Source organism: Pangasianodon hypophthalmus, chromosome 16 (assembly GCF_027358585.1).
Source record: "Pangasianodon hypophthalmus isolate fPanHyp1 chromosome 16, fPanHyp1.pri, whole genome shotgun sequence".
NCBI lineage: Eukaryota > Metazoa > Chordata > Actinopteri > Siluriformes > Pangasiidae > Pangasianodon > Pangasianodon hypophthalmus.
Genome location: NC_069725.1, coordinates 16,685,716 through 16,757,804, shown reverse-complemented (window position 1 = coordinate 16,757,804; position 72,089 = coordinate 16,685,716). Strand labels below are relative to the sequence as shown.

Sequence of the window (72,089 nt, the reverse complement as noted above, 5' to 3'; positions counted from 1 at the left end):
AGACAGACCCCTTCCCTCCACAAAAAGTTTGCTGGACATTCTATCAGAATCTATTATAAATGCACACAAAGTGCCTCTGGGGTGCTTAAGAGGCATTTCATTACAATGACCATACGATTTTCCAGAAAGATGATCTTTTAATAACAATGGAAAAAGATTATTTAAGAAAGACAAAAAACACAGAATGGGACTCATTTATCAATCTTTTAGTAAAGGTGTGTGTAAATATAAAATGACTGGTTTTCACTAACTTTTCTTGATTCTTAGTCTCTGACCTAGTGAACTAGCATGAGGATGTGCTTTTGGTAGAGACTACAATAAGACTAGTCGCTCCAGATAAATGCTGTGAACTTGACGATACACCGATCAGCCATAACATTAAAACAACTGACAGGCGAAGTGAATAACATTGATTATCTCATTACAATGGCACCTGTCAAGGGGTAGGATATATTAGGTAGCAAGTGAATAGTCAGTTCTCACAGTTGATGTGTTGGAAGCAGGAAAAATGGGCAAGTGAAGGATCTGAGCAACTCTGACAAGGGCCAAATTGTGATGGCTAGACAACTTGGTCAGAGCATCTCCAAAGAGGCAGGTCTTGTGGGGTGTTCCCAGTATGCAGTGGTTAGTGGTAGTGGTCCAAGGAAGGACAACTGATGAACTAGTGACAGGGTCATGGGCACCCAAGGCTCACTGATGCGCGTAGAGAGTGAAGGCTAACCCGTCTGGTCTGATCCCACAGAAGAACTACTGCAGCACAAATTGCTGAAAACGTTATTTTTGGCTATGTTGAATTGGCCTCCAAATTCCCCAGATATCAATCCGATAGAGTATCTGCGGGATGTGCTAGGCAAACAAGTCCGAACCATGGAGGTTACAACTTATAACATTCAGGACTTAAAGGATCTGCTGCTAACATCTTGGTGCCAGATAAACACAGCAAACCTTCAGAGTTCTTATGAAGTCCATGCCTCAGTGAGTAAGAGCTGTTTTGGCAGCACAAGGGGGACCTACAAAAGATTAGGCAGGTGGTTTTATTATTATGGCTGATTGGTGTATATTCCATATATAAAAGTGCAGTAATCCATGCAGATTATATGATTTGAAGTTAGTAGTGTCAACATTTTCATTAGTCATGTGTAATTTATGTGTAAATTTACACACACTCAGGAGCATGAGTTATAGTTATAGAAGAGAAATTCTATATAATCACACTATCCGGTGTCATCTAGAAGAGGATAGGTTCCCTTTTGAGGTTTCCCTCATGGTTTCTTCCTCTTGTCGTCTCAGGGAGTTTTTCCTTGCCACCATCACCTCTGCATTGCTCATTACAGAAGAATTTTAAATTTTAATTTAAATTTTATATCCAGATTTCTGTAAAGTTACTTTGTGACAATGTCCATTGTTAAAAGTTCTATATAAATAAAAATGAATTGAGTAGAATATGAATGTTCTTCCAAATTTACAGGATTTTCATTAATACTAAATTTGTTGTCTAAACTAAAACTTGTCTAAACTATGAATAAATCTGTTCGTATCCATCTTGATAAATGAGGGCCATACATATTGAACATATTGAAAATAATTTAAATTATACATTTTTGGAGAGCCCCTCTGTCCACAGCAAACAGTCTTCATGGGCTATATGGAGCAGCGGCTCTATTAATAAAAGCAACCACTGATGAAAATATGAATAGTGTACCCCCGATTCTTATGTTAATGAACATGATCGTTATTCTGAAAGCAGAGTACTGCAGTTAATATCTGAAATTGCAGGTCAGAAGTGTGCACCAGTGTTAACTTTTTCCCCTGAAAAGACAAGAATTTGCATTAAAGACGAAGTGCATATACTTTTCCTACAGTCATGGGAAAAAGAGGAAAAACCTTCAATTGTATGTTTTTATTTATCAGGGCCTAAATAACAAGTTTGTGGTCCTCACCAAATTCTATGAACAAACCACCAACCTCAGGTGACAACAAAAACGCAACAAATTTCAATACATAGTAATTTTTTCCCAAACAGTAAACCAATGTTCAGACATCAGGCTGGAAAAAATAAGTACACCCTTACTACTTACACAATCATTGAGAGTAATTAGCAGCTAGGCGTTACTAATGAAATGCACAAGATTAGTTAATCATCAAGAAGTGTGAGTACGTCTATAAAAGCAGAACTTTTGTCAGTTTGGTGTTCTGGAGCATCTGTGTGTGTCTACATCATGCCAAGAAAAAAGGACATCAGCCATAACTTCAGAGAAGCTAATAAATCAGGGAAGGGTTATAAGGCCATCTCCAAAAAATTCACCATTCTACAGTAAGAAGGATTGTTTACAAATGGAGAGCCTTCAAGACAGTTGCCAATCTTCCCAAGAGTGGGGCTCCCAGCAAATTCAGTTGAATCTGACATTTAACGCTCAGAGATGTAAAGAAAAACCCAAGAGCTACATCATGTAACCTACAGGTTTCTGTAAGCACAATAAATGTTTATGTTCACACAATCAGAAAAAGACTGAACAAGTATGGCTTTCAAGGAAGGGTGGCTAGGAAAAGCCCCTTCGCTCCAAAAAGAATATGGCAGCATGATTTAGGTTTGCAAAATTGCATCTGACCATACCCAAAGTTCTGGAACAATATCCTTTGGACTGATGAGACCAAGGTGATGTTTGGTCATCATGCACAGTACCATGTTTGGTGAAAACCAAACACCTCATACCAACTGTCAAGCATTGTGATGGAGGGGTGATGATTTGGGTTTGTTCTACAATGGATATAAAAGTCTACACACCCCTGTTAAAATGGCAGGTTTTTGTGATGTAAAAAAATGAAACCAAGGTAAATCATGTCATAACTTTTTCCACCCACAATATGAAACTACATTGTATAAAAATTAAGTGAAAAGCAGTCAGAAACATTTTTAGGGAAAAAAGCAAAAATAAAAAACTTACAATAACCTAGCTGCATAAGTGTGCACACCCCCAAACTAATACTTTGTTGAAGTACCTTTTGATTTTATTACACCACTCAGTCTTTTTGGGTAAGAGTCTATCAGCGTGGCACATCTTCCTTGCAAAAACATTGTAGATCCATCAAATTGTGAGGGCATCTCCTGTGCATAGCCCCCTTCGGGTCACCACACAGATTTTTAGTTGGATTCACCTCTGGGCTCTGGCTAGGCCATTCAAAAACATTGATCTTCTTTTGGTTAAGCCTTTCCTTTGTTTATTTGGATATATGCTTTGGGTCCTTGTCATGCTGAAAGGTGAAATTCCTTTTCAACTTCAGCTTACTAGCAAACACCTGAAGGTCCTGCACTAAAATCGGCTGGAATTTGTAGCTATTCACGATTCCCTCCACCTTGATAAAAGCTCCAGTTATGGCTGTCCAGTTCTTCGTGATGTCACTGTGGTGCTTCATTTTCTATATTTGTTGATGAAGATATGAAGAAAATCCTACAGAAACAGCTGGTCTTTATTTGGGGTTAATCAGAATAATTCAATTGATGACAACTGTATGATAATTACTTTTGAACATGAGACTGAATGTGATTGGTTCCTTCTGAAAACAGCCACATCCCCAAGGATGTGCACACTTATGCAACCAGGTTATTGTAACTTTTTAAAAATTTTCTCTACAATTATTTTTCACTTAATTTTTATACTTTGTAATTTCACATTGAGGGTGGGAAATGTTCTGACATGATTTATCTTGGTTTAATTTTTTTACATTACAAAAACCATTTTAACAGGAGTGTGTAGACTTTTTTATCCATTGTACAGCCACAGGATGTAAGCCATCCTCTTTTTATGATCTCACAATGAGGGTTCAAACCAGAGAGAAATGTGAGCCCCCTCTTTGGAGCCACATCAAATGGCAGTGATCAGCCTGAGAGCAAGAAAGTCTGTGTCTTTCACAGTCCATCGAGTGTGTCAGTTAGAACAGAGTTAGATCTGTGTGTCGGTTAGACCTGACAAAGGTGAGTGGATGACTTTTGTTCGTGGAAGTGACATACTCATGGTTTTCAGCCCTTCTGTAAAAGAGCTTTAATATAAGGGTGCCCCCTACCTGTCTGTGACATCTCCACAAGAGGGGGCTATGGAGATTGGTGTTGACTACGCCACCCCAAGTAGGGGAACAGCGGGTGAACAAGTGACAATAGGGCCCTTACCTGAAAACGTCATACTCATTACAATTGTATACAAAATCCCTTTATTCGATAATTAGTTGTGTACAAAAAATAGATTAACACACTCTTGACTTGGGATGTAATAAGAAGTTTGGTTTGGTGTACGCACACTGCGCACACAAGAAGGGAGGAGCCCTGCACACTGATGGAATAAAGGACACAATGTGGCTGCGCCAAAGAAACCTAACAAAAAGAATCAAAGGAATACATCAAATTCAACCCAATAAATGAATCAAATTAGAGATCATTCCACATCAAACACATGTGGGAACAGCAATAAAGAGGGAGGGGGCCACAGAACCCTACTGGCTACTAATTCAATTCAATTTTATTTGTATAGCGCTTTTAACAATGGACATTGTCACAAAGCAGCTTTACAGAAATAAATAGATTAAAAAAAATATATTGTAAATATGTGAATTTATCCCTAATGAGCAAGCCAGAGGCGACGGTGGCAAGGAAAAACTCCCTGAGACAATATGAGGAAGAAACCTTGAGAGGAACCAGGCTCAAAAGGGAACCCATCCTCATCTGGGTGCAATGGATAGTGCAATTATAAATAAATCCCTTCTATTTTTGTGTACCATATGAACAAAAAGTACAATTGTGCAACCAGTAAATTCATCACTGTTTTTGCAAGAAGTCTGGTCGGTTAAAATCTATCCACTGTCCACTGATGGAGTCCTGAGTACGAAGGTGCTCGTGGCAACTGCAGCCCCAAAGCCACTACAGCAATCGCAGTCCCAAGCCATTACAGTATAGCTCCCCATATGTGATCCCCAAGCCATCTCCACAGCCCCCAGGTGGCGCCATCCCCAGCAATCCAAACGGTTCTTCAGGCCATCCATATGGGGCCACCCCCAGCAGCAGCGAGTGAACTCAACCAATGAGAAGTCCAACCAGAAATAGGGCATCAGGATGGGTCAGGCAGGTCCGGGGAGCAGAAGGGTTCAGGATCACTGGCATCTCAGAAGTAGCATGTGTAGCTCGACAGAGAGTGAGGGAGAGAGAGATGGAGTGAGAGGGAGAGATTGTTGGGTAAGCTTTTGTCCTCTAATGGTTAAGGACAATGTACTTTGTGTGCAGAGTGCAAGCAGGGACTCCGGCAAGACTAGCTATGACAGCATAACTAAAAGGGAGAGCCAGAAGCTAACACAGACATGAGGGCACCCTGGGACATAAGGCAGCCAGCCAATCCACCGTCGGAAAACCTGAGTGAACGCTTGAGAGTGGGGGGGCGACAGCATCCAAACATCCCAGTCCACCACAACACTCTATGCCCGTGAACCCTCCAGACCTGCCCCTGTACCTAAGAAAAAACTATTCACAAAAGGCTTGCCTAAACAAATATGTTTTCAGCCTAGACTTACAGTGAGGGAAAAATTATTTGATCCCCTGCCGATTTTGTACGTTTGCCCACTCACAAAGAAATGGTCATTCTATAATTTTAATGGTAGGTTTATTTTAACAGTGAGAGACAGAATAACAACAAAAAAATCCAGAAAAACACATTTCAAAAAAGTTATAAATTGATTTGCATTTGAGTAAAATAAGTATTTGACCCCTTCACAAAACATGACTTACCTTTAAAACCTACCTTTAAAATTATAGACTGATCATTTCTTTGTCAGTGGCCAAACGTACAAAATCAGCAGGGAATCAAATAATTTTTTCCCTCACTGTAAACACTGAGACTGTCCCTGAGCCCCGAACACTAAGTGGAAGGCTGTTCCATAACTGTGGGGCTTTGTAAGAGAATGCTCTACCCCCAGCTGTAGCCCACACTTTCGAGGTACCAGCAAATAGCCTGCACCTTTTGATCTAAGTAGGTATAGCAGATCACAAAAGACCAAAAGTTCGCTCAGATACTGTGGCGCGAGACCATTTAGTGCTTTATAGGTCAATAGTAGTATTTTAGAATCAATACGAAATTTGTTTGGGAGCCAATGCAGTGTGGATAAGTTAGGGGTGATGTGTTCATATCTTCTGGTTCTAGTAAGGACTCTTGCTGCTGCATTCTGGACTAACTGGAGCTTGGTTATGCATCTACTGGAACATCCAGATAAGAGGGGATAACTCAAATAAATAAACCGAAATATAAACGAATGCCAAAGGAGTAACTCAGAAAACACAGCTAATTGAAATTAAATCAATAGACTTGTGAACCAGCTAGAAAAATAGAAACAAAAGAAAATAAATAAACCACTCACTCTCTAAACCAAAAAGGGAAGCAGGGAAAAAAAGCAACTTAATACACTTGCACCAGAAAGACTGCAGTGCATAGCTGGGAGCTAGGCCAGCTCCGAAACACGCCAGCTGCATCTCAGCAATGTTTCGGGTGGAGACGTGAAAACGCAAAGTCCGTGAAGGTCGGTGCACTGTTCAGTTGAGCAATACGGTCATCACGGTGAGCTTTAAAATAGGGCTCTAGATGCGATGGCGTGTTTCGGAATAGCAAGGCCTGAATAGCAGTAATCATCTGAGACCACCCCTAAAAACAGTTAAAGAAGCCTTTATTTGTCACATATACATTACAGCAGACTGAAGTTCTTTTCTTTGCCTATCTCAGCTTGTCCTTGTAAGCTGGGGTCAGGGTACAGGGTCAGCCATGACACAGCACCCCTGGGGCAGAGAGGGTTATGGGCCTTACTCAAGGGCCCAACAGTGGGGGCTTGAACCCCCCACCTTCTGAGCAGTGACCCAGAGCCTTAACCGTTGAGCCACCACTGCCCGCAATCCCTTTGTTACTGGATGCCACCACTTAAAATATACAATACATACTACATAGTGATAGATGTTTCTTGAATCTAACTTGTAGAGGCTGGACAGATAGAAAATATCATCCACTAATCCTGGCACTATAATTAAAACTATATGAATCAAGGGACCGCACACAACGTCTACTACTAAACTACCTGTTGCTGGAAACATAACCCACACTTACCGGTTCAAGTAACAAATTCGCTTACAAATGAACGCAGGTACAATCCCAACCCTGAGCACATGGCAAACATGCTTTGACGTCATCTCTGGGTTTAAATGCCCCAATCTCTGGCCGCAACGTAATGGGTGCCAACATCATACTACATACTGTACTGATTTATAATGGCAATTTTTGGAAAGTTAAACTTGTCTGAAGCTGCCAGCAGAAAAAAAATTTAAATTAATCTCTACACAGAATTAAATAAAACCCACATGAACCCCAAAATTATTAATTTAAATGAACCATTTTTATTAAATCCAATTATTTTCCACCACACAAACTTAGTTATCATATTCATGTTTTTTTTAATCCACAAATTATCTTGTTTTTGCTTTGCTATTTCTGCACTCCAAAAATGACTTAAATGAATATTGTCTAGAATATAATCTTATCTATAGTCAAATTTATCTCATATTTACAGTAAACCAAATATATGATTATTTATGAACATTATTGAACATGAGCTCGTAGATTTTTGGCTTTAATTTGAGGGTATTTAAATCCAAATCGAGTGAACAGTATAGGAATTTCAGCAATATTTATTGCTGAAATAATATGCGGTCCTTCATTTTTAAAAGACCAACAGTACTTGGACAACTAGCTGCTCAGCTGTTCCATGACCATGTGTGTTATTCTTTCATTATTACACTTACAAGTAAGCAGATGAAAGGTCTAGAATTAATTTCAAGTGTGGCATTTGGAATCTGTTGCTGTTAACTCTCAATATGAATTCCAAAGAACTGCCAGTGAAGCAAGCATTAGGCTGAAAAATCAAAATGAACCCATCAGAGAGATAGCAAAAACTTAGATGTGGCCAAAGCAACTTTGCTACATTCTTAAAAAGAAAGAATTCAATTCAATTCATTTTTATTTGTATAGCACTTTTTACAAAGGTCATTGTCTCAAAGCAGCTTTACACAAACAAAAGTAAAGTGAAGTGTGTGTGTGTGCCGTCTCTGATGAGCAAGCAGGGCGACGGTGGCAAGGAAAAACTCCCTGAGATGGTGATAGGAAGAAACCTTGAGAGGAACCAGGCTCAACAGAGAACCCATCCTCATATGGGTTTACACTGTAGTGTGCGTGTGTGTGAGCACAATGTGTGTTGGTGTAGTCCATGGAAAACAGCTGAAGCGTTTTCGTGGCAGTATGAAGCATTGCCGGTGGACAGGTCCAGAGTGAAGGGGGGGAGGTCTGGATCACCGGCAGCTCAGGAGTGTAGCTCGGCAGAAGGAGAAGGAAAGTGGTTAGGTACACTCACAGTCACCGTGTGGAGATAAAACTCAACATCCACGAGTCCCCCAGATCTACTCCTTTGATAAAAACACTAGTCGCTAAATGCTAGGTTAAATAAATAAGTCTTCAACCTCGACTTAAACACTGAGACCGTGTCTGCTTCACGTACATTAACTGGGAGACTATTCCATAATTTTGGGGCTTGGTAAGAGAAAGCTCTGCCCCCTGCCGTGGTTTTGGCAATGCGTGGTACTGATAGACAGCCTGCATCCTTTGAGCGAAGTAGGCGCGGCGGAACGTAAGGTACTAACATATCGCTTAAATACTGCGGAGCGAGACCGTTTAATGCTTTATAGGTTAGGAGTAATATTTTAAAATCGATGCGGAATCTTACTGGGAGCCAGTGTAATGTAGATAAGACTGGCGTGATATGCTCATACTTCCTAGTCCTAGTCAGGACCCTCGCTGCTGCGTTCTGAACTATCTGAAGCTTATTTATGCATCTAGACGAGCATCCAGATAGTAAAGCATTACAGTAATCTAATCTGGACGTGATAAATGCATGGACTAGTTTTTCAGCATCACTTAGCGAAAGTATATTTCTAATCTTAGCAATATTTCTGAGGTGGAAAAATGCTAACCTGCTTACATTATCTACATGCGCCTCAAATGAGAGATTAGAGTCTATAATCACACCGAGATCTTTTACTGTTAGACTACTTGAAACAGAGAGACCATCTAAAGTAACAGTGTGATCTCTAAACTTACTTCTAGCAGCTTGTGGTCCCAGTACCAGAACCTCTGTTTTTTCTGGGTTTAGCAGGAGAAAGTTGCTTAGCATCCAGTCTCTTATGTCTATCGCACATGCCTCAACTTTCTTTAACTGGCTATTCTCATCTGGCCTAGCTGAGACGTATAACTGTGTGTCATCAGCATAACAATGGAAGCTAATATTATGTTTGCGGATTATGTTACCTAAAGGGAGCATGTATAACGTGAAAAGCAGTGGGCCTAAGACTGAACCCTGCGGAACGCCATATTCTACTCGATAACGTGCTGAGTGGTCACCGTTTAAATCTACAAACTGATAGCGATCGGTTAAATAAGATCTAAACCAGTCGAGGGCTGAGCCCTTAATTCCTACGACCTTTTCCAGTCTGTGAAGAAGGATATTATGGTCGATAGTGTCGAACGCTGCGCTAAGGTCGAGTAAAATTAATAGACTAATGCAACCCCGATCAGAGGCTAATAGCAAGTCATTGACTACTTTGACTAATGCTGTCTCTGTGCTGTGGTGGGGCCTGAAACCTGATTGATAAAGTTCATAGATATTATTACTTTGTAGATATGAAATTAGCTGCTGCGCTACTACTTTCTCTAATATTTTAGATAGAAAGGGAAGGTTTGAAATCGGCCTATAGTTAGTTAAGTTGTTAGGGTCAAGGTCTGGTTTCTTCACTAGTGGTTTAATAACAGCTAATTTAAGTGATTTTGGAACGTACCCATTGCTCAGTGAGGAGTTAACTATTTTAAGCAGGGGTTCAGTTACGGTTCCAACTATTTGCTTAAGAAGACGTGTTGGTACCGGATCTAATAGACAGGTTGATGATTTAGCAGAAGAGATGAGCGAGATTAAATCATTCTCTTCAAGAGGAGTAAAACTTTCTAAGCTCTGATCTATGGTTAGTCTATCCTCCCAGTCTATTGTATAATTTGGACTTTGGGCCTGTATCTCCTGCCTAATGTTTTTAATTTTGCTATCAAAGAATTTCATGAAATCATTACTTTTGTATGCTGTTATTGTGGAAATGTCTGTTGATGTCTTATTCCTAGTTAATTCTGCTATGGTGTTAAATAAGAATTTAGGATTACTTTTATTATTTTCTATAAGTGTTGATAAGTAAGTGGACCTAGCTTGCCTTAGAGCTTTTTTATAGGCTAAAATACTGTCTTTCCATGCTATTTTAAATGCTAGGAGTTTGGTCTGGTGCCATTTACGCTCTAGCTTTCGGGAATGCACTGTTGAGTTCAAGAACACCAAAAAGCCCTGAAGCCCATAGAAATCAACTGTGGTCAATGACAAAAGAATTCTTTCCCTGGTGAACAAAAACCCCTTCACAACAGTTTGCCAGCTAAAGAACAGCATACAGCAGTTAGGTGTATCTGTGTCAACAATCAGATGAAGACTTCAGCACAGTAACTCTGCACAGACATGTATGGCTGCCTTGTATTTCTTGATGATGTGACTGCTGACAAAAGCAGCAGGATGAATTCTGACGTGTATAGGGCTATATTATCTCAGATTCAGCCAAATGCTTCAAAACTCATCGGATGGCACTCAGTGTGAGGCTATCATGCATAGGCTACTATCTGTAGAATTTTTATAGTGACCCTGTAATAGGCAGTTGAAAGTCGACAATACACAGTCATCCAGCATACAGGCTAGCAGCTCGGTTTGAGTGGTTTTAGACATACTTACACTATATTACCAAAAGTATTCGGTCACCCATCCAAATGATCAGAATCGGGTGTCCTAATCACTTGGCCTGGCCACAGGTGTATAAAATCAAGCACTTAGGCATGCAGACTGTTTTTACAAACATTTGTGAAAGAATGGGCCGCTCTTAGGAGCTCAGTGAATTTCAGCGTGGAACTGTCATAGGATGCCACCTGTGCAACGAATCCAGTCGTGAAATTTCCTCGCTCCTAAATATTCCACAGTCAACTGTCAGCTTTATCATAACAAAATGGAAGAGTTTGGGAACAACAGCAACTCAGCCACGAAGTGGTAGGCCACGTAAACTGACGGAGAGGGGTCAGCGGATGCTGAAGCGCATAGTGCAAAGAGGTCGTCGACTTTCTTCACAGTCAATTACTACAGAGCTCCAAACTTCATGTGACCTTCAGATTAGCCCAAGAACAGTGCGTAGAGAGCTTCATTGAATGGGTTCCATGGCCGAGCAGCTGCATCCAAGCCACACATCACCAAGTGCAATGCAAAGCGTCGGATGCAGTGGTGTAAAGCACGCCGCCACTGGACTCTAGAGCAGTGGAGACGCGTTCTCTGGAGTGATGAATCACGCTTTTCCATCTGGCAATCTGATGGACGAGTCTGGGTTTGGAGGTTGCCAGGAGAACGGTACATTTCGGACTGCATTGTGCCGAGTGTGAAATTTGGTGGAGGAGGAATTATGGTGTGGGGTTGTTTTTCAGGAGTTGGGCTTGGCCCCTTAGTTCCAGTGAAAGGAACTTTGAATGCTTCAGGATACCAAAACATTTTGGACAATTCCATGCTCCCAACCTTGTGGGAACAGTTTGGAGCGGGCCCCTTCCTCTTCCAACATGACTGTGCACCAGTGCACAAAGCAAGGTCCATAAAGACATGGATGACAGAGTCTCGTGTGGATGAACTTGACTGGCCTGCACAGAGTCCTGACCTGAACCCGATAGAACACCTTTGGGATGAATTAGAGCGGAGACTGAGAGCCAGGCCTTCTTGACCAACATCAGTGTGTGACCTCACCAATGCGCTTTTGGAAGAATGGACAAAAAATTCCTATAAACACACTCCTCAACCTTGTGGACAGCCTTCCCAGAAGAGTTGAAGCTGTAATAGCTGCAAAAGGTGGACCGACATCATATTGAACCCTATGGGTTAGGAATGGGATGGCACTTAAGTTCATATGTGAGTCAAGGCAGGTGACCGAATACTTTTGGTAATATAGTGTATGTTTGGGTGCTCAGACGTCCCTGATTTCCACACATTCCCCAATTTTGGGATTTTGGCACCTGCTGTGCATTCAAAACCGCCCCAATTATGAATGAAGTCTTGTAAGTGAGAAGAAAGACAGAACAGCAGAGGTTTCTGGTTGACATGCACCTATTGTGTCATTACTACTTTGGGCAACAGAGGGGGCTGCTCATTATGGCAGTTTTATGATCTTCTCACACTAATTCTCCTCATCTACTTGCTCGAATCTTTAAAAAAAAAAAAAAAAAAAAAAAAAAAAAAAAAAAAAAGCCAGCTGGACCACCTTCAAGGTAAGGCAAGTTGTTTGAGATACTTATTACTTAATGGCCATACACTATTATAAGTTACTATATCTGCCGAACAAAGTTATGAAATAGATGAATTTTGGTAAGGTTGTTGTAGCTAGCTAACTTGGCTGTCTAAAGGCTGTGCAACAAGCTACATTAGTTATTATGACGGCTGAATGGTCAAGTAATGGTAGTCATCTCAATCTTCTAATGAGAAAATGTCACGATTGTAGAATAGATTAACTCTTTTCAGCTTTTTCAATGTATCAGTTTATTTATTGGATTATTATCAGTCTGTTAATCATCATCTCATTCATCTCATCTCACTCTTCATTCTATCTCATGTTTTTCAATCATCTTTTGTCCAATTTGGCACCTTATTCAGAGAAGTATGCCGATTAGGTTGGTGTAAGTATTATGGTAATTGTCTCATAATAATCTTAATATGCTATTATGTTGTGATGTAGTTCAGATGTACTTCTATGGTTTTTTTTGGCTGCTGTCCCTGCTTTTAAGCCCTGGGCAGTCGTGGCCTAATGGTTAGAGAGACGGACTTGTAACCCGAAGGTCGTGGGTCTGAGTCTCAGGTCCGGCAGGGATTGTAGGTGGGGGGAGTGAATGACTGGTGATCTCTTCCACCCTCAATACCACAAGTTAGACCCTTGAGCAAGGTACCGAACCCCCAACTGCTCCCCAGGCACTGCAGCAAAAAAAAAAAAAAAAAAAAAGGCTGGGTGTGTGTTCATGGGGGGTGTGTGTGTTTGTGCACTTGGATGGGTTAAATGCAAAGCACAAATTCCAAGTAGGGTTGCCATACTTGGCCACACGTCACTTCACTTTTATTCTAGCCTGACATCCAGGACGCTGAGGATCCCCAGGAACCCTGAACCTACCTATATCAGTGTTTCTTTATATAGAATTTTTTTTTTGCTTCTTATTGTGAATGGGAAAATAATTAAATGCACTTTACTGGACCATTGTAGTTTGACAATTTTATTGTTTGTTCCATAGTTTACTTAAACTTCACTCACCATCGTACTGTAAACTATGATTTTCTGACACTGTTTATGTTACCAGTTAAATTACCGGGACCAGAATTGTCCCTGTTGTTTTTTACTTCATAGATATTATCATTGGTTATTTTAATGATACATACCTGCCAAATGAAAAAATGTCCCTGGATTTCATTTCAGAAATCTGGTCAACTTAACTTTTGTTCAACTGTTTTCAATACAGCAGGTGTCTTTACTGTCACCAGCAAGGTGCTCACAGAAGAGCTAATATCATCAACCAGAGTTTACAGGTTTCAGCACAATTTCCAGTCTATCTACATGCAAAGACCTGCAAAAGACATGCAAAAGGCATGCAAAAGACCATCCCTAAAAATTCAGGCATCGGAAAAGACCCATTTTTCTTCTTTTTTTCTGGGCCTCTGCATGGGAAACATGGTCACAGTGGTTTGTGTACATTTCTGGTGTGATATGTCACTCTATATCATTACTATATCATTCTCTGTGCTGACCGTTTGTTCGTCTTCTGTTTTGTTCTAATAAACATGTTTAGAGTTCGTACACTGTGATGAAACACGTCAACCGCCACTTCTGTTCTCTGCTAACGCCTGTGTCTGACACCTTTGTTTCTGCAGATATTGCATATAGATAACTCAGAATACTACACCTTTTTTTGTATAAATACTCCCTATCTGCCTCAGTAAACTATGAAGAGCTTTGCAACTCAAACACTGACTTTGTGTGTTTCTTTGACATTCTCTTCCCCGGCCAGTACAGAGATTGTGGCAGCAGAACGAACACAGACTTCTTCCTGATTCTAAGTGAAGCCAGGAAAATCTATCATGATGTATGGAAATTATCCACTCTATAACTCTCCTTTCCCTATCCCAATCTGTCCCAATCACGTATTTGTAGGAGAAGAAGCAAAAGAATTGTGTTAATTTGATTTCAATATACCCAACTTCCTGTTTGGCAAATCAAAAAATTCTTTACATCACTATACTTTATAGGTAATCAATAGAAAGACTCAGAATTGGAAATTCAGCACTTCAAAAGTTATGAGCCATTTTACTAATTTGTGAGTTATAGTGCCCCCTAGGGGAGAGTCAAACAAAACTTTTTGGAGTTTGTTAGGACAATTCATTTACTCACCTACAAAGTTTGTTCTGAATAAGACACATCATTACTGAGATTTGCCCTCACATCCTGTTTGACTTCACTGTTAAACGTGTGCATTATGGACTAGTTGTCCAGCATAGCAAAAGGTTTGAAAAAATTCAAATGGTGGAAAATCCAATGTGGCAGAAATTAACATGCTGTCCCAACATGACCCAAAGAATCAGAGGAAAGTGGAATCGTGTTTCTATGACACTGCGTTGCAGAGTTATTATTATAAACATATGTCCAAACATAGAAAAAAATCTCTCAATGTTTACTGGACAATGCACTCTTCGCTTGTCCTGCCCAGATGCAGGGATTCTCCATATGATGATAGGGAGAGCTCTCAAAGGGGCGAAACCTTACAGCCAACAGCCAGTCACTGAAATGGTAATAAACGATTGATACGTCAAACAAACATATCGGCACCAGTCAGAATCGTTTGGCGCTGCAGCTGTGGTTAGTTGAGTAGCCTAATACAAAACAGTTTTACACGCTAGTATATCTTATTTTATCTCTGCTTTCACTTAAGAAATTTGTTGTTTATAAATCTAGTTAGCGAGTTGTCACTACCTTCTTCAGCTAGCAGCGTAGCTGCTTTTTGGCATGAAATGGCAGAAACTGCTAATGTTGGCCTTTTTTCCCCGAAAAGTTTCTACTTATGAGGAGAGATCAGGTCCTTTCAGCTCTCGTTATTCTTTCGGCTGCTCCCCTTAGGGGTCACCACAGCAGCTCACTGGTCCGCTGTGGTCTGCTAATTTGACACACAACCCTCCCCAATTTTATCTGGGCTTGGGACCGGCACTGGGAATGCACTGTCTTGTACCACCCCAGTGGCTGGGGTCAGTTAATAAAAAACTTTTTGACAAGGACAACTTTGTCATTGTTGGACTTTGGGTCATTAAAAATTTTTATATTATCATGTCTAATTGGTTTTGGTGAGATATGACATGAAAATATATGCCTTTCAAATTCTTGTGCATATTTTTTACTGTTCAACAACCCACTAAATGCAAGACAGTGGATAAGTGGCAGGAAAAACTAGCAATTTTCCATTTACCTTTCAGAGGTGTTTGCACACAGTAAATAGTTTGTTTTATTTATCACCATAAAAATATCATAAATCCAAAACAAATTCTGGTTAAATGTAATACAGTCACAATTAACAAAATGTATGAGTTCTAAATCACACATATCCACCATTTCTCTGGAATTTGTGCTTTCAATTTTCAGTTTCAAAGTTTATGCAAAATTTCTATATAGGAACTTTTTAATAATAGCAAATACCAGTTCCTTTAAAACAGCTTTCACAGCAACAGACAAGTAGTTACGCAATACATGTGCATTTACATCAACATTTTTTTTTTGTAGGTCAGCATCATGTCATGCTGAGAGACAGAGAAAGTGGTCTACTGACAGAAAACACTGCAATCCACACTTCATTCAATGACCATAAGCTATACTTTGTTAACAGTTTAGGTAAGAAATACAAAATGTGTTTATCTAGTAAATTTTTTAAATAAAATTTTTATTCAGTATGCTGTTAATGGTAAATATAACATGAAAATTGTTTGAAATTGGACAAATGTGTGTCTACGTGAGAGGAAACTTACCTTCAACTTTTCTGTCTGACCCTTTCCTAAGAATACCAGGCCTATAATTAAGATATGTATTGTGGCTGGGTTCTCTTAAACCATCCAGATTCAGTGTGTCTATCTCTGTTTCTATTATTTAATGCTCTTTTACTGTAAGACGTTCCATCTTCTTTGCTACTTCCTCGGATGCGACCTCTGGCTTTTTTTCTGGGCTGGGGCTAGGAGTGTTTGGATATTCCCGTGTTCCAAAAATGGTGCTACCAACACGGATGTTAGTGGAGCCTACCTCAATCTGAAAGAAGAAATACAATGCACAGACATGGCTGTGTTAAATGTGGATGGCTGTGTTAAATGTGGATGATGTGGATTACATCAGAGTTTCAGTTTACATGTCTGTCTTGAATTCAGAATCACTTTGAAAGAACAGAATTTAGGTAATGAGTTTAAAAAAACAAATCAAATGAGGGAGAAATCTAAAAACTCACCGCATGTTCAAAGTCTGTGGACATGCCCATACTGAGTTCAACCTGTTCCAGTGGAAGATTCAGACTCTCACAAACCTCTTGACGGCGCTTTAGCAGAATCTACACACAGAGTCATTTTTAAACTGAAGGATTTTTTTTTTTTTTTGTAAACACAGCTTCTTTTCTTTTAACATTGTTACAAACAGGTTAACTCCTAACTAATATATGTATATATACACTCACTGTCCACTTTATTAGGAACACTTGTAACCTGCACATTCCTGCATTTATCTAATCAGGCAACCATGTGGCAGCAACACAATGCAAAAAAAAAATCATGCAGATACAAGGTCAAGAGCTTCAGCCTCAACTGTCCCTCACTCAATGGGTTTTTTCTTACCATTCTGTGTAAACTCTAGACATTGTTGTGTTTGAAATGCCCAGGAGATCAGTAATTTATGAAACATCAAACCAGCCCATCTGGCACCAATATCCACGCCACAATCAAAGTCACAGAAATCACACTTTTTCTTCATTCTGATGTTTGATGTGAACATTAACTGTATCTGCATGGTTTTTCCATTACACTGCTGCCACATGATTGGCTGATTAGATAACTGCATGAATGTGCAGGTGTACAGGCATTCCTAATACAGTGGACAGTGAGTGTATGTATGCCTTTGTATATGTTTGTGTTTTTGTGTCAAGTATATTGTCATGGAAAGCGGTTTTGTACTCTTTATAATCTGAAATTGGCCCATAATTTCAAATTATAAAGATTACACAATACACAAGGACTTTTATGCGGATACCTGCTGAGAACTCTAGGACTTTGAGAAGAGAAAATAAAAGTGCAACTAGGAAGTTGGACAAGGGGGAGAGCGAAGCTAGATACAGGTGAATGGTGGCTTTGTTGGAGAGATAAGTGGTGGGTTTTGTTTGTACTACTGGTGGCATGTGGATTTATGAATGAAACCAAATGCAGTAGATGACTTGCGCTGTATGTGGTGAATGGCAATGAAGAAAGCTGACGACTGCAACGGTTTGATCTCTCTGCATCCTGCAAAGTGAACAGAAACTGCTAAATTGCAAGGTTGTCATTATAACTTTCCTTAGGGATCGCGGCGTTGGACCTCCAACCACGTTGGAGTTTTTAAAGGATCCCTCCTCCACTCTTTCTTCCCACACACAAAGTTTTCCATTTACGTACACCACATGAACTTTGTGTTTCTTTTAGTTTTGCTATCATATTGTTTGTCCTTCGCACATCATTATTGCTTCATTTGAGTTTGTTTGTTGCTGTGGTGGCTTTGGGGCTGCGGTTGCCGGGAGCAGTTTTGCACTCAGGTCTCCATCAGTGGACAGTGGATAGTTTCAACAAACCAGACTTCATGTGAAAACTGCAATGAATTTACTGGTTGCACAATTGCACTATTTGTCCATGTAGTACACAGTTATAAAAAAAAAAAATTTATTTTATAATTGCAATATCTGTTATCACCCAGATGAGGATGTGTTCCCTTTTGTGTCTGGTTCCTCTCAAGATTTCGTCTCAGGGTGTTTTTCCTTGCCACCATCACCTTTATTTTGATTTAATTTAATTTGAATGTATTTATTTCTGTAAAGCTTCTTTGTGTCAATGTCTACTGTTAAAAGCACTATAGTAATAAAATTGAATTGAATTCAATATATTTGTACATATATATATTTCATGTAATTCTTTAACACAGTTTGAGTATTCCATCCACTCTTGTGACTATCTGACACATTGTATACACAAACCTGACCTTAATATATATTACAAGTTGCATACAAACACACAGAAGCAACATGGCATCACAGCAAGAGGAACCTGTGATCTCTGCTGAGCCACCTGTGGATGATTGTCATCTTACTAAGAGGGCTCATAGCTCCGCTGTAAATGAAGTATCAAGTCAGTTGAGGGAAGTGTAGGAGGAAGAGACACTAGAAAGCCCAAATCTCTTAGTGGTGGTGCAAGAAAGATTAGAGACACTTGAAGAAAAACAGAAATGTGCCTTGGATAGCACGCTATCCAGGGAAAAAGAATTGGCGACCCACACTGAAGTCTTAAGAGATGAGGCTGCATATCATTTTAATAAACTGAGTTTATTAAATTGAAAGGAAGGAAGCACTTGCAGCCACCTGACCTGGTGGCCAACTGCTCATTCAGCTCCCACTGCAGCATCCTCAGAAAATGTGGTCTCCCTTGCTAATAGAAGTTTGTCCCAGACTTCACCATCCATTTGGTGAGTCTTGATTTTGTGGAGCGCTGTGAAATCTTTCTCTCTGGCCTCTAACATGAGCTATTGGGTACCCTCAACACAGTCCTTCAAGGGCTAGCACATGGCTGGTAGGTAGACACAATAAACAACTGGGCAGAATTTAAATATGACTTCTTGGAAGCATTTCTATCCACTGACTATCAGATTGAGATTGAGGAGCATCTTTCTGCATGTGTTCAATGCATCAGAGATTTTGTGTGCAATTACAGATTACGCTGTTTAAAATGGTGTTCTGACATGCCAGCAGAGGAGGTTGTATGCCACAGTCTTAATATGTGCAACCCACGTTTGGCTAGCAGCCTTAGAAGAGTTGTCAACACAGTGGAACAACTAGTAAAAGTTGTCACTTTAGTGAAGACAGGCCACGTCCAAACAGTACTGGAACAAGATCCAGAAAAGTGGGCAAGCTGCTGCAATATCAAAAAAGCCTGCAAAGGAAAATCAAGAAAGGGTTAAAATGGCTTATGTGGTGTCTGCTGAAACCTCACCAATGCTATTTGTGATTGCCACTGCAGTCCGGGGGACTCAGATGGAGGATGTAGTAGACACTGGCTGCACTACACTTACAAGTAAAAAGTTGTGGAAACAGATTTCCAGGGAACATGACCAGTTACAGAAATGCTACACCAAAACATTTGTAACTGTCAATGGTCAAGAGTAGGGCACTTGGAAAGGTTTTACAGCTGTATAAATTACACAACATTCAGTGTGCACTTGAACCATACATTCTGGAGACTGAGAGTTTTTATCTACCACTGCTCTTGGGATTGGATTTTCTGTGCCAGCCAGCAAAAGCTCAACGCTTGTCATGGTGAATACATAATGCCAAATTGAAAATTCGTTTCTTAAAGTTTCTTAAATTTCCCTTCTTCATCCTTTGCACCTGATAATTTGCCTCTGTATATGGCTCAGGAATTCTTGCTGTATAACCAACAAAATACAAAGCACTCCCCTAACCAGAGATTATTAGGCCATTGCTGGTTAGGAGAAGGGCCTACCACATATCATACAGGAGCACATTCAACAAATAGTAATGGACTAGATCATTGAGCCTTCCTCATCAGCTTGGGCTTCACCGGGTGTGTTGGTCCCCAAGGCAGATGGCTCCTGGAGATTCTCAGTAGATTACAAGGGCCTGAACGCAAAGACACATCATGATGTGTATCCAATAACCTGGTCCATGAAATCCTTGAGTATATGAATGGAGCTGCATATTTTAGTACTTTGGATTTATGGAGTGGATAGTGGCAGGCTGAGATGGGTGAAGACAGTAAGAAAAAGACAGCAGTGACTACACACATGGGACTTTTCCAGTTCCGGGTCATGCTCTTTGGTTTGAGGAATGCTGACAGCACCTTCCAGTGATTAATGGACCACGTATTTGGGGGACCTGAAAGGCAAAGTGTGTTTCCCCCATATTGATGACTATATTGATAACATATTCAAGGTCACAGTCATCTAAAGGACCTGGTGCTTAGGAAATTGTATGAAGCCAACCTAACCTTGAACCATTTTTTTTTCCAGACACAATTTTCTGGACAACATAGAAAAGAGTGAAAGGAGTGGGAAAGGAGTGGCTATTGACTGGAAAAAAAAAAGTTGCAGCTATTTCTGACTTTCCTGTCCCTACTGACATTAAGAGCCTTCATATGTTCTTAGGCATGGTCCGTTGGTATCATAAGTTTATCCCAAGGCTGGCAGATATAGCCTCTCCATTGAATCACCTAAAGAAAAAGGAGTTGGAGGGAGTATTCTACTGCTGAAAAAGAAAGTTTGGCAGTGGTTTGGCCCATAAAGAAACAGCGTCACTATCTGGAAGGAGTTATTTTTGATGTCTTCACTGACCATAATGCATTTACCTGCCCAAAGGCTACTTCAAGATTTGCTGGATATTAAAACTGCAAGCATTCACCTTCCAAGTCCACTACAAAAAAGTGTATTGCAATGTTGTGCCAGATGCTTTGTCACGAGGCCATCAATCCATGGGGGTCACTGCTGTTGCAGTTGCTGGTAAGCAATGGACTGAGCTACCACCCTCCCTCTAAAGGATGACAGAATGATAGCCTAGTGTGGGGGGGCGTTAAGGGAGTCAAGCCCACAGCCTAGAAAAGGACAAGTCCATTACACAGAACTGCAAGATGCATTGTACAGGTACACACCATCAAAATATGGTGAGTATAACCTCCAAGTTGTAGACCCTGAAACACTGGTCCCATCCTTTCTAGCATATTTTCATGACAGTTCATTCAGGGGCCATTTAGGCCAAATGAAAATGCTGAAAAAGATCATGGAGGTAGCCTGGTGGCCATCTGTGAGAACGGATGTGTGGAACCATGTTCGTCAGAGTCTAACCTGCCAACAATAGTGGGTGGCACTCTGGTTATGTAATTTCCTTTCTAAGCATATAAGACATGGCAGCTTTTAATGGAAGTATGGTCTCGCCACATGGAACTTTATCACACTATAAAGAAGAAGAACATAATGATGAGTCTTAGACATAAAAAAATGGGATGCAGCATTTCTCCAAGAGACTCATTTGTCCCCAGAGGAATCAGAAAAACTATTCTATATACTATATAGGAGGCTGGGATAGACAGGTCTTCTGCAATGTTGGGTCAAGTAAGGGCAAACGGGTTATAACACTTGTAAATAAACATCTACAATTCAAATGTGTCAACTAGATTAAAGATCACAGGGAAAGAATTTGTATTATTCGTGCTGAAATGCAGGGGAAAAATTATTCTGGTTAATATTTATGCACCCAAAGGAGATGAGCTCTCCAAAGGAGATTTTTTTTTTTTTTTTTTTTTTTTTGCAGAATTGAAAGGTCAAATACAAGCATTTGGGATTCATGATATTCTTGGGGGGATTTCAATTTGGTAATGTTCTCAACCCTTGACCGAAGTAGTGCAAAATAATATCAAGTAAACTGCAAAGACAACACTAACGTTACTATGGATGTGTAAAGTACTGGGCCTTATTGGCATTTGGTGTGGGATTATACTTTTTTCAGCAGCAGTAGATTTTTTCTTAATAACCAAGACACTTATTCCCTCCATTTCCATGTGCTACACTGGCAACATTTAAATTTCGGATCACGCCTGGGTGGGTTTGGAACTAATCCCATGTAATGTAAGGATATGTTCAGACAGGTAGCAGTACAACTCATCACTTTTTTCAAGATTCTACATTCAGAGAGACAGTTAAGACACAATTTTTATGTTGAGACAAACATGAGTTCAGTGTGTTCTTGCTAGATATTAAAAACAGAGAGAAGCAGCAGGTCTTATCCCTGCAGTTAGGTCCCCAGATGGGTATATGCTCACTGCCTCGGCAGACATTAAATCAATTCAAATCAAATTCTATTGGTCACACACACAACCATACAGAGTGCAGTGAAATGCTTTTTATGACTGGCCAGTGACATAAAACAGAATTTACATAAAAACAGAAAAAGAAAAATACAAAAATATAAATATAAAGATATAAAAGATAGATGGCAAATAATATATGAATTGTATGTGGTATAAGCAGTTGTATGCACAATACAATGCTGTGCAACATCGAGCTGAGGTACTTGCAATGAAAAAGCTAACAAAATAATAAATATTTTTTTGACAGGAATGTTGGGTGTGTGGATGTTGTGCAAAGAAATCTAAGGTATGTATTTGTATGTGTATGTATAAATAGTCCTAGGTGTTGTCATGGTTAAGGGCACAAATGGCCTGTGGGAAGAAGCTCTTCCTCATTCTCGCTGTGTTGGCCTTCAGAGAGTGGAAGCACTTCCCTGACTGTAACAGAGAAAAGAATCCATTGTTAGGATGGCTGAGGTTCATTATCTTCCTGGCCTTGGTCCAGCACCGCTTGCTGTAGATAGACTGCAGGTCAGGTTGTTGCTGACGTGAACCGAGGTTGTTCTTCTGGCACCAGTTCTCCAGGCTTTTAATCTCCTCCAGGTAGGCCTTCTTATCATTATTAGAGAATAGACTCATCACAACAGTGTTGTCAGCAAAATTTACAATTGTGGTAGAGTTGGAAGTGACCATGCAGTCATAAGTGTACAATGAGTACAGCAGGGGGCTCAGGACACAACCCTGGGGTGCTCCAGTGATGAAGGTGAAGGAGGGAGAGACATGTCGGCTCACCCATACTGCTTGCGGTCTGCCTGTCAGGAATTTGGAGATCCACTGACAAAGTGGCTAAGTCCCACGTCCTCCAACTTGGTGGTGAGTTTGGAAGGGATTAGTGTGTTAAATTTTAACATAATTTCCCTTCCTGATGTCCAGACAAGTCAGGGCTATGTGTACTAGGTGTACTAGATGTTTGATGGCGTCATCTGTTGAGCAATTGGGACAGACGCAAACTCTAATGGGTCCAGGGTGTCAGGATGAGGACAGGGTTACTGGGCAAAAGTCATTGAGGCGGGTGTGCTGGGGTTTCTTTGGTACTAGTGATAATGAAACAATAATAAAACACGTGGGAATTAATGACTGTGCCAGGGAGAGGTTGAATTTGTCAGCGATCACTGGTGCTAGCTGGTCAGCACAGTTCTAAGGGCCCGATCTGAAATGCAATCTGGTCCTGCTACCTTCCTGGTGTCCACTCTTCTGAATGCCTTCCTCACATCATGCTCTGAGATAATGAAAGTGTTACCTGCTCTGACATATTCCACATGCATACTGCCATTAGCACTGTTGGCACTGTGAGCACTGCTAGTGCTGTTAGCACCTCTAGCGCTGTTAGTTGCAGCCTCGAAGCGAGTGTGAAAAGCATTCAGTTCATCTACCAGGGACTTGTCCACGTTCTCCATTCTGGAGGATGGCGTTATAATCTGTTGTCGTTCTCAGTTCCTGCCACAGGCTCCTAGAGACACCCTGTTGGAACTGTGATTCTAGTTTCCTCCCAAAGAGCCACTTCGCCTCCTTCACCTCTCTGCACACATTGTAGGATGCAGCCTTGTACTCGTTTCCAGTGGCCCCATGTTATAGGCAGCGCTGCGGACTTCAGAACTTTGTGGATGGATTTCTCCACCCATGACTTCTGGATGGGAAATGGTCTGAAGGTGATTTTGTGGACTGTATCATCCACCAGCTTCCTGATAAATCCCACATTTGCTTCCGTAAACTCATTGATATCACTGGAGCTATGCCTGAAATGTCCCAGTCTGCGTCATTTAGAGCATCCTGCAAAACGGCCACCGATTGGTCTGTCCAGCATGCAACCTCCTTCTGAACCGGAGCTTCCTGTTTCAGCCTTTGTATCTAGGCATATGGAAGACTGTGGCATAGTCCAACTTCCCAAATGGTGGATGAGACTGTGCCTTGTAGACTCTTTGTATGGAGTGTAGTAACGGTTCAGAATCCTTTTGCTCCTGGTGGGGCAGGTGATGTGTTGGTGGAAATTTGGCGCTGCGCATTTATGGTCGGCACTGATACAGTCCCCCACCACAATAACTGCAGTGTCTTGGTGATGAGTCTGGTGTTGAGTGAGAGCCTAATGTAGTTCACATAAGGCAGTGTCCATGTCTGCCTGAGGTGGAATATAAACAGCACTGACTATGACCGAGGTCGGGGCTCAGAGACAGTCTCAGTGTTTAAGTCTAGGCTGAAAACATATTTGTTTAGTCAAGCCTTTTGTGAATAGTTTTCTTAGGTACAGGGGCAGGTCTGGAGGGTTTCACAGGCATAGAGTGTTGTGGTGAACTGGGATGTTTGGATCCTGTCGCCCCCCACTCTCACACGTTCACTCAGGTTTGTCGACAGTGGAGTCTGCCATATGTCCCAGGGTGCCCTCATTGTCTGTGTTAGCTTCTGGCTCTCCCTTTTAGTTATGCTGTCATAGCTAGTCTTGCTGGAGTCCCTGCTTGCACTCTGCATGCAAAGTACATCGTGCTTAACCATTAGAGGACAAAAGCTCACCTAACAATCTCTTCCTTTCTCTCCCTCTCTCTCTCTCCCTCACTCTCTGTCGAGCTACACATGCTACACGTGTGAGATGCCAGTGATGCCAGTGATCCTGACCCCTTCTGCTCCTCCTCACTGCCTGACCCATCCTGATGCCCTACTTCTGATTGGAGTTCTCAGCGGTTGAGTTCGCTCGCTGCTGCTGGGGGTGGCCCCATATGGATTGCCTGAAGGACTGTTTGGATTGCTGGGGATGGCGCCACCTGGGGGCTGTGGAGATGGCATGGGGATCACATATGGGGAGCTATACTGTAATGGCTTGGGACTGCGATTGCTGTAGTGGCTTTGGGGCTGCAGTTGCCACGAGCACCTTCGTACTCAGGACTCCATCAGTGGACAGTGGATAGATTTTAACCAGCTGGACTTCTTGCAAAAACAGTGATGAATTTACTGGTTGCACAATTGCACTATTTGTCCATATAGTACACAATAATAGAAGGGATTTTTTTATAATTGCACTATCCGTTGCACCCAGATGAGGATGGGTTCCCTTTTGAGCCTGTGAAGAGCTGTGCTGAAAAGGAAAAGAGGCATGCAAAAAAATAATATTGTGTTTAAAGAATACTACAGGGATCTGTACAATTCAACCCTGACCTCCACCGACAAAGAAATACATATGTATTTGATGTCATTAGAGTTCCCAAATTACCCAAATTATCCGTAGAACAAAATAACTAACCCCTCCTTTGCTCAATATGTATTTGAATGGATAGCAGATAGATTACTCATGCGTACTGATCAGGTTGGCTTTATTCTGGGCTGCAGTTCAATGGATAATATTAGGCATTTTATTAATATTATGTGCTCAGTTGCTGATATTCAATGTCCAATAGCTGCTATTTCACTAGTTGCTGATAAAGCAGTTGACAGGGTGAAGTGAAAATACCAATTAAACTCTTTTTACCAGCTGCTTTCCAGGTGTTGATCTTAGAGAAGGATCTCTTCACACTGGCTGGAGAAATACACAGAACCTGGTCATCAAGAGAAGGTGGAGTCTTTCGTGCAGGCATGGTGTTGTGTGCTTCAAAACATGCAAAGAAATTATTGAGTTCATTTAGCAGAGAGATGTCATTATCGCAGGTCTGTGGTGGGGGTTTGTACTCAGTGATGGTTTGGATTCCCTGCCACAGGCTCCTTGTGTCTCTGCTGTCTTTAAAGTTGGGGTTGGCCCTAGCTGTTCTCAGGTCGTCATCATCGCCGGCCCTAAAGGCAGCATTTCGTGCCTTCAGCAGGTTATGGACCTCTCCTGTCAGCCATGGCTTCTGATTTGCATGGGTGGTGATGGTCCTGGTTACAGTTACATCATCAATGCATTGGGTGATGTAGGCAGTGACTGTCTCAGTATATTCCTGAATGTCAGTGTGCTGGTTGTAGGTGGCTGCCTGTTTAAACAGGTCCCAGTCTGTGGTGGCAAAACAGCCTTGACGTGATGACGAGGCACCTTCTGGCCATACACAAACCTGTCTTTGAGCTGGTTTGGTGACTTTCACCCTTGGTCTGTATGCTGGCATTAGCATAACAGTAGTGTGGTCAGAAAGGCCTGACTTTGTATGCTCCTCTGTAGATTGTGTAAACCATGTCTAAAATATTGTTTCCCCATGTTGGAAAATCAATGTGCTGATATAATTTTGGTAGCACTGATCTAGGGTCTGCGTGGTTAAAATCTCCAGGATGAGAAATCCATCCAGGTGTGTTGTCTGTTGCTCACTGATGGCATGGTACAGTGTGCTGAGTGCCTCATTCCTATCGTTGTTGTTAGGGCTGGGTGGAATGTAAACAGCGACCAGCAAAATCACTGTGAACTCCCTCAGAATGTAAAAAGGTCAGCACTTGACGATTATAAACCCCACAAGGGGAGAGCAGTGTCTGCAGACTACCACAGTATCACAACACCAAGCATCATTGATGTAAACACAGACCCCGCCACCGCGGGACTTACCGCTCTCAGCCGCTCGGTCTGCTCGGTAGAATGTTAGCTGATCCAGCTGAATGGCAGAGTCAGGAATATTGTCGTTGAGCCACGTTTCCATAAATATAAGGACACAACAATCTTTGACAGTTCGTTGAGCAGTTCTCAGTAGCCGTATGTGGTCCATTTTATTGTCGAGAGTACGTTGCGAGCGTAGTTTGGCGAGCAGGATGGTTGGAATAGCCGGCTTGTGTGGGCTAGCCGCTAGCCTAACTCGGATGCCTGCGGCGTCTCCTCAGCGGAGACAGTGCAGAAGTCAAGGTCGGTAGGCCGGCGGAGTAATCCCAAGCTCTGAAGCTCTGCAGTGTGTGTGGAATTTAACTCGCAAATAAAAGTTCTGTTTATATCTAACAGAAACGACCGATCATAAATGTGCCTAGAGACAGACAAACACGACGAACACTTACTGAAACACAATGACTTACACAAAGGTAAACATGTAAACACCATATTTTTGGGACTGAGAAGAGCCGCTGCGTCTGCACGTGCCGCCGCATTCAAAATGAATTAACCAGCAGCTAAACACAGAGTCACGATACTCTACCACAAAACCCCAACTGTGTCCTGACTAATCTAAGGCTACGTTTACACGACAACGATGTAGTCAAAAACTGAAAAGTTTTTCTCTTGTGTTTTCAAAAAGTTTCACGTATACACGACAAAGTTTACACATATCCGCGATAACGGCCAAAAACGCTGTATTACGTATGCCAGGCCAGGAGTTGTTCGCGCTTGCTTTTACAATAGACACGTACTGCGCATGTCTGCATACCTAACACGTACTACGCATGTGCACGATGTCATCGTTTTCAAAGATTCCCGTATTGGGTGTTTACATGGAGACGATAACGGTGGCGTTTTCAAAAACTTGCACTTTGAAACCCGTTTTCAAAAATATGCGTTTTCAGTCCCCAAAACGCCGTTGTCGTGTAAATGAACAGGCAAAACGCATAAAAAATTTCCTGTTTTTGGCTGAAAACGTTGTCATGTAAACAGCCCCTTATGCTTTTCTGTTTTCTGCAGAGATCTCTCACCTCTGCTATTCTGCTTGGCTCTGATTTGATAAGAGCCATTAGCATTTACTATAAGAAAAAAAGCAGAATTTCCCAGGGGTATAACATGATGCACATATGTCAGTATATATCAGAATATGTGCATAAATTGATGCTGTCTCCACTTTTAGTCCCAATCCCTTTTAGTCCACTGGCCTAAACAGGGAATTCAGGCATCTCATTTCCCCCACAATTTTACATCTATCACTGATTTGATAAGAGTATTTTGACCCCTTAGTTTTTTAAAAAAAAAATCATGTTATCTCAATAGATGGTCCACTTATAATTGTCTATTTCAGGGAAGGTTAATGCTCTGAAGATTAACTGTATGCCAAAGATTAATTACCTATTCAATTCACTTCCATATTCCTCTGTCACATTTTAAACAGCTTGACAAAATAATAAAAATAACATCTACTTAGGCAAATTGCAGATACCAACTGCCAGATGGGGATTAGGATTGCCAAAACTATTTTATTATTATTATGATTTCTCTTTAAGCCGCCTTGCGTACTGGTCACTTTCTCCAGAAAGGGCACCCCCTTGGTATAGTGTCGTTATGTGATACAACATACTTGATCGTCAGACTGGATCATCTGTCTTGATAGCTATCGCGATAGTTGGAATCTATAGGCGATTCCTGATACTATTGTCAAGTCTAATTTCAGCCCGTTAAGCTGTCTCCAGCTCATAACTTCCTGTTAACAAAATTGCACTTTTGACTATATATGCATTATACAGTTATGGAAGAGAAATGATTTAAAATCACACTATAAGGTGTCACCCAGATGAGGATGGGTTCCCTTTTGAGTCTGGTTCCTCTCAAGATTTCTTCCTCATGTTGTCTCAGGGAGTTTTTGCTTGCCAACTTCACCTCTGGCTTGCTCATTAGGGTTAAATTTACAAATGTAAAATTTATATCTGGAATTGCATCAGGAAGGGCATCAGGCATAAAAACTGTGCTAAATCAAAAATGCGGACCAATGGTCTGCTGTGGCGACCCCAAATGGGAGCAGCCGAAAGAAGAAGAACATCATAGAGGTGCAGCGTTTATTATGCAAAATCTGTGGATGAACCTAGCAGTCCAACTAGCTGAGATACCGGCAAAAAACACCAGTACTAAAGCTCTTTTAGCTGTTAAAAGTGTGTGAGAGAGGGACTTAACACTGAAGGAGGAAAAAAGGAATAGAATATGCTCTAACTAGATTTGTCAAAAGATCTTAGAAAACACCTTATTCAATTTAAGATCCAGATTCTACCTGACTCCTAGCAGACTACATACAGTAGGTCTAAAGAACACAGCAGAATGCTGGCGATGTGAAATAGAGGAAAGAGATCTTATTTATGCTCCTGCCCTAGAATTCCACAATTCTGGATGCAAATTCACAAGTATATTTGTGAAGTCCTCAAAACTCAGTTCTCCTACAGCCCAAGACTACAGACGGGCGGTAACCATATTTTCAGAGGATGGAGTAGGGTAGGAACATCATTTCAAGTATGGGCTGCAGAAATAGACAAAGTAGCAGTATATGAAAAACTCTCATACAGAATGTTAGGTAGATTAGATACATACATGTGTAAGTTGGGTAAATATTTAACCTTTACTGATTACGCTTAATGAACACAAAATATGTATATGTGTATGGCAGAAGACCACATCAGGTTCCACGTCTGTCTGCCAAAAACAGAAAGCTGAGGCTGTATTGGGCAAAGGCTCACCAAAACTGGCCAGTTGAAGACACACAGATGGTAGGGTCAGAATTTGTTGCTGACCATGTGCATCTCTTCATAGCCACATTGTACCCATTTTCTAATGGCTACTTCCAGCATGATGCACAGTAATGCACCATGTCACAAAGCAAAAGCCATCTCAAACTGGTGTCATAAACATTATAATGAGTTCAGTGTTCTTCAGTGGCCTTCCCAGTCACCGGATCTGACTCCAATAGGACACCTTTGGGATGTGGTAGAATGGGAGATTCTACTTGACATGACTGCATCACGCAATTCCTGCAGAATTTTCAGGTACACTTTCATGTACCTGAAAATTCTGCAGGAATTGCGTGATGCAGTCATGTCAACATGGACCAAAATCTCAAAGGAATGTTTCCAGTATTTTGTGGAATCCATGCCAAGAATTGTAGAGTTTGAGCGAACAGGCAAGAAAAGCAAGGAAGTCATAAAATTCTGAATCTTTGTGGACTCAAGTTGATTATCGCTTGTTTACTGATTGCTGGATTTCAACTGTCCTGTGAACAATCACCAAGTGATAGGACATCCCTGACCAGAGGTTGAACCGTCTCAGCCAAGAGGACCCTCTGTTAAACTCATTGATTTAGGCCGTTGGCCAAGACCAGATGGCTCACCCAACAAGATGGCAAAACTGATAACTTCTCACCCAAGGACTGAGACCCTGGACTGAGACCCTTTGTTCTTTCCCCCAGGAACACAATTATCACCCTGTTCTCATCATCAGTCACACATTCCACAGAACCCAGCTTTAACAAATGCATCAAGTTTCCTTCCATCTCCTGTAAGGACAATGACTTTTAAAATGTTGCACCATAGTTTGAAAATGTGTTGCCTTCTTAGGGTCATTCCTTATATGTATCATGCCTATAGCCACCAGGCCATTATGATGCTTTTGATCATTGAACATGTATCATAGTGTTAATGAGGGTATCAATAACAGCAGGTATGTCATGTTTCGTATGTGTGTGATCACTATTAAATTTCCTAAGGGTTAGTATAACATGAATTTGAGTAAAATGTATTACATGCATGTTACCAAATTCCTGACCAAAGTTCAAACTTAACCTTGTGGAAAGTTAGAAAAGGCACATTACTCAGAGCCCTGTATGCTAATTAGTGTCAGAGGAGGAGAATGCAGTTTACAGCCTGCCCCAAGATCCTGCTGATTGGAGCAAACACTTTGGGGTCAGCCCAACTGGAAAGGGTTAAAATCCACTGACACAAAGGGAACTCTGAGTCTCAACTACCAACATATCCATGAGAGGTCTCTTATAACATCTTCAAAGAGTATCATCCATCCTCATCACGAGAGGTCTCTTAACATCTTCAGAGTTCTTGTCACAAAACTACTCCAGAAGGGTTCTCTTCAACTAACAGCTCAAGAGATTCTCCATCCACATCTGAAGGAAGTCTCATCAACCAAGAGCTTTAGAAGTTCTCTCACCCCTCAACGTCACGCTTGCTCTGAGGCTCTGCATTCATACTGGTTCCTGCAAAGCATCCAACTCCCTCCTTCGCACCACTGTGAACCGCTCAAAGTTTTGCAACCCACTTACGAGACTCTGTCGGGTTCACGCCTCACTCTGTTTATCATCCTCATTGGTTCTGAGATGCTACTTAAGGCCAACCAGCCTGCCGGACAATCAACATTGCCAGAAAATCTCTCAAAAACAACGACAAAGCGAGGGAGTCCCTGGCAACACAAATGCAAGAATAGTACCTCCAGATTCTAGCTGAACTGGTGCATTTAATATAAAGTTTAATGCCCTTCTAAACAAAGTGAAGGTTAAATTAATAAGTTAATAAACACACATGGGGTGAAAATGGCTTTGAACAGAGAATGAATGAAATCTCAAGTTTCTCAGATCATGACCTGAATGAACCATCAACTTATACACACACACACACACACACACACACACACACACACACACACACACACAGTCGAGGTCATAAGTTTACATACACCTTGCAGAATCTGCAAAATGTTAATAATTTAAAAAGAATAAGAGGGATCATAAAAATTGCATTTTGTTTTTATTTAGTACTGCCCTGAATAAGCTATTTCACATAGCACATGTTTGCATATAGTCCACAAGACACAATATAACTGAATTTACACAAACAAACCAGTTCAAAAGTTTACATATGTTTGATTCTTAATACTACGTGTTGTTGGATGATAAACGACTGTTATGTTTTGTGATAGTTATTCATCAGTCCCTTGTTTGTCCTGAGCACTTAAACTAGCCACTCTTCTTAATAATAATAATAATAATAATAATAATAATAATAAAGAAAAATCCTCCACATTATTTGGTTTTCCAGCATATTTGATCCATTTCCAACAGTGGCTATATGATTTCGAGATCAATCTTTTCATGGTTAGGAGAACTGAGGGACTCATACACAACTATTACAAAAGGTGTAAACATTAATTGATTCTCAAGAAGGCAACATGATATATTAAGAGCCGACGGGGTGTAAAATTTTGAACAGGATGATCGGTGTAAATTGTTATTATTTTGTCCTTTGGGAAACAAGTAAATATCTTATGTAATTTTTATCTTATGTAAATGTAAATATCTTAATTTTTTCATTTATTACTGACCTTCATAAGCTACATATGATATTTACATGTTTCCCAGAAGACAAAATAATAATAATTTACACCGACTTACATAATTACCAATTTACATAGTAACTGTATATATATATCTATATTAAAAAACTATACCTGGAAGTCTGGATTGGGGCCTTCACTGAGATCATAACCATAACGACCAATAGTCATGAGTCCAGAGAAGACCAGAGCAGGACAATTAGATACAATGTGTTTGACCGTATCAACAGTTTCATCAGGATGCAGGCCATGTTTACCTAATGGAGCACAAAGAACAAATAAAGTTAACAATGATTACTGTCCTACACCACTGATTCATTACTAATATTCAGGTTATGAAATCTTGTATGACAATGAAGCATATTGTGCTTCATTGAGGAAAATAGCCTTAGTCCAGCTCTGGATGTCAGAAGCTGAATATTGCTGACCAATCTCTAAAGTATACTTGCTCCAGTTCATACATGGAACATTGGGGTACACAATTTGCCATTCTGCTGGCACTAACCTCAATAACCTTAGTTTTCCGGTAGGGCTGGGTGAGAGGACAATGTTATCAAATATCGAATCAAAGAATTTCCTTAAGAGGCATTCAGTTTTTACAGAATGTAGAAGTGAATCCTTCTTAAATCAAGACAATATGTTTTTTATTTTAACTCGGTGATGACTACAATACAGAATCAAACAGGGTGATGAAGCGATCTGACTCTGGACGTCTGGATTTTGTTTTTAAGCCACATTTAGACAAAGTTTATAGATGGAGTGATGTACTTGGGAATCACAATTTATTTTGTTATAATTAAGTTTACATTTGCCCAGCCCTATTTTCCAAATATGCCTTATCAGATAAATAAAGAATTAGAGTAGCTCAGTTAGCTAAGCATAATAACCAGTATCAACCTATTGTGCTATAAGAAAAAGTATGCATGTACAAATGCAGAAATTGCTTTTTGCATATATAGACATCCTTGCATTTCTTCTTTAAGACTCATGATCAACTACAGAGCTTAAAGGTACTTGAAGTATGCAGTGAGACAAACACAGGTGAATATTATATAACACAGGTGAATATAACAGGCTGTCTGTGAAATGAATACACACTTTCCTCGCCGCTGGTGTTGATCTGAACCATGACCTGTAACCCCCGGGTGTTAGAAGATCGTAACTTCTGCCATGAGCTGTTAAGTTTGTCAGCCAGTTTTACAGAGTCGATTGTCTCGACCATGTAAAGGTTTGGAACACCTATAAGCCAATTCAAAAAAGGGCAAAACTCAATATAATGTATTTATTCTAATGAAATTTAGAATAAATTTCATATACATGTTCAAGATGGATCTGTTTAGAAGAACAAAGGCAAAGAAAGCATTTTTTTTAATCAATAAACTTATGAAGTAAACCCATTATGACAGAGCTAACCTGCTTACCTAAGAGTTTATTAACATTGCCCTTCTGTAGATGTCCAATGAAATGCCATTTAATTTCAGGGCATGATGTCAAAATCTAAGATAAAAAGATCAGACACAGTAAAATATGAGTAAAATATTTTAAAAACACAGCACATGAGCTGAAAAAGTGACATAGATATTTAGGGTCACTAGTAGTCTTATTGTTGCCAGACATGACCTCTAACAAGAATACACATATAAAAGACACTAGGAGACTTCAAATTTAATCTAAGGTGGATGGGAATATATTTTTGTCATAATTCACAAGTTTCTGAAAGTCTCCCGACATCTATTGTTAGAGACTTCTATCCAAGCAAGACTAAAGTCACCTCCAATAAGGGCTACATACCAGAGGGTGAGAGGCTTTCTCCACAAGCTCATTTACCTATGAGGAGGTGCAAAATACATACATTATAGAATCATTAGAGCCAGAATACAAAGGTGATATATAAATTTACTTACATAGTTCTCTCCAAAGTTGCGTTGCCCATGTTTATAAGCCTCAACTACCATGTCTGGAGGCTTGGTTTTACTCACAGCAACTAACCTAGGTGCAATGCATGGTAATGTCTGTCGGAAAAGAGATGAAAAGCAATGTTAAATAGGAAAATATCATTTAAAATTGCATGAACTACGTTCCTTATAAAGTGTCATCAACAACAACTAGCTTTGATTAGTCAGTGTATTTTTTTTCCTGGGTAAACCTTTGAAAAGGAGACATAACACATGCTTCACAATAATAAAACCTATGTTATCTTGCTTTATAATTGTATGACGATCTGGGAAAACCCAACAGATGTTGCTGCAGTTAAATTCTGGATCACTCAAAAAAAAAAGTTTTTCTGTCAATAACATACGTACCTTGATCTTTACTTTAAGAAAATACATTTTATAAAACAAGTTCTTTTTAAAAAAATTTAGGTTACTTTCTACCCTTGCTTTGGCTGTGTGCTGGTGAGGTTTTAGGTATCTTTAGGAAAGACTGACTATTTTACCACTGCATTTGTGTCTTACATGACATGATATTTTCAAGCAAAGTGTGCTTTTCTCATGCAATGAATGGTATGATTTGGAAGTTGGATAATTGCCATTGCTAAATGGACCTAAGTCTAATCAATTCAGATTGTAATCAGACTGCGGCTACCAAAATTTCTGCAAAGCTCCCGTACAGTTACATTATCATCAAAACAGAGAAGAGTTCTTTATACACTCTGTACAGATGACAGAAGACAAAGTTTTAAAATGGTTAAATGACTGAATAAAATTTAAACAGAACTCATGAGCTTAATCAATGATTATTTCCCCACTGATATTTTCTTGAACAGTGATCACTCAAGTGAAAAGATGATGTGTTTAAATGACTTGTGTTTAAATACCGCAAATGACTTTTACCTCAGGTGATGAGACAGAGACTGATTGGGATGATGTCAATAAAGTGATATAAAGAGATAATCAGCATTTCCCATTGTAAACATATTGTTTAAAATTTGTTGCAAACATTTTTCTACAAGTAGATTAGGTTATAAATGTAGAGATAGGTGGGGTGCCTTTCAGTAGAATTGTAATGAAATCTTTAAATTCAATTTTATCCCGATTTACTTTTGGGAGTAACCAAAATTTGAAATGCCATAATTTTACTTATGGATGAAAAAAAGTGCAAAAAGGAAATATTTCAGTTTAGTAAAACAGTTTTCAGAACTATATATAGCAGAAAATATCCAAATTTGACTTTGGAAAGGGTTTTAACAGGACACCACACAATTAGCTCCTTACTATTACAAATATTAATGGGTAAACTTATAATCAGTTGAAACAAATTAAAAATAATAACAACAATAATTAGGTCAATAAAGAAGGCCAAGCACCCAGACTCTGTGAACCGCACATTCATAGACAGGCTACAATTGTTGCATAAGCAATCACTGGAAAGCAGAGTCATAACTATAGGTAAAGGGATTCAAGAATGATTTGTAGTTTCAGGGATTTGCCAGGGCATTACAGGAGAACAGATTTGAATATCAATATTCCTTTAATAATTTTTGTTCAGATAGGTCTCAAAATGACGTATGCCAAATTTGGTGATGATTGGACAAATTTTGTAGGAGGAGCAGTGAAAAAACAGTTTTTAACAAAATCCACAATGGTCAACAGAAAGTACACTTGAATTTCAGATGTTGGTGTGCGTTCAAGTCAGCATATTTGAGGGAATGATAGGGAACTTGATCTGTGAATTTAGCACAAATTCTTCAAATGATATAAGGTAAAAATTAAAGTTGTTACAGTTCTTGATGGTGGCACTAGAGCTTTGTCAACACTTGGCCCAAATTTGATCAGAATTTTCCTTAGACCCCCAAATCATTGTGCCAAATTTCACAACTTTTTACCAGAAGCCACCCTAGCCAGAAGAAGAAGAAGAAGAAGAAGAGAAGGTAGAATAACAATAGGGTGCCAATGCACCTTCATAAAGCAGAGATCTTCGGGGGCCAACCAGCATTTGTATATCGCACCACAAGGTGCTCGTTCTTGGCAAGTCACACAGAATACTAAAGCAAACTAGATGCACCTACTGTTCAAGTTCTGTGGTGGCACGTCAATACTAACACTGTGAAGTGCGTTCTGCAAACTGATTGGCTGACCGTGGGCATATTTTTGATGTAGCCCAGTCAACAGTACAAATCCACTCACAGATTAGTCCAACAATCCAGTACGGCGAGAACTTACAGAAATCGTTATTTGAATTTAACCCCGCACCCTGTGGATGACCATGCCCCAACCAGGCATGTGGCCTTAGCATTTAGTCCTGAATAAGCCTTTCAATTTCATTCAAATCCATCTAAATTATCATGTGTTGTAGCTGATTGAATAAATTAAGCTCACTTATTAAAAAATTGGTTAGCATGTGATGGCCATGTTGTTTACAAATACAATACAAAAATACAAATTTTCTCAATTATTTTGTCTTTTGAACTCTTATTCAAAAGACAAAATAATTGAGAAAATGGTATCAGGGCAGGAAACGTTGAAAAATGTTGGGTTGTTATTTTATTGTTATTTTTTTATGGGTTACACATATTGGGTAGTATAGTTGAGTTATTTGTTTCACGTCTGAGCTAATTTGGTAACAACCCAACATATTAATTTAGGTATTCTGGTCTTGGGATGGCATTTTAAATTTTAACATTCCAGCTTGTAACAAACAGAACTCACTGATTTGAGAACCACCCTGCTGCTTTTTCTTAAAAATAAAGGTAACGATATACAGTTTCCAGCATAAATGAGTACACACTAACAGATCTGTCTGTTATTGAATATTTATGGCACATGTGATGTAAGCAGTTCATTCAAAATCCACATTTGGAATGAATTAACCCAGATTGGTGAAAATATTTGCATGTAAACATAGCCAAAGGGCAACAGTTGTAGATGTAACAACAAAACTAAAAACGGTCAAAATTAGTAACGTTTAGCTAAACCAGACAAAATGCAGGTAGACAAACAAAACCTAATCCAATAGCGTCAACAGCAAAAATTATTATATAATTCCATTACCAGCCACCAAACAGTTTAATGAGTTTTGTAACATGCAATGGCCTTGCAATGATTGACTGCAATGATTGATTGGCATATGGCAGCCATATTGTTCACAAATCTCAACATGTTTTTGATCATTACTGAGCTTCAGATTTTATTGAGTAATGCAACACTAAAATTAAGAAGATAAGGCAAAAATCCTAGAAGTTCTCAAAATTATTTTCTGCATATTTTTTTGCTAAATGGTTCAAAAGGCAAATTTTTAGTGTGTAAGGAAACAAAACATGGGGTAGAAGACGTTTCTGTACACCGTACACCTTATTTTACAAGAGATATGCTTGTTCTAACCTTCAAAAACACAAACTGAGTGAGACAGCATCATTTACTAGGGTGTTGAGAGGGACAAAACTTTCAGGTTTCAATGGCAATAGCTCAACGTTTACCCTGTCAAATGAATGCTGAAAGCTGACTGGCCAGTGTTGGCCATGTTTTGGCCAAGTAATCAAGTCATCATCAAACAGCCAATTAGAGAATTGCACAGAAATGCAGTATACCAAATTTGAGAAACAGTTATCTAAATTTAGCTTTGTCTCTTATGCATAACCATGCCTCAAGCTTTGCATATAACCTCAAAATCTTGTTCTACATTTGCTTTGTCATGTTTTGTGCAAATCAGTACAAGCAATCACAAGTTAAAAATGTTTAAGTACATTAGGCTCCGCCTCACTAAAATCGATTGGCATACAGTGGCCATATTGTTTACAAAGGTCAAACTCCCCTGAGTAGTGTGACACCAATTGACAACCTGCATCCTGGGTGATCGGATCACAAGTGGTCAGCGCTAAATATAGGTGTGAACAGGGTCAAATACATCTCGAAGACGCATTGTGATCCGATCACTCAAACCCGATTCGGAGGTGGTCGGGGACACATATGGCCACATCACATTTGTAGTGTGAATGTGAATGCGTCTCAGACAGCACCAACGACCAACTAATGGACTGTCTCATTGCCCTAGCAGGGTATATGTAATCATTGCGAGACTATCTGCAAATCGCCCTGAGCTCTCTGCCTCTAGGCTAATGGATAAAGATGATGATATAACACCAGACAAAAGCAGTTGCTTTTCATTACTTCATATGTTGTCTAATTTCTCATTCATTTCTAAGTTTTGTTAGCAGACCACATGATTAAAACATGTAAAACAATACATGAAGGTACATGAGATAGGATCTGTGGAACGTTTCTGCCTGAAAAAAAAAAAATGCAGAAAAAAAAATGCAGCAGAAGACTGACGTAATAAATGAATGACAGCCTTTCTCCAGTAGAAACGATGTATGAAATCTGATCACAAGTAGTCCATGAAGGCACATTCATAACGCCAGGTGTAAATGGCTATGCATCTTGGCTGTCCACTTGTGATTCGATCACCCAGGTTAATGCCAGGTGTGAAAGGGGCCACAATGAAGTATGATGCAGTATTTGCCATAAATACCACTATTACACATCACTCCTTTGTTCCTTCTCATCTGTGCACTTCAGGCTGTAAAAATATGTTAAAAAAAATTATATATTATATATATAAATATAATGTAGCTACCCACTTTGCAGTGCCTGTGGCTTCTTTTTAATCTGACTGCAGAGTCAGAGCTACAGGTGTATGGAATGTACTTGTACTTTCAGACATTTTTAGCCTATAATTGTGTGTCACATTTTGTGTGCTTGTGAAAAAACTGGTATGTGTGTATTCAAATGTTTGAACAAGTAAACTGAAATTTGTGAATGTGTAAAAAAAAAAAAAAGTTGTGTGCAGATAAAATTATCTGCAGATGTGTAGAAAACATTTTGTGAATATGCAAAAAATTAAAATTATACACAAATTATTTTATCAGTGAACTTTCATGAAAAAGTCTAATTTAGGACAATCACAAAGGCCTGACCTGAATTCCATAGGACATTTGTGGACTGAACTGAAAAAGTGTGTCCAAGCAAGGTGGTCCACAAACCTGACTCAGTTACACCAGTTCTATCAGGAGGAATGGGCAAAAGTATTGTGAGAAGCTTGTGGAAGGCTACCCCAAGAGTTTGATTAAAGTTAAGCTCATATTATAAATTCATATTGTTTTCATTAAGATCTTCCATCTTCTTGTTCCTCTTCTTCTCTGTGAAACTGATCGTGCAGTCCAAACCGAAAGTCCTACAGACATGAAACTTGGTCAGTATGTAGTACTCCCTCCCATTACTAAGTTTAGCTACTCAATACTCAGGGGCAAGAGAGGTGAGCCCGATTGGTCTAATGGTGGCACTTTTGGAAAGTGTTTAAAAGGTTGTAGCACATCAGCTATGCTCATACCTACATAGGAATAACATTCAGGAAATGTAACAGTCAGGATTTAGGCCTCATCATAGCACAGAGATAGCACTGGTTACAGTGGTAAATGACCTACTGTTGGCCTCCGATCAGGGTTGTGTCTCCTTGCTTATGTTGCTTGACCATAGTGCAGCTTCTGATACCACTGATCATGCTGTTCTCCTTGATAGACAAGAAAATGTTGTTGGCATTAAGGGAATGGCCCTCTCCTGGTTCAGGTCTTATTTGACAGATTGTTATCAGTTTGTAGACATAAATGGTGGCTCCTGAAGTAAAGCTGGGTGTTCCGTAAGGTTCTATTTTAACCCTACCGCTCTTTTCTTTATATGCTATGTAAAAATGTGTATTTGCTACCTCTGGGCAAAATTATTTCATTTCATTTCTGTTTCATCATGTGCAAAAGACCTTGGTGTGATTATTAACTCTAGTCTTTCATTTGAAGCTCATGTAGATAATATTACTAGGATAGCTTTCTTTCATCTCAGAAATATTGCTGAGATAAGAAATATAATACTACACTACATGATGAAGAAAAATTAGTTCATGCTTTTGTTACCTCTAGGTTGGATTGTTGTAATGCCTTACTGTCTGGCTGTTCCAGTAGGTGCATAAACAAGCTCCAGTTAGTCCAGAATTCAGCTGCAAGAGTCCTTACTAGAACCAAAAGACATGACCACATCACCCCTATCTTATCCACATTGCACTGACTCACAATCAAATTTCGTATTGATTAAAAAAATACTACTTTTGACCTGTGAAGCACTGAATGGTCTCAGGCCACAGTACCTGAGCAGATTTTTGGTCTTCTATGATCCGCCAAGTACAGGCTGTTTGATGGTAACTTGAATAGTGACGGCTACAGCAGGGGGTAGAGCTTTCTCTTACAAAGCCCCACAGTTACAGAACAGATTTCCAATTAGTGTTCGGGGCTCAGACACAGTCTCAGTGTTTAAGTCTAGGCTGAAAACATATTTGTTTAGTACATTGACATACATTGTCACATATACATTACAGCACAGTGAAATTCTTTTTCTTCACATATCCCAGCTGGTTAGGAAGCTGGGGTCAGAGCTCAAGGTCAGCCATGATACAGTGTCCCTGGAGCAGAGAGGGTTAAGGGCCTTGCTCAAGGGCCCAACAGTGGCAGCTTGGCAGTGCTAGGGCTGGACCTTCTGAGCAGTAGAACAGAGCCTTAACCATTGAGCCACGATTGCCCCAAAAACAGGGTCTGAAAGGTTATTGCTTGTGCTTCTTATTTTCAGAATTGCACATCAAATTAGAGATTTTGTGAAAGGTCATTGTTGGAATAGTTTGTGTACAAATTTTATTTGCAGATTCACAATTTTTTTTACAGCTGCAAATTATACCTGCATACACAATTTTTTTTTTTTTTTTTACACATTCACAATCTACATGTTCAACCATTTGAATACACCCATACAATTTTTTTTTCATGCACACAAAATTGTAGGCTAAAAATGTTCAAAGTGACAAGTTTGAAAATACGCTATATGGCCAAAAGTATGTGGACACCTGACCGTGGGCATTAACACGAAGTTGGTCTACACTTTGCTATCATAACAGTCTCTACACTTCTGGGAATGCTTTCCTCTCGATGTTCAAACGTGGCTTCAGCCACATGGGCATTAGTGAGGCCACTTGAGTTATTCGACATCAACCATGGCATACCATGTCTTTATGGACCTCACTTTGTGCACTTTGTGAAACAGGTTTGGGATGTTTAGCTCTTAATTCTACAGCATATAACAACATTTTAGACAATTTCATGCTTACAATTTCGTGGCAACAATTTGGGGAAGGCCCGCATATGGGTGTGATGTTTAGGTGTCCACATACTTTTGGCCATATAGTGTATTATGATCTTTTTTCAATAACATATTGGTGTCTTGAGTCATTTTATCCTTGTGTGCACTGCTTCCTTGCATTAGCTAGTCAATTGCAGGCCTTCGTATTCAGATGTTCATCTCTATGGGTGCTGGAGATATTATCTGATTTTACTTGCAGTGTTTGCTAACTTTAATTAGATATCATTCACCATTGGTGAATATCCTGAAATTTATTTTTCAAATATTCCACATTCTGTGCCTACTAGCTGGTTAGAGGAGCTTGAAGCAAATGCACTGCTAGTGTCAGAGTGTCATAGAGTGTCATAGAGTGGGTATTCAAACTGGTAGTTGTATCATCAGCATCATCTGAGATGCTGCATACAGACAGGAACTTGAATGACTGTTACTTGGGTGGACCTAGAACAATCCAGAGCTGAACATGCTCAAAACTGTGAAGCTAATGGTTAATTATGGAGGTGGCACCACCACTGCCTCACCTTACTTTACTGGCCAAACTGTGATGGCTGTGGAGCCCTTTAATTTTTTGGGAACTACTATCTCTCAGGACTTTGAAGAGGGTAGCCAACATTGACTGTACTGCAAAAACACCCTGCAGAGAATACAAGTCCTGAATCAGCTGAGAAATTACAACTTACCACAGGAGCTACTGACCCAATTCTACAACCTTTGAATCTGTCCACATCACCTCAGTAACAGTCTGGTTTGGTTGTGCAACCAGCAAGGAGCTGAACAGACTACAATGTACTATACTGTCGAGTAAGACTGCCCTCTGTCAAAGACCTGGTTTCCTATGGAGCCAGGAAGAAAGCAGAAAAAAAAAATTGCCAAACCACTTACACCCTACAAGTCCTACCTTTTGGCCTGTACCTAGGACCACTTAAAGATTTGATTCAATTCAATTCAATTTTGCTCTTGAGCTCTAAGCAGAATCATCAGTGCTCATAATTATATCAGCCACCAAGATATTCACCACTATTTTTTCAGGAATTTTCAATCTCACTTGGTTTCACTAGATATAATAGATTAATTCTGAATGGAGACCTGAATAATCTTATTAATAAAAAGAATGACTCCAAAGCTATGGAGCTTCATTTACACAACATGTAAATGAAGCCACTCATCAACATTATGCACTTTTTACTGGCCTCCCAAAAAACAACTAACAGACTTCAGCTCATTCAAAACTGTGCAGCTTGGCTATTAACCAGAACCAAAAGGAGAGAGCGGACCATTCCAGTTTTAGCTGCTTTGCACTGGCTGCCTGTAACATTTAGAATTGATTTTAAGGTCCTCCTCCTTATATACAAAGCATTTCATGAGCTAGAACCAAGCTACACTGCTAAGTCCCTTGTTAACTATGTGCCTTCAAGAACACCGAGATCATCTGTTGCTGGTTTATTGGAAGTTCCCAGCAACAGCCAAAGGAAAATCGGGAATGCAGCTTTTGTCAGTTACGCCCCAAAGCTATGGAACACACTACCTATCGATAGGGATAACTTATGTGCATTTTCTTTCTTTCAGTAGGTGCTGTGAGCCATTGAGAGACAGAGCTGGTGGAGTTTGCACACGACATATGCACGGAGCACGAGCTAGGGCTTGAATTTGAAAATGAACTTGAAACCTGGGAGGAGGACTCAGATGCCACGAGGAAGCCTCCCCACAAAGCAAAATCATTAAGTCCCATGCCAGCCTCAGCACACCCAACAAGCAGCCCTTTATAACTTGCACAATGAGCAACAGCTGCACTTTGAAGCCCTCACTCAGGAGCACGGTGAGGACTGATGGTGCCCCGGAAGCTGGTGCTGCTGTGACTGTTCCCACCATCCAGCACATGATGCTCAAAGAGATTTTCAAGCGTGCGGCAGCTGCGTGGGAATGACCCAAGGATGAATAGCCCTGCAAGTTCATCCCCCTGCAGTTTGCGCATCTTGATCACAGAATCATGCCCAAAAAGTTCTACCTTGGTCTCATCACATAATACCATGTGGCAAAATCATTTGGGCTGATTTAGGCAAGCTTGGATGCTTTTTTGGTTTCATGAGAAAAGGCTTCCATCTAGCTACCCCATAGCCCAGACATGTGAAGAATACCAGAGATTGTTGTCACATGCAGGGAGCAACCAGTACTTGCCACATATTCTTGCTGAAATGTTGCTGTAGGTCTCTTGGAAGCATCTCTGATAAGTTTTTATTATGTCACTAAGGTATTTCAATTTGTTTTTCATTTGACTTTTTTTGGTTGCTATATCACATTAAAGGTGACAAAAGATCTGACATGTTTTATCTGGGTTTCATTTTTACATCACAAAAACCTGCCTTTTTAACTGGGGTGTGTTGAACTTTAATATCCATTGTAGAAAACCTGCAGTGGCATGAAAGTTTTCTTTTCTGCTGCTGTATTTGGAAATGTAATGTACTGCAGCATAAGCTCTCGGAATGCATGTAAGATACTGTCATTATTAAACTCATTGTTGGGAAATGCCAGACCTGTGTCCTATTTCTTGAAATGTTCCTTCCTTTCCAAAGCTCTCTATGCCAAATCCTCAAGTAAAGCATCATCCCAATCAATCTGTTGTTCTGTCTTTTATATGATTTTACTTAATATTTTTTATGTCAACTCTCTGCATCTTGTTGTAAGCACCGAAATCAGTAATTACGCTGTCAATTATACTGAAATAAGTGACAATAAGTGTGATCAGAGTGCCTCATCAATTTACCCACTTGCACATGCATACACATTGTCAGAAGTGTGTGGAAATCCTCAAATGCAAGAAGAATACTTGATAAATCACATTCTGTGAGTAGAACTGCACATATAAATGGTTTACACATAAAACTGTGCATGCACACAGTTGATAAATGAAACCCATGGAGACTGTTAATCATTGTTTTATTTCTTTTCACAATAATTACTGTAAATCACTCTACATGGAACTCTGTCAGTTAAGTCTGTCCTCTATTTTCCTAGGCTCTGATAATGGCCCTGAGGAGGAGACACTCCTCATAGTGGCAGGTTATAGTAGGGGTCAGCTCGCCTGTAGGCCAAGGCAACGTCTGTTTGAAAAGGGGAGCATACTGTGGATAGCAAGGAACAATTGCAGGTTTCCCTTCAAAGAATACTCTGAGGAACGCTGTGAGGTCAATAGATGTAACCATATCTACAAGGTATGTAGTTCTCCCACTGTTTTTGCTGCAGTATGTCTCTTGGACTGCTGGGTAACAATTCTCAACCTGCTCTTCATTCCAAAATGCAAGACCCACAGGTGCAAATAACCAGGTCATCTGTGGCAACATACAGTGGCGTCCAAAAGTCTCAGACTGGTAGTGAAAATGCTTCTATTTTGCATTCTTTTTTTAAATTTAATACATCGATTTTCATTACAAATTATATTATTCAGTGAAAAGTAGAATCTTTGAAATATTTGCTTTAATTATATATATATAATCAATAGGCCATAACATTTAACACCACCTGCGAGGCATGGACTCCACAAGACCTCTAAAGGTGTGCTGTGGTTTCTGGCACAAAGACATTAGCAGCAGAGCCTTTAAGTTCTGTAAGTTGAGAGGTCGGGCCTCCATGGATCGGACTTGTTTGTCCAGCACATCCCACAGATCGACTAGATTGAGATCTGGGGAATTTGGCGGCCAAGTCAACACCTTTGAACTCTTTGTTATGTTCCTCAAACCATTCCTGAACAATTTTTGCAGTGTAGTAGGGCACACTATCCTGCTGAAAGATGCCACTACCATTAGGGAATACCGTTGCCACAAAAGGGTGTACTTTTGGGGTCTGAAACAATGTTTAGGTAGGTGGTATGTGTCAAAGTAACATCCACATGAATGCCAGGACCCTAGGTTTCCCAGCAGAACATTGCCCAGAGCATCACACTGCCTCCACCGGCTTGCCTTCTTCCCATAGTGCATCCTGGTGCCATCTCTTCCCTAGGTAAGCGATTTTGGTAAGTACTAACCACTGCATACCGGGAACACCCTCATAAGACCTGACGTTTTGGAGTCGCTCTGACCCAGTCGTTTAGTATCACAATTTGGCCCTTGTCAAAGTCACTCAGATCCTTATGCTTGCCCATTTTTCCTGCTTCCAACACATCAACTTCGAGAACTGACTGCTCACTTGCTGCCTAATATATCCCATCCTTTGACAGGTGCCACTGTAACGAGATAATCAATGTTATATATATACACATATATATATATATATATACACGTTCTTAGTTTGCTGAAGGTGTTGGTGATTCACACCACTCCTGGCGATTAAGGGAGCTGAGTTAGAACCTAAGTTTGTTTGGCAGCGGCGCAATGCATATTATACAGATAAAGGGATCCCTGGCTGTGTATAGTTTGTTATAGAGATCATTTCGTTCAGTGCAAATTGGATAAGCAAAGTATGAGACAACATTTTTTTGTTGTTATTCCGGAAACGATAAACTGTTTAAAAAAAAAACTATAAAAAAATCAAACATATTTACGTTTTTTTTTTTTTTTTAAACATACTGGAATGTGTCATGGCCCACATCGCAGAGACTCGTACAAAAAGCTCTGAACACCAACTTTAATATTTGAATACCAGTCTAAATATTACAGTTTATATGCACGATCCATAAGTCTTGGTATTAATCGTGCATGCCGACATTACATTAATATATAAACGACTTACTGAATTAATAGCTCCTTCTCTTTAGCGATTGTGTGTGCAAAGGTTGAGCACTTACATAAACCAACCGAAGTAGCTCACTGACTGAGGACACGGAGCATAAAGTTCCACAAAGCATTTTAACCTGAATGTTTTTCTCCCACTGTGTTGGCTAAATAATTCTAAAAACTAACCTTTGGGCGTCGGGTGACCGCCTGATTTACCCGGTCCACCACCGCCTGCATCTTCTTCCCAACCTCTTCCGACATCGCTACTCTCCACATAGCATTCATAGCCGTAAAACTGTCCAATAGCTGAAACAGTTTGACAACGTGCAAAAAAAAAAAAATATGACATGTCCGGTCTCGTGGCTGTCAAAATAAAGGTCTTCGATCTGCATCACCAGTCCTGTAGCTTACAATACGTGGAAATTAAGTGGCAAGGGTGAGGGTACGGAGGGTTTTGGGAACGTTGCAAAAACTGTATACTACAGACTATGCAATCGCGTCAAACTGTTTACAAATCAGCCTGTAATTATTATAGATTTTAAGCTTAATTATTACATTTCCACTGCTTATAATTTCTGCTTTGAAAGGTAAATTGCACAATAAGTGTGTTTACATGTAGAACGTAATCTGAGAACTGCACGAATTTTTTTCATATTTTGTCAATAATCCGAGATTTACCTCAGTTTATTTCAGTAATCTGAGAACAGAATAAAACATTACTGAGGAGTGCACAGAGGTGGTGAGCCAAAAAAAAGCAAGTAAAAATACATTTATTTTATTTAAAAAAAAAAAAGACTCAAGTAAGAGTATACTGTAGTTTGTTGTCCTAATGACTTCTTCGGAAAGAATATGAAAGTATCTGGTGAAAACCTTAAAGTAGCGGCTTACACAGGATTTGAACTTCTGGACCAGCAGTGGTGATAATGCTCAATGTAAATAAATAAAAACAAAAATAATTTAAACAAATATAATTAAAATTATGTATTACATCGTACAGAAGGTTACGCCTCTCATCTATGAAAGAACGTTATGCATGGCAATATTTCTATCTAGGGGCATTAGCAGTAGCACCAGGGCCAGCTCGTATACACGGGCTAGCAGGGCCCATTTATATAAATGGGTATAAATGGGTTATACGGGCCCAATTAGAGTCCCCCTGTTTTTCAAAGATTAAAAAAATTTTCATCTTATTTGTGGTTAACAACATTTTAAAGAGTATCATTTTTGGATTTTTGTGAAACCAAGTGCAACAGCACCACCAGCAGCTATAAGAGAAAGCAGGGCTGTGGGCTAGGTTTAACGAGCATAGTTGCGTAGTTGTGTGTACATTTGGAGAAATATGCATGGACTCCCACATGTTTACTTCACATTTTTTAGACAGAATCATCGTTCTGATACATTTTCCAATAAATTATGCGATCTGATGAACATGAAGTTTCGTATAACGCTCTCCCTTTAGACAGAAATTTTTCAGATGAAACAAGAAGCCAATAAATGTACAATTACGACAATATATGGTTCGTATGTGTTTTTCATGCGATTTTTTTTTTATTTATAAATTGTTATGTGTAGCGTGATGCTAATTATTAGTATCAGGCTACACGTGACAATTTATGAGATTAATATTGTTTTTTGCTCAAAACTCACAAATAACAGTCTGAGTAATTCTGAGTCTTGAACAGTAAACTCTCAAGAGTCAGCTTTCTAAAGGTATCTTGGTTATGTACAGCAACCTTTTTATTTTGCAACTGCACTTATTACTCCGGTGTCAAGCGCCAGCTGTGAGATAGACTTCTCCACAATGAACAGGGTAAAGCAAACTGCTACAACTTTCAAATTACCACTTACAAGGTAATACGAACGCAGCACAACTCATCGCGCATGTGCACATATTCAAGCATGCCTAAAAACGCGAGGCTGAATTTCAAATAGGTCCCTACAGCCCATATAAGTGAACTACATAGGGTATGAAATAATGGCTCCTTCGCCCTATATAGTGCACTAAATGTCTAAAAGTAAGTCATTTGTGAATCAGCCCGTGACGGACAGAACGGAACACTGAATCACTCCCCATTACTGCGAAGCCCTGTTCCAATTGTGTGCACGGTTTTCCTAATTTCGCCTTTATACAAGAGCAGTGCGGCATCATGGTTCTTGATCTAGACCTTTTTCGGACAGACAAAGGCGGCGATCCAGAAATTGTGAGAGAGACGCAACGAAAAAGGTTTAAAGATGTGTCCTTGGTGGATAAACTCGTTCAAGCAGATAAGGAATGGAGGAAGTGTGAGTGGCGCGTTACTTGCTAACAAAGCTAGTTGTTGCTACGTACCCATATGACAATCGCTAATTAGTTACCATGTTTTTAGTTGCAAGATAGTTGTAGCATAATAAAAATTGTGCATATTAAAAATTCTATGAATTGAATTCTAAAGCATTGTCGAGTGTTTATAATGAACTAATAAGCCGTTCCGGGCTAGCATGCTAACCGTTTATTTGACTTGCCATATTGCAGCAACATCGATTTATCGCTGTCAGGTGGCTAGCTATATATTTTTTTTTAATTTATTCTAACTTCATTTACTGCCTTACACTGCAGTTGAGCAACTATTATAAGATTAGTTGATCAAAGTATGTGTTGTGTAGGAAGTGTAATTGTCCCAGTATGATGTCATCACACCTCTAGAAGCAGTCTGATGCAATCCTTCTGAATGAACGAAACAGGTCTAAAGTGTTTGTAAGATTTGCTGCCTGTCATTGCTCGCTGTTACAACATCTCTTGGCTAATAATTTTCCTGATTCCCAAGTGTATTCATACATGATCATGTAGTGACATCACTAATCACTAACAGTTTAAAATGCTTTTAAATGCTTTTAAACTGTGTTAATATCTGCTACTTGTCGTCTCTTTAAACATCTGAATAAGTGAAATCTGTTGTCTTTTTAAAATAATATGCTGCAGTTTAGCACAAAATTGATTTCTTTTTGCACACATCATGTCCAAAAAAAAAAAGAATATTGGTCAAATTTCAAAGATGTAGAATTCAGTTCAAATAACAGCACTGCCAAGGCGCTAAACCAATAATCAACCAACATGTACCATATCAAATATCATCTTCTTCTTCCAGGTCGCTTCATTGCTGACAACCTCAACAAGGCAAAGAATTTATGCAGCAAATCTGTTGGTGAGAAAATGAAGGTACAAGTCCCAATGATTGAACTGTTTTTAAGAAAACAATTTAAGTTCTTATAGTTTGTTCATATTTGCTGAACATTTCAAACATTGCATGTTCTGCATCATATCCTAATGTAAAAATGATAAAATCTGTTGTAATGTTTAATAAGTGTAGGAGGATTTATCGGATATAGTTTGAAATCAGCCAATTTTTGGCCTAAATATGGTTGGCGATTAGCCAATATGTCTTTTATCTGGCTGATAAGGCAAGCCAATCAATGACACAAAACATATATATATATATATATATATATATATATATATATATATATATATATATATATATAATTTTTTTTTTTTTTTTTTTTTTTTTTTTTTTTTTTTTTTAAATAAATAAATAAACAATATCTGTCTCAGGCCAAGCCAATGCTACTTGCAGTGTAGCCTCATGAGGGAAACAAAGCAAAGTATTTTAACACCACTAGCCTAATACGACACTTTGGAGTACATCACGCAGCCAACTACAGTGCGTATCAAAAGAGAGCAGAACTAGCAGATGTGGATAGTCACTAAACTACAGAGCACAGTAAAGGACGAAAAGCTAAAGGAATCACGAGTAAAATGAAGGCATTTATTGTGCTAGATAACCAGCCATGCTCAGTTGTTGATGTGGGATTCTGTGGCCATGCATATCCCAGTCGGAAATACTTTTGTTTCCCATCGCCAAGCTCTATCAAATGGTTTATGCCCATATTTGTGAAAAATAATGTTACCATATTGAGTTCTGATGTCAGTCCCATGTCCATGTTAATCTCAACAGCTAAGTGGATGGATTTGCTTTTGCTGATTAACAGTAAGCCCTGAATCAGCTACATAGCTGTGTGCTTATGGGACTTTGTTTTTTTTGTAGTTGTTTAATTAAATATTTACATTTCTGTAAAGCTGCTTTGTGAAAATGTCAATTGTTAAAAGTGCTATATAAAATAAACAAGATTTTATCTATTTATCCAGTTTTATCTTGCTGCTTTTTTCAAGGTTGTCATGTTTAATATCACCTTTGGTATTTCTGTTTGAAAGTAACATTTAGAAAATATTTAAGGCACATACCTTAGTCATAAAAGCTTTTTTGTGAGCTAGTTAGTTTTAGTAGGCAGTTAACAATTTGAAACCATGTTTGGTGTTTGTTCCTGAGTAGATGTTGTGTTGTGTTGATGTTGATCAGTCACTCATGCATAATAACAATCAACAGTAAGCATCAGCCTCTCAGAATGGGTCTGTTTCTAATGTTTTTTACTGTTTATTTAAATATTTTTATTTAATTAATGTAGGCTTGTTGGTGGTTTAGTATTAGTTCTGGACTACTTGGACAGTGGCAGTATGGCAAAATAACATGTTGTTGCGTCATATACATGACATGTTATTTATATGCATGGCAAGAGGATTTTCATTATATTTCTACTTATTTTGCTTTCACTATGACCAGAAGAAGGAGCCAGTTGGAGATGATGAAACCCTCCCAGAGGAGGTCCAGAACCTGGAGACACTCACAGCAGACATATTATCAGTGAGTCAGATTTAGTAATATATTATACATGTATCATGTATGTAACACATCATGCACAAATCTGTTCACAGCCTTATTCAAAGTATGTTTAATATATGAGTAGTTTGTTTTTATCGTTGTGATCATTTGGTTCATTATGGATGTATTATGTAAGGAATAAAACACAAAGAGGCACAAAAAGGCGCCTAAGCCTTTCTATGGTAGGGAAAACCCTGCGCTACTTTCCAAACCTATAGTTATTCGAACTGTTGTTCGAACTTCCACGTATTTCCAGACTTGCTAAAAGGATTATCTCAGCCCTGTCAAGTATCAAAAGCAAGAAAAGTAATCACCTGAGTACCATGAGTTCCATGAGTCCATTTAAAGATAGTAAATCTCAATTATATTTGTTTTTTGTCATGGAAACAGTACAGCATTACACTTTCACTTGTTTTTATTAGTGGGATGACAAGCAATTTTTGTGGCTCTTCACAGTACAATTCTGTGTGGTGTGGCTTTTGAATTATTGCAGTCTGGGGACCACTGCTTTAAAGGAAAAGCTTTACTCCATCTATTATACAGCCTTGTCACTGAAGTCTCCTTCCACAAGTGTAAAACATTTTTCTTACACAAAGTTACATCATTATCAATGGTGTTAGATTTTTCTTTGTTAAATAACACTTTTTAAATAAATCTGTTTCTCAGGCTTTTGTTTAATGTGCACACTTGCATAGGGTTTGTTAACATTTTTTTGTCACTCTATTTCTGACCAACGAATGAAGGGCTTTACGAGTACAGTTTCATCCCTGCTTTCATGTACACGCTCCTCAGCAAATGTTCTTTCTGTTTTGTTTAAGTATATGTAGTGCAAAGTATCAATTTTGTTCCAATTCAGACCCGTGAAAATGGCCAGAGAATATATTGCTTGAGAAGTAAGCAGAATGGTTTTTTTTTTTTTTTTTTTTTTTTTTTTTCTTTCTTTCTTTCTCCCCCCCTTTAGTTTGTAAATTGCCCACATATTGTGTCTTATTCATTACACAGACTATAAAGATGCTTCCATCACTATAAAGATGTAGTGTTTTTTATAACTAACAGTGTTCTGTCCATTTCTGTCTCTGTATGTTATGTCTCTAACAGACACTGACTGTAACTCAGATTAAAAAGGTTCGAATGTTGGTGGATGAAGCAATTCAAAAAACAGACAATGAGAGGCTGAGGCTGGAGATGGAGCGCTTTGAATCCCTGAGAGAGATTGGCAACCTCCTACACCCTTCTGTTCCCATTAGCAATGATGAGGTGAAATTTTGCACCAACATGCTAAATATGGAAAGATTGGGCTGACTCAAATAGGTGTTCATTCTTTTTCTGTTTTTACTGACTGTTGAACTCAGTAGGAAGTGTTTGAATTAAGTAAATGGAAATGGAACTTGGGCTACATTCATACAGCAATACAAATTTCCTAAGACTGGACAATAGGCACAGTAAAGGACAGTGCAGTGCTAACTAGTACACAGTTCTAGGTGGCAAAAATGGACAGAGTGCCATATGTAACAGATGGTGCAAAAAGAAATAACAATATAATAGTACAATCTGGTAAATGTAAACATAACATACTATTGACACTATGTATTTACTATGATAAAGCCTCTCCAGCAGATCATCATGCAGGTTGGTTGTTGCATGATTTTTTTATACTTTAGTAGTGTCTGGCGATGGTGTCTACCATCTTTTAACGGTTGCTCCGATGTCCATGTGCCATTAAAAAGTATGGCTAAGAACATAAATAGCACCATTTTGGATCTGAAGCTGCCGCTGCATGCTGTTGCCACATCACGATCTTGGGTCAGTTCTCCCACCCTTTTTGCTGAGATGATCAACATCAGAATGGGCTTTCATCAATGACCTCTATTCTTGACTAGCTTCCTGTATGAATCTGAACAGAGATCTTGAGGGACTCCAGTACAAGGGAGATCCCACGCCCGACCCTTGGGGAGTGTGGAGGATGGAGGGCATCGAGCTCCTTTCTGCACTACTATAAACTTAAGAGCTCCCAGTGTACAAGGCCCTCGTGCTAAGTTCTAGGATTCAGGAGCATTTCCTGAACTGCCATGCCATTAGTCCTACCAAGTGTCAAGTGGCTTTATTGGCATTTCGACCTTATGCAGCTAGTAAGTACCAAAGATCCAAACCCACAGACGCAGATGGCATGGCTGAGCATGTCACACCTTTCTGTGCTGCCGTGGTGAGTTATGTACCTGACTGTCGCTATGTTGTCAGAATGGATCGTGAATTGACTTTACTGCAGCCGCCTTCAGGTGCTGCTTGTTTGTGGGTCTTTCTGCCTTCAGTTTTGTGTTCAGTAAGTGAAAACCATGCTCAGTTGGGTTGAGGTCAGGTGACTGACTCACCTTTTAAGACCATGACCTGACCATTTAAGAATATTCCATTTCCAAGCTCATGGGTTGCTTTCATGGTACATTTTGGGTCGTTATCCATCTGTACTGTGAATATCAGTTTTGCAGCATTTGAACGAATCTGAGCCGAAAGTATAGCTCTATACACTTCAGAATTCATCCTGCTACTTCTTTCAGCAGTTACATCATCAATAAACACCAGTGACTCATTCTATTGGCAGCCATACATGCCCATGCCATAACACTACCTCCACATGTTTGACAGATTATGTGGTATGCTTTGGATCATGAGCCCTTCCTTTCCTTCTCCATACTCTTCTCTTCCCATCATTCTGGTACAAGTGAATCTTGCATCAGAACTGGTCAGACTTTTCTTTTTCCCCCAAAGAGTTTTTGTTTTGTTTTAAACAAAGTCTAATCTGGCCTTTCTGTTCTTGAGTGTTACCAGTGGTTTGCATCTAGATGTAAACCATCTGTATTTACATTCCTGAAGGCATCTCTTGATTGTAGACTTGATTGTAGATTGTTGAAGGCATCTCTTGATTTCCTACAATTGTAGACTGTAGGAAAGATGTTGTGAAGGGTTTTTTTTCACCAAGGAAAGAATTGTGTTCATCCACTGAAGTTGTCTTCCATGGTCCTCCATGCCTTTTGGTGTTGCTGAGCTTGCATTCATTCTTTTTCAGAATGTACCAAATCATTGATTTGGCTACTCCTAAAGTTTCTGCTGTCTCTCTGATAGATCTGGGTTTTTTTCAGCCCAATGATGGCCTCCTTCACTTGCATCTACAGCCCTTGAATTAAAGTTGAAGCTCTACACATCAGTCACTTCTTGATAGCTTCATTTCAGATCCATTGTGGTGGTGTACAGAGGCAAAATTCTGAAAAATGTCACTGTACAAATACATGGCTCTCTGTGTGTGTGTGTGTGTGTGTGTGTGTGTGTGTGTGTGTGTGTATATATACCAATAAGCCATAACATTAAAACCACCTGCCTAATATTGTGTAGCTCCCTTGTGCCACCAAAACAGCTCTGACCCGTCGAGGCATGGACTCCAGAAGACCTCTGAAGGTGTGCTTTGGTATCTGGCACCAAGACGTTAGCAGCAGGTCCTTTAAATCTTGTAAGTTGCGGGTTGTTGCCTCCATGATCAGACTTGTTTGTCCAGCACATCCCACAGAAGCTTCATTAGATTCAGGTCTGGGCTGTTTGGAGGACAAAATCAACTCCTTGAACTCTTTGTCATGTTCCTCACACCATTCCTGAATGATTTTTGCAGTGTGGCAGGGCGCATTATCCTGCTGAAAGAGGCCACTGCCATTAGTAAATACCCTTGCCATGAAGGGGTGTACTTGGTGTGCAACAATGATTAGGTAGGTGGTATATGTCAAAGTAACATCCATGGTTCATGCTCCATGGTCCAGTTCTGATGCTTACGTGCCCATTGGAATGGGCTTAGTAATCTTTTTTGATGATGTAACTCATCATGGCAGCAGCATGAATTCAGAAGTCTACAGAAATATTCTGTCTGCCAATTTACAGAGAAATGTATCCAATCTAATTGGGAGGAAGTTCATCATGCAGCAAGACAGTGACCCAAAGCACACTGCCAACACAACAAAGGACTTCATCAGCATAAAAAAAGTGAAAGGTTTTAGACTGGCCAAGTCAATCACCAAACCTTAACCCAACTGCGCATACATTTCTTCTACTGAAGAGGAGACTGACGGGAGAAACCCTCCAAAACAAACAACAACTGAAACAAGCTGCAGTACAAGCTTGGAAAAGCATCACAGAAGAAGAATGCAACAGTTTGGTGATGTCAGTGGGTTGCCGTCTTGATGCGGTTATTGCAAACAAGGGATATGCAACCAAATATTAAGTGTCATTTACTTTAATTTAGTTTAAGAATATCTGTTCCAATACTTTAGCTCACCTAAAAATTGGGTGGTCTGCCACCAAAGGTGTAATGTTCTAAGTTGTTTATTAGATATAGATGTAAACATTAGGAAGTGAAGGCTGAAATTCTGATCTGTTGTCTTATGTTCATCTTCTGATCCCAAATGTCTTCAGTGTATAGCATATCGTTCTTAAAGAAGCGACAGCTGGGGTAGAGTGACTAATAGCTTGTAGTATGTGTAGTATAGGTACAGTTTCAATGTAATGAACTATAGAACTTAGGCAGAATTATAGTTATAGAAGTTATGTAGTGAACACAGACAAGTGGAGTGATACAAACAGTGAAATATCCCGTGCTGTTATATTAAATATCAGTACTCTTGGAATGCCGCTTGTCCAATCAAATTAGTGGGCTGGAACTAACTGTTGTATGAAATTATTATTATTATTATTATTATTATTATTATTATTGCTATAACAACATTTTCAACTAACTACAGTTTTTAAATTATTTTTTAGTACATTGTGATACAGGACCAAAAACTTTTTCCCCATTATCAGTTACATTAAATAAATGTGTCAAACTCAAGGCCTGCATGACAAATACAGCTTGGTCCCATGTTTTATTTGGTTATTTTACTATAATGTGCCTGTTATTTAAATGCACATTGTTAGATCACCCTCTTAATTAGCCAAATTCACCAGTGTATATGGTTTATAAATTCTCAAATCTAAGATCTATAGCGATTCTCTTATTGTGAAGTTATTGTGGTTTCAAAAATAATGGAGTAATGTACAAATGTTTTTTTTTTTTTTTTTTTGTTTTTTTTTCTTTTTTTCCCCTCCCCACCTCCCCTCTGTCATATTACTTGACTAATTACTTTCTAGTCATGCAGCATAATTTGAGGTTAATAGGTTGTTGATGAATGTTGCACTTCATTAGGATGCTGATAATAAAGTTGAGCGCACCTGGGGTGACTGCACAGTGCAGAAGAAGTACTCTCACGTGGATCTGGTTGTCATGGTGGATGGATATGAAGGAGAGAAAGGTGCCATCATTGCGGGAAGCAGAGGATATTTCTTGAAGGTTGAGTATAAAAATGACACCTGATTTATGCATATTTAGATAAATTATACAAAAATGTTGATCTTGAGCATGTATTGCTGGTGGGCTGCCCTGTTCTGTGTAGATAATGTAGAACCATAGTACTTGATGTGTACTATGTACAGCCTCCTTTGCATAATTTAATGTTTCATACTGTTTGTAAGCTATGGGTTTAAAGTATCTGCCTGATGATTAAAAATGTAAATATTCATATTCAAATGTCAAGTATTGGAGCATAATTTTACATTTTGGAACACAATGTGTAATAACTACTTAGTGTGTTTGTGTTGTTTTTCATTAGGGACCTCTAGTTTTCCTGGAGCAGGCTTTGATTAACTACGCCCTGCGGATCCTTTACAGCAGGAATTACACTCTCCTCTATACGCCATTCTTCATGCGGAAAGAGGTCATGCAAGAGGTTGCTCAGCTCAGCCAGTTTGATGAGGAACTATATAAGGTTTTTACTTTCACTTTTACTTACTGACAGGGATGTAAAAAAGAGAAAAAAAAAAAGTAAAAATCTTAGTTAGAACTGGAAGTAAGCTGTACTCAAGTAAAAGTAAAAAGTTTGCTACTTTTAAATGTACTCTACTATTAAAAAGTAACTGGGTACCTCCTAAAATTAAATTAATGTCATGTTTCCATGAGTAAAATCTGCTACAAGATGTTTTTATTTTAAACAATTGCACAGTTTTGCCAAAAACTATCCTTCGAAATTTGTTGGTCATATTCATGAGAGATGGGAGATAAGCCGGTGTGAGTTCTCTTTCAATGTCTTGCTTAATGATATACGTTTCTGATATTTAGAAAACCGATGTGTATTTAGAAATTAAGCCGTATAGTAAATGTCATCACCTAATATGCATGCAGTTGAACAGTTTCTGGTATTGGTGTTAATTGATAGAATAAATAAAACAAATGCTTATATGGTCTGAATTTGGCAGAATTTGATTTTGATACCTGTGTCCAAAAATATACCCCATAGGGTGCATAATCATAAAGTTCTAACATTCTATGTGCTATTTCTCCAAACTTTTCCTCACTTCACTCAGCCTCAGCTGTTACTTTATGTTGTTAATGTTGTTAATGTTCTTAGTGTTATGTATGTAACATATGTAAATATAATCAAGTTTTAAAAACTGCCATTTATATTATATGAAAAAGTAACATGAACTATTTGTCTCCTGTGAAGTCCTTGAAAAATCAACTTTTGGTGCTTAAAAAAGAACGTAATTTTAACCAAGTGATGTCTGTATGAATCCTGTCTATGTGATTTAATATAGTTTGGATAAAGGGGTAGATTGAAAGAGCCATTTAAATACAGAAATTTCAAGTATCTTTTGTTTAAAATAAATCCCTCAGCAAATTCCCTATTTGCAATTTAAATTGGTTATTGGTATTGGGAACAGGGAATAATGATTAGATTAGTCATTGAAGAGAAAGTCATTAGAGTAACAAGATGTTAAATATTAAGAAGTTTTGTTTTACATTATATTGTTGAAAAAGTTGACAAAAACGCCAAATGTTATTCACACTGATTATTTGCTGATTAATTCACATGATTAATGGACTGTTAATATATTTGTTTTTTGTAGCCTTAGTGATGTGCATTTTGGTCATTTTGAAGCTTTCTGTACTTGACGGACAAAATGAGTGAATACTCAATTCCTTAAAGCTTTTCTTATTTATTTTCACTTGACATGTTTTGTATAGAATGTGTGTGCATGGTGTGCATCTTGGGTATATATCTCTGCCCTGCTTCACCTTGACCAGGATAAAATCGCTGTGACACCCTTTTGGGTATGGAGGAAAATGACGTCACGGAAGGCAGGCTTTGGGAGAGCATGATGTAGTCTTTTTCTTTTATTTTCTTTCCTTTCACCAGGGCTTCACTTGCCAACAGCTCAACAGCATCTGTGAACACACACAGACACGGATGTTTCTGCTGTGGTGCAGCTGTTTTCTGTCCATGCACTCTCTTTCCAGTCACTTACTGAAACACAGAAAAACATCTATTCATTAATCACACACAGGTGTCCATGGGGAGTCACTGTGCTGTCCTATGAGACTAGTGCGACCAGGCAAGGGCGAAAACACATCAGAATACTCTGATTGCTGAATACTGGTCTGCTTTCTGGGATGGTGATGCGTGGTCTCCACAGGGAACCAGGGTGGATTGAGACACATTTTTCAGGTTCACCTCTTGTCCCAGCTCCTCATGCTCAGAAATCATTGTCACCATGTCAACAGAGACTGCCTCTTTCCATGGTTTTAGGAGGTTGAGATGGTATATTTGTACAAATCCCACACCATACTATGCTAATGTAGGACTCTTCAATCAGTATTCCTCTGAATAGTGCCTGAAATTTTTGCCAATTGGTGCCCAGAATTAATTGATGGGTAAAGTGAGGTATAACCGCTGCCTCCACACTGTTTTTTTTTTCTTTTTTTTTTTTCTTTTTTTCTTTTTTTCTTTTTTTTTTGGCCCCAAAAATGTATACTTATGGGCACTAGTAGATATTCGTGAGTATCCCCATGCACACAGCTCGCCTTCACCTGGCGTGCTCTATCCAGTGCCCCACCTTAAATGAGGCTTTGATGAGATTTGATGATGTGTACCCCGTTGGATAGTTACAGGTATACCTACATCCCTACTTGATCAGGGAAAGCCTGTGGCACAACAGGGACCGTGACCAATACCCACCTTTATCATGTGGTATTGGTCCTGGAAATGCCTGGGCTCCCCGCAACCTGCCCAGGCTTGACCACTACACTTGTGGACTCTGGGGTCCCCCCTGTATGAAGAGAGAAAGGAGTAGAGGGAAGGGGGAAAAGGGGAGTTGAGAGAGAGCCTGGAAGGAAGCTGGGTCCAGGGATCCAGTTTTCGGGTAAATGCTCCCTGTCTCTGAGGGGCAGGGATGGGAGAAGTGCAGAGAACAGATGAAGAGAGAGGGAGAGAGAAAAGGTGTGGCTGCCTGCTCAAGGATATGCTGCCAGTTGGACCACCTCCTCCACAAGCAATTACTAAAAATGAGTGTTTTGTTTAAATGTGAGGTGATGGCACATTGTGCTATTGGCAGAATTGCATGCTATCTTTGAGAGCCATTGTACAATATTTTGTCAGCTAGTCCTCGATCGGTAGCTTGTGGTATTGCTTAGGCCTAGAATAAGGTTCCAAAGATCTGACAGAAATTATCACCTGTCAACTGTGCAGTGTCTGTAGACTGTCAGTCCCCACTCCTAATGCCACTGTAATTAAAAATGCAATGCAAGGGCTATAGTTCCATTTCTGGAAGAATTCATGTTTGTGGGACAAGAAATTGGTGTTTAGTACTTAACTTCAATAATGCAAGTTGTATTTGAATTTTGAAGAAGTTGCAAAATAAAATGAACAATAATTTTATAAATCTTTATAATAGATTGTTTGTTGTCATATTTGAGTAATCAATATTTGAAGTAAGTATTCATACCCATCCCTACCTTTGGGATTTTATTTTATATACTTCCTAATAGTTTAGAGTTTCTCTCTTTGTTCCCACAACCTTACCTGTGCAGGTTATTGGGAAGGGCAGTGAGCATTCTGATGATACATCAGTGGATGAGAAGTATTTGATTGCCACTTCAGAACAGCCCATAGCAGCCTTCTTGAGAGATGAGTGGCTCAAGCCCGAGGACCTGCCCATCCGCTTTGCTGGCATTTCTACCTGCTTCAGACAGGAAGTGGGGTCCCATGGCCGAGACACCCGTGGCATCTTTAGGGTTCACCAGTTTGAAAAGGTTAGTTTGCTTACTAAATTGGAGATGGGCAGTTTTTGTTGTATAATTGGCTTATTGACTGGGATAGATTCATCAAAATTTGCACAATTTTGTAATAGTAGTATTTCATCTTTTGGTGATTGAGTTGTAACTTTTAAAAAATAAAATAAATAACATCTCTGTGAATTCCAACACAGATTGAACAATTTGTGTATGCCTCACCTCACAACAACAAGTCATGGGAGATGTTTGATGAAATGATCACAACTGCAGAAGAATTCTACCAGTCGCTAGGATTACCCTACCGCATTGTTAACATTGTCTCTGGTCAGTCTTTTTCTTCTTTTTAAGACTTGAACTTAATTACCTTTGTGATGTATCTCAAAGGCAGAGATGAAAATAGTTTATAGTAGTAGTAGTAGTAGTAGTAGTAGTAGTTAGTAGTTAAGTTCAAATCTTAATTTCCAAAGATAGCTTATAATGCTAATCTTAGACATATTTAATATATTTACTAAAGGTTAAACACGGTTGAAAAAGCACTGTGGTCATATTATATTCTGGTAGTTTTTTGAGTGAGTTGAACCTCATACATATCATTTGGCCTGTTTTGTAGGTTCTTTGAACCATGCAGCCAGTAAGAAGCTGGACTTAGAGGCTTGGTTCCCAGGTTCTCAGGCTTTTAGGGAGCTGGTGTCCTGCTCCAATTGTACGGACTATCAAGCTCGCCGCTTACGTATACGCTATGGCCAGACGAAGAAGATGATGGACAAGGTAAGTCTGTCTTTGCCTTAGAGAAAAATGCCCTTAAGAAAGATGTTAGTACTAATAATTGAATACTCATGGAAAGTATGAAGTAATAATACAAAATGATAAAATAATGACTTTTTTGTGCAAGGCTGAGTTTGTGCACATGCTCAATGCAACCATGTGTGCTACTACCCGTGTAATATGTGCTATTCTGGAAAACTACCAGACTGCAGAGGGCATAATCATTCCAGAGCCACTCAGGGTGTTCATGCCTCCAGGTAATCATATTTATACGTTAGTCTATGTCAGTATATTTTAAGTGAATTTTATGGTTGTTTACTGCTACATGACTTTGGAGATTCTCAAGTTTATTGATCAATATTACTCAAACCAACTCTTTAGAGTAGAACCTTTGCTGACCGTGATGTAATGTTAAGTAACATTTGGCAGATTTTTCCAGACATATGGGATTTTGTCATTTAAATGCAAAATCTTTTAAAATTTTTTTAAAGATATTAGCATAGAATGAGTGTATTTGGTGAGGATTGTATATACTTTCTCATGTTTCATTTATTTTTTTTTTGTGGTTCTTTAATTTAGACTTAACAGAAATAATCAAGTTTGTGAAGGCAGCTCCTATTGACCAAGAGTTTTCAAAGAAGCACAAGAAACAACAAGAGGGAGGAAAGAAAAAGAAGCAGCAAGCCAATGCCACTGACTTGCAAAACAAAGTGGAGAACATGTCAGTGAACGACTCTTAAAAACTTCTGTCCTGCAGCTGTGGCTATTCATTACTGGTCCCTTCTAACTTCTATTTCATACCATTAGTCTATTATAATATATAATTTCATGCCACCTCTTTTTATTTTCTAATCATGCATGTAAATCTGTCAACATTATGGTTAGTTTCCTTGATGTGAAACATGGCTTCTTCACTGGTGACCTGTTCTAGCTGTCAACAGTGACATGTACAGAACTTGCTTGAGATATCTTCAAAGGGATATGAGTATGGTGGCACATCCAAATAAATGAATATGAAACAATGTGTCATGACTGTTTTATGACACTGTTAAAGCCAGTTTGGATTGTACTGTAGTTTGTACTAAACAGGGCAATATTATAAAATAATTAGCTGTCATGTTAGCACTTTGATCTGGGGAATGTTTCAAAAAAGTTCCTCTTGTTTTACTGGTATGACTGTAGCTGTGGCCTAGTGGCTGGTGAAGCCTGCCACCACCATATGCAGTGAACACCATGCTGTGTTTCTATACTACACTCCCATGATGCTTATGAAGTTTGTGTCACTACAGTTCATGGACACAATGCCTCACTGAAATAATTTTGTTCTGTAGACAATCCAGTTGAAACACAGTCACATTTTGGCAATGACAATGGAATGCTACTGTGGAATCCAGCAAACTCATGGTGACTGCACACATGAGCGTTTATTTTGAGCATGTGCAGTGCCACTGTACAAAAAACAAAAAAGAAAGCAAAAGAAAGAAGAACGTAAAAATTAAGCTTTGAGCTGCTGAAACGTGACTGCATATCAGTTGCTTTAGATATCTGCCTCACACATGCACTCAGCTCAGAGAGAAAGACAAATAGCTTGCTACTATACACTCACAAATAGGCCACAGGTGTGCCATGTTAAATCTCTCATTCCCACAGTCCCACTGCTAAACTGTACCCCCACCACCTGAATGGGGAGCTGTCTGGCCTGTGAGTTGACCCCCCCTTTTTAGTGAGCTCAGTCAGTGGACTGGTAAGGTCAGAATAGTTAGGTACAAATAATATCTTGCCAGCCCCAGGAACTATCTTGACCCAGGAACTTTTTGATCTTGAATCTTGGGCAGGCTGCAATTGCAGCAGACTTATTAATTTGGGGATGCACCTGCCTATGACCCACATGGAAGCCCAGATGCCATACCTCCATCCATCCAATAGCACATTTTGCTGGGTTTGCTGTGAGGCTGGACAGTCTCAAAGACTTTAGGACCACCATCACATAATGCCACACATGATTACTGTAGACTATTATGTCATTTAAGTACCCAGCGGCATGTGCATTGTGGGGCCTGATCCATCATGTTAGTGAGACAAATTCATGTAACCCGACCGGAGCTTTCCTTGGACTTGGGTGACAAAGGAATCTACCAATAGTCCTTTGTCAAATCCAGTGTCGAATTAAAATGAGACGAGCCTAGCCAATCGAGGAGTTCTTCAGTATGAGGCATTGGAGAGTCATCAAATTCAGAATCTACATTCACTTTGGGGAAGGCCACACAGAAATGGACCTCCCCATCTGCCTGGGGACCCAGCATTATGGGGCTGTGCCAGTCACTGTGGGACTCCTATAATTACTCCCATTTCCAGCATTTTCCCTAATTTGTCCTGAACCACATTTTTCTTGTGTTCAGGTACATGATACAGCTGGCTGCATACAAACATGCTGGGGGAGGAGTCTATGACATATTCTGTAAGGTTTGTGCATACAGGCAGGGGAGAAAACTTGCCCAAAAATTTGGATTGCAACTTGGCAACCTGCCCTCTGGGACAGTGAGAGATAGTCTCCGACTTGGATTGGAGGGGAATTGACACAATAAAATGCCACTAAAGAACAAAACCCCATTCATTCTGTTCCCAAAATTACTGGGTTGGAAACTAACCACCACCTTTATGTTATGCATTTGTCCCTTATAAACAATTTTGTGCAAGACCACAGGGTTTGTGTTCACATCACTGTGTATACACCACACCTTCACCTCCCAACAACTTTTCAGTGCCTTGATTTGTATCAGGCTTTGGTGGATCAATGTTTGAGTGCTGCCTGATGTAATACTCCCTTGAGTACTGGGAGAGGGCTACTGAGATCTGGAACACGTGTATTACAAGCAAACAGTTGAGTGCACTTAGCTTGGAAGTGTGGTTCTCCGTTACCCCAGCAAACCTGCCCAGGCCCTGTGGTACCCTGGGAAAGAGAAAAGTTAGTTGGGGAGGGGAGATCATTTAGTCGGCCAGTGCGCAGTGTGCATGGCGACAGCACACCACCTTGGAACACCGCACACTGTCATTTACCTCCCTGATGTATAGGTGGAATAAAGACACAGTCAGGGGACTGGGAGACAGGAGCACGGGGAGCCACCTGAAGGAACAACGTCTTCCGTTGTGGAGCAGGGATCGCTGGTGTTCTGGAGGCGGCAGGTAGGATGGCATGCCTCTTGCCTGGGTCTGCAAGCACGCATAGGTGGTCCTCTGCTAGCCATGTTTCCTTCAATGAGTCAAGTTTGTGGTACTGGACCCATTTCAGAAGGTACAGTTGAGGCCAAACTTTTATATACAACAAGGCTAAAGATATTCAATTTCAGTTTTTCACAACTCTACACACAGGCAGATCCATAACCTTTTGGACAGTGACACAATTTTTGTAATTTTGCAAACCACAATGGATTTGAAATGAAGCTGTGTTTGAAGTATAGACTTTCAGCTTTGATTCAAGGGGCTTAACAAAAGTATTGCATTAATCGATTAGGAATTACAGCCATTTTTAACATAGTACTTCTATGCAAGATTCACTTGTACCAGAATGATGGGAAGAGAAGAGTATGGAGAAGGAAAGGAAGGGCTCATGATCCAAAGCATACCACATCATTTGTCAAAGATGTGGAGGTATTGTTATGGCATGGGCATGTATGGCTGCCATTGGAACTGGGTCACTGGTGTTTATTGATGATGTGTCTGCTGAAAGAAGTAGGAGGATGAATTCTGAAGTATATAGAGCTATACTTTCTGCTCAGATTCGTTCAAATGCTGCAAAACTGATAGGACAGTGCTTCAGCTTGAAGGCAGCTTGCAGTAAACTCCTGGCAAAGCATCTCAAGGAAGGAAACTCAGCATTTGGTGATGGCCATGGGTTGCAGACTTCAGGCATTGACTGCAAAGAATTTGCATGGAAGTATTAAAAATAATCCTAATATTTATGATTGTTAGTTTGTCCAATTCCTTTTGAACCTGAGAAAATGGAGGGACTTTGTAAAAAAAATGGCTGTAATTCCTAATCGGTTAAAGCAATATTTTTGTTAAACTGCTTGAATTAAAGCTGAAAGTCTTTACTTCAATCACATCTTGATTGCTTCATTTCAAATCTGTTGTGGAAAACAACAATTGTGTCACTGTCCAAATACTTATGGACTTGACTGTATTTCAGTCTTTTAAAAGTAAAGAGCTTCTGTTGGCAAATTGCCCTAGTTATAAGTCAATTGTGAGTGCACCTGTGGCTGTAAAAGGGCCTACATTTAGAGACTGCATTTTTGGGCAAATCCAAGCAACTCAGTCAAGACCTCAGGAAAAATAATTGTGGCCCCCCCACAAGTCTTGTTCCTCCTTAGGTATAATTTCCATGAGCATCTGTACAAATAAATGTATGCAAATATAAAAATCTTGGGACAACTCGGACACTGCATCATTCAGGAAAGAGGCGCAAATTAACTCCAAGGGATGAACAAACTTTGGTCTGAAAGGTTCAACTGAACCCAACAACAAAGGAGTTAGAGGGATCAGGTACCAAAATACGTACAGCTGCCATTAAGAGAATCTTACATTAGGGCCTTTCGCACTGCTTTAGTTCCAGAACTAAATTTACAGTACTAAAGTACTGGGCGATTTTGCGCGAAATATTTCCCAGTACTGTTTAAAGGGTTGTATTTGCACCGACAGTGGGCACTAGGAAGTGACGTAAGCCGGTCGACAGCGACAGCATTTGTGCGCTGCGTTCAATAACGGAAACAAAGAAGAACAACATAAACAACCGGAGGATGGAGGATGCTGTGATCGGAGCTGTGTTTTAGTTGTGTCTCACGTCCATCTATCGTTGTTCTAGATACTTGCGAAATAAGTTTACACTACAGTATGTTTACACGGCGTTTTAAATCATGGCAGGTGAGGGCATTTTCGTATGCGTTTGGCCAATCAACGTCTACTTACGTCACGGGTAGTACCAGTTGTGCTGGTTAGACCCTGCTCCAGAGTAGGAGCTAATTTGGTTCTCGAAAAAGGCAGTCTGGTACTAAAATCGCACCCAGTTCCGGAGGTGCGAAAACACCAAAAAGTGGGTAGTTCCACAATTAGTTCAGGTACTATGAAATGGTTCCCATGGTGCAAAAGGCCCTATTGTCATGTCCAGAAAGGCTGTTGTGCAAGGAAGAAGCCCCTATTCTAAGACCGGCATTAAAAAAAAAAAAGCCAGACTGAACTTTGTAGGTGATTACCAGCCTTTTTCAAATCTGGTCAGATGAAACAAAACATTGGCCATAATGATCAGCATTATTTATGGAGTAAAAAGGAAACAACTTTGAATCCAAAGAACACTATCCCAACTGTAAAGAATGAGGTGTCAACATCATGTTGTGATCATAAAATAAAATACATAGCTAACTAAATAAACAAATACATAAATAAATAAACAAACACACAAAAGACTAAATATGCATACAAGTAAACACAATTAATTACCTTATCAAATATCACCTTAAAACACCTTACAGATTAATAGCATTGTCTGATGACATTAAAAGCAGAAGAGTTCAATTAAAATCGTCTCCTGTATCATCTGCCTGTATGCCTGCCTGCCTGCTTGCTTGATTGCCTACCTGCCTACCCATTTGCCTGCCTGCTTGCTCGTTTGCTTGCCTGCCTACCTGCCTGCCTGCCTGCCTGCCTGCTTGCTTGCCTGCTTGCTTGCCTGCCTGCTTGCCCCTCTCACACGATCATTGAACACAGCTATGACTCACAGCCAAACACAGTATCTATAACAAAGAAGCATGTTACAAATAGACACCATCTCAACAGTGGATTTAACTCTTTGACTACTACAAGTGGGTTGCCAGCTTGATGCAGTTATAGCAAGCAAGGGATATACAACCAAATATTAAGTGTTATTTACTTTAAGAATGTCTGCCCCAATACTTTTGCTCACCTAAAAATTGGGTGGTCTGACACCAAAGGTACCATGTTCTAAGTTGTTTAACACATGTAGATGTAAATATCAGGAAATGAAAGCTGAAATTATGATTTATTGTCTCATATTCATCTTTTTATCTCAAACCCAAATGTCTTTAGTATATAGCAAAAACAATGACATCCCAATACTTTTGGAGGGGAAGCTAGGATTAGACCAGTGTCATGTATAGGCGTAGTCATTATTTACAGTCTGCACCCCAGTTTTTTTGCCAACACCTTTATAATATTGAAATCTTTAAGGCATTTCTGCTTTAGAAATTTCATATGTCAGATAAAAGGCAGTCTATTGTCTAAAAGAAGTCCTAAAAACCTTTTATCCTTTACAGCTTTAATAAGGTCTCCAGCTAAATCTGGTACATGATGTAGAGATCGTAATAGGCAAAAGTGTATACAGACGGTTCTTGTTTTAGAAAATTTAAACCCATTATTAACTGACCACACATGAATCTTATTTATAGACAATTGTAGTTGTTGTTCAGTGGTTTTCATATTTCTCCCCTTGTAACAAATACAGAGATTATCAACCCAGAGATTGCCCAATCCCATTCACAATATGATCGGTTCTAATACTAAAAAGAGTAACAGAAATGATGATTCCCTGAGGTACTCCCAGGTCTTGTGTATGTAAGCCTGATAGGGTAGAACTTAAACTGAATTTTAAAAGTCTATTGGATAAAAAATAATTGGAGAGAAACATGGGCAAGCACCCCCTAAAACCCATTTTGTACAGGACTTTTAAACTGCCATACTTCCATGTTGTCATATACTTTCTCTAGATGAAAACAGCATGTTCTTTTTTAATAGATATTATGTAGGTCCCCCTTGTGCTCTGACAAATCAAGGCATGGACTCCACAAGACCTCTGAAGGTGTGCTGTGGTATCTGGCACCAAGATGTTAGCAGCAGATCCTTTAAGTCCTGTAAGTTGCAAGGTGGGACCTCCATTGATCAGACTCGTTTGTCCAATACATCCCACAGATGCTTGATCAGATTGAGATCTGGGGAATTTGGAGGCCAAGTCAACACCTTAAATGCTTTGTCATGTACCTCAAACCATTCCGGAACAATTTTTGCAGTGTGGCAGGGCACATTATCCTGCTGAAAGAGGCCATTGCCAGTAGAGAATACTCTTGCGATGAAGGGGTGTAATTGGTCTGCAACAGTGTTTAGGTAGGTGCTATATGTCAAAGTAACATCCACATGAATGCCAGGACCCAAGGTTTCCCAGCAGAACACTGCCCAGAGCATCACACTGCCTCAGCCAGCTTGCCTTCTTCCCATAGTGCATCCTGGTGCCATCTCTTCCCCAGGTAAGTGACGCACACACCTGGCCGATTGGATGATGTAAAAGAAAATGTGATTCATCACACTAGGCCACCTTCTTCCACTGCTCCATGGTCCAGTTCCGATGCTCACGTGCCAATTGTAGGCACTTTTGGCAGTGGACAGGGGTCAGCATGGGCACACTGACCGTTCTGCAGCTACACAGCCCCATACACAGCAAGCTGCGATGCACTTCGTGTCCTGACGCCTTTCTGTCATAGCCAGCATTAACTTTTTCAGCAATTTGTGCTACAGTAGCTCTTCCATGGGATCGGACCAGACGAGCTAGCCTTCGCTCCCCATGCACATCAGGGAGCATTGGGCACCCATGACCCTGTCACCTGTTCCCCTGTTGTCCTTCCTTGTTGTGCATGCTGATGCAATCAGGGAAAGTTGTGCGCCACGCCCAGGGACACACACACCAACAGAAAGCGAAGGGGGACACAAACAGTCTAGACATAAGGAGGGGAAAAAAACAGGAGAACACAAGGGAACAAGGAAAGCCTGGAAACTAAGCCTGGACTTTGACACTAATTGACTTTATACAGGAAATGGATGGTAACATGACCTGTCTGGAGTTGGAAAAAAATGCCTTTAAGCATTTTACTACAGAACAGGAAGAAAAATAGAAAGAAAAATAAATGGCGTTGTGATTACAAAAATTAAAATTGCTTAAAATTGTTCCTATAATGTGGATGACATCTGTATTATGTATTGTACAGTTGGAGCAGCACTTTATACCGTGCGATTTCAGCTGTCTTTTACACTTACATGTCACACTGTATGATATAATCTCAATAAGAATTCTGTAACAGACTGCGTGATAGTGTGTTCTTTATGTCAGATTATATGATGAATATCCTAAAGAAAATTACTATGATCTGCCATACTGGGTGCACAGCGATGCAGCACAGATTTGTAGCTTTTTGACTGGAAAGCATGAAATAGTTTCACTTTGTCATAATTGTAAACTCGATGAACAGAAAGTGTCCATGCTACATTAGCCAGCTGCATGCCTGGAAGCTGTAATTAATCTTCTACTTCTTTCCATGCTGTGTCCCTTTTTGCCCTATCAAGATATACGTTACTGTGGTGAGACATAATAGAGACTTTCTCTCTGCTGCCGCAATTCAACAAACTGCTCTTCTTTAACGAAGAATGAATGCATTACACTGTTCAGTATTCACCTGTTTAGGATAGAACATGTAGTTCATATTGGAACATGCAGTTCATAATGTTGCTGCTACTCTTGTGACCGTGGAACAGTATGTAACTGAAAACCTAAATGCCTCGTTAGTGACCTGAGGGAACATCCGACAACAGAACAACATGGTTAGATTGATAGCTAGCTTAAATTTTGACATCCTGTGCTTAAATCAACCTACCAGACACATGAATTATGGTTTGAATTATGATCTCTGTGACGTTAACCATGGCATGGTTGCTGGTACAAGATTTATTGCTTCTTTCAAGATCAAGAATTTCTTTTTCTGCATTCATCTTCATTTCGGAACTATGATATAACTTGAGGCTGGTTGTTTGTTTTTTTAAAATAATAAAACATTCATATGTGGCTTATATATCATATTTGAATAGTATTGGACATGTATTATATTTTAAGGTATACGAGTCTTAAAATTCAGGGTTCACTTTAAGGCACGGCACCACAGAGAGTCATATTCCACTCATTAAATATTTACCATGGTTTTCCTGCATGTTTTAGAGGAGAGAAAACCTACCTTAAGACTTCCCTATCACTGAATTTCCAGCATTGTCTCCAATCATGCCTCCAGACAGCTTTTGAACTTCAGGGTTTTCGTGCAGCACTGTTTCCTAGGATCATTTACATTGTGTTCATTAACATTTCATTTCAAAATGGCAAGGCAACAGCTTTTTATCTTATTTTATTTTATAAAATATTTGTTTCTATATGTTCCACCATACAAAGTATAGAAATCAAATAATCATAAATCCAAATGTAATACTGTCCCACTACGGTACATTTCAGTGTGGACAGAGTCAGCCTGGAAGTATAGGCTATTCCCTGGTTAGGCTGTATATTCTGGAACTTTATTCAGTTTTCATAAAAAATATAATAAAATGGAGGTGTAAGCAGAAAAAATTAAAATAATCTTAAATTGGATCAATTTATTCTTAAATGGGATCAGAATGATGCAAAAGAAGCAAAAGAGATGTACGAGTTTTTTGTAATATTTGTTTTAAAGGCAAGACTGTCTTGAACTTTTTTTTTTTTTTTTTTTGCCTTTAGTTTGTCTCAATGGAGGGAGAAGAATTGTTCTATTATCATTACTGACATGTGGCAGGTGGGGGTGTGGTTTACCAGGAGTGTTTGGAATGAAGCATTTAAAGTGACACACCTGTGAACGGTGAATGTATAGACCATTTCAACCAAATATTCATTAGCGCAGGAAGTGACTTTACTTTATCAAATTATGAATTTTAATATAAACAATCAAGTTTGAAGTAATTTTTCATCATAACCATGTGAAAAACATTTAAAAGCAGTCACTTTCTAAAGCTCCTAGTGTCTTGAATCTCCCTATATAGTGTTTTCAGTGCCTAAAGAAGGACTGGCTCTACAGCGGGTGGTGAGAGCTGTCCAAACCATCTCTGGAGCAGCCTTACCAACTCTGGAGAGCCTCTACCAGGCCAGGGTCATCAGGAGGGCCCACAACATCATTAAGGAAAATAGTCACCCACAACACAGCCTATTCACACTCCTACCATCAGGCAGACACTACAGGAGTGCAAAATCAAGAACAACGAGGCTGAAAAACATGAATGACTCTCATTCACTACCCCTCCCCCTAACACTGCAGACATAGTTTCCCCTCGGATCTTGAGAGGTGCCAAGCTTTGCCCCACCCTGCCTTACCACACACACACACACACATTTACTAATGAGAACAGCAACATGGACCACTACTGAGCATATCTCTGCAGGCCTTTGCACATGTGTGCACATGGACCATAGTGAGCCTACCTCTGCAGGCCTTTCCACATGTTTACACGGCACATATACACTTTTTATTGCACATGAATTTCTCATGTTTACAATGCACATATACACTTTCTCTTGCACATGGTTTTTGCACTATTTGTGATTTATGTTTTTGTGTTTTCCTCTGTCCTGTTTAAAGTTCGTCAGAGGTTGCTGGGAGGATTCACAGAGTAAGAATTTCATTGTACCATAATTTCATTGTATGTTTTTTCATGTAAAAATATCACTTAAATGTAACACACACTCCTGCCTAAATGTGTTTGCATAAACAGTCACTTTCTAAAGCTTGTAGGACCTTGAAACTCTGTATAGTGTTTTCAGTGCCTAAAGCACACAGCGCTGAGGACAGGCAAGCCAAGTTTACCCTGCCCTCATGCAAAAATGTTGAATTTGGTGCTTTCTAACAAGGTTTTCTTCTCCTTGTGCTCTCCTTGTGCCTCCATTTAGAGGCATCTGTATCTAAATGTGAAAGTTTAAAATGAGTATCAGAAAAAAAAAGAAAATTGAATAATCTAGATGAATCTTTTGATTTGGAGGAACTGAACTGGAAAGAGTTGGATACACATCAGAACTGTTATTCAAGTGGACTATGTTACCCTTACCCAGCAAACATGCCCGTGTGGGCCCACTGTGGGTAAGTGAGGGTTTACTGTGAGGGAAGTGTGGGCAGGGCGAACCCACACTAATCCCATATGGGCCCCATGTGGGTTAGCCCATGCAAGGCCCACAGCAGTTTTACCCATATGTGGGCTTTCTATAGGAAAGCCCACAGTTGGGCTTGCTCATGCTGTCGGTTAGCCCATGAGGGACCCACAGCAGTTTTGCCCCTTGGGCCCCTATGAGAGTTTACTGTGGGCAACCCACTGTGTTGTTGCCCACAGAAAGCCCAT

General features: G+C 39.7%; 2 protein-coding genes across 4 annotated transcripts; one reads left to right on the top strand and one right to left on the bottom strand.

Annotated features, from left to right (window-relative positions):
- Positions 1 to 15,683: 15,683 nt before the first annotated feature.
- On the bottom strand, positions 15,684 to 46,536 carry plpbp (pyridoxal phosphate binding protein). Of its 2 annotated transcripts, none has more exons than XM_026920784.3 (8): positions 46,386 to 46,536; positions 34,231 to 34,338; positions 34,118 to 34,153; positions 33,748 to 33,823; positions 33,425 to 33,565; positions 32,441 to 32,583; positions 16,686 to 16,784; positions 15,684 to 16,492 (listed from the first exon to the last, which is right to left on the bottom strand). In XM_026920784.3, exons 1-8 carry the CDS (start codon positions 46,482 to 46,484, stop codon positions 16,337 to 16,339), a joined length of 858 nt encoding a protein of 285 aa, XP_026776585.1. In that variant the 5' UTR covers positions 46,485 to 46,536; the 3' UTR covers positions 15,684 to 16,336. The 2 variants fall into 2 exon arrangements, with proteins under 2 accessions (XP_026776585.1, XP_026776586.1); XM_026920785.3 differs by having other exon boundaries at positions 46,271 to 46,395.
- Positions 46,537 to 48,220: 1,684 nt separating this feature from the next.
- On the top strand, positions 48,221 to 61,879 carry sars1 (seryl-tRNA synthetase 1). 2 transcript variants are annotated; one of them, XM_026920856.3, is made up of 11 exons: positions 48,224 to 48,482; positions 49,325 to 49,395; positions 50,855 to 50,935; positions 52,052 to 52,210; positions 56,172 to 56,315; positions 56,635 to 56,790; positions 59,889 to 60,110; positions 60,287 to 60,416; positions 60,703 to 60,860; positions 60,985 to 61,114; positions 61,437 to 61,879. In XM_026920856.3, the coding sequence occupies exons 1-11, from the start codon at positions 48,347 to 48,349 to the stop codon at positions 61,595 to 61,597; spliced, it is 1,548 nt and encodes a 515-aa protein (XP_026776657.3). In that variant the 5' UTR covers positions 48,224 to 48,346; the 3' UTR covers positions 61,598 to 61,879. The 2 variants fall into 2 exon arrangements, with proteins under 2 accessions (XP_053096525.1, XP_026776657.3); XM_053240550.1 differs by lacking the exon at positions 52,052 to 52,210 and having other exon boundaries at positions 48,221 to 48,482.
- The last annotated feature ends 10,210 nt before the right edge of the window (positions 61,880 to 72,089 follow it).

Bases quoted from the DNA above. Each gene is read 5' to 3' on its own strand.
- plpbp (XM_026920784.3), bottom strand. From the start codon at position 46,484: ATGAATGCTATGTGGAGAGTAGCGATGTCGGAAGAGGTTGGGAAGAAG. The intron at 33,824-34,117 runs GTATGTAGCCCT...TTTTTATCTTAG, and splicing joins AGAAAGCCTCTCACCCTCTG to ATTTTGACATCATGCCCTGA. The intron at 16,493-16,685 runs GTGAGTTTTTAG...TTCTTCTTTCAG, and splicing joins CCACAGACTTTGAACATGCG to ATTGAGGTAGGCTCCACTAA.
- sars1 (XM_026920856.3), top strand. From the start codon at position 48,347: ATGGTTCTTGATCTAGACCTTTTTCGGACAGACAAAGGCGGCGATCCA. The intron at 60,417-60,702 runs GTCAGTCTTTTT...CCTGTTTTGTAG, and splicing joins CATTGTTAACATTGTCTCTG to GTTCTTTGAACCATGCAGCC. The intron at 61,115-61,436 runs GTAATCATATTT...TCTTTAATTTAG, and splicing joins CAGGGTGTTCATGCCTCCAG to ACTTAACAGAAATAATCAAG.